The sequence below is a fragment of the Alternaria novae-zelandiae genome (assembly GCF_023758075.1).
Source record: "Alternaria novae-zelandiae strain BMP 2774 chromosome Unknown scaffold_8, whole genome shotgun sequence".
Taxonomy (NCBI): Eukaryota; Fungi; Ascomycota; class Dothideomycetes; order Pleosporales; family Pleosporaceae; genus Alternaria; species Alternaria novae-zelandiae.
Window position 1 is genome coordinate 1,331,865 of NW_026056968.1, and position 71,316 is coordinate 1,403,180.

At 43.5% G+C, this 71,316-nt stretch overlaps 12 protein-coding genes across 12 annotated transcripts; 5 read left to right on the forward strand and 7 right to left on the reverse strand.

Annotated features, from left to right (window-relative positions):
• Positions 1-6,261: 6,261 nt before the first annotated feature.
• J4E88_004879 (uncharacterized protein) lies at positions 6,262-7,248 on the forward strand (the record flags this gene model as incomplete). Its single annotated transcript, XM_049398522.1, has 1 exon — positions 6,262-7,248. One exon carries the CDS (start codon positions 6,262-6,264, stop codon positions 7,246-7,248), a length of 987 nt encoding a protein of 328 aa, XP_049256083.1.
• A 79-nt stretch (positions 7,249-7,327) lies between these two features.
• On the reverse strand, positions 7,328-9,498 carry J4E88_004880 (uncharacterized protein; the record flags this gene model as incomplete). Its single annotated transcript, XM_049398523.1, has 2 exons — positions 7,328-8,610; positions 9,027-9,498. The coding sequence occupies 2 exons, from the start codon at positions 9,496-9,498 to the stop codon at positions 7,328-7,330; spliced, it is 1,755 nt and encodes a 584-aa protein (XP_049256084.1).
• Positions 9,499-11,501: 2,003 nt separating this feature from the next.
• J4E88_004881 (uncharacterized protein) lies at positions 11,502-12,896 on the reverse strand (the record flags this gene model as incomplete). The annotated part of the gene is made up of 1 exon (XM_049398524.1): positions 11,502-12,896. The coding sequence occupies one exon, from the start codon at positions 12,894-12,896 to the stop codon at positions 11,502-11,504; it is 1,395 nt and encodes a 464-aa protein (XP_049256085.1).
• A 4,082-nt stretch (positions 12,897-16,978) lies between these two features.
• Positions 16,979-20,500, reverse strand: J4E88_004882 (uncharacterized protein; the record flags this gene model as incomplete). Its single annotated transcript, XM_049398525.1, has 1 exon — positions 16,979-20,500. One exon carries the CDS (start codon positions 20,498-20,500, stop codon positions 16,979-16,981), a length of 3,522 nt encoding a protein of 1,173 aa, XP_049256086.1.
• A 2,169-nt stretch (positions 20,501-22,669) lies between these two features.
• Positions 22,670-24,922, forward strand: J4E88_004883 (uncharacterized protein; the record flags this gene model as incomplete). Its single annotated transcript, XM_049398526.1, has 3 exons — positions 22,670-22,737; positions 22,785-22,836; positions 22,886-24,922. The coding sequence occupies 3 exons, from the start codon at positions 22,670-22,672 to the stop codon at positions 24,920-24,922; spliced, it is 2,157 nt and encodes a 718-aa protein (XP_049256087.1).
• A 2,440-nt stretch (positions 24,923-27,362) lies between these two features.
• On the reverse strand, positions 27,363-29,180 carry J4E88_004884 (uncharacterized protein; the record flags this gene model as incomplete). Its single annotated transcript, XM_049398527.1, has 1 exon — positions 27,363-29,180. The coding sequence occupies one exon, from the start codon at positions 29,178-29,180 to the stop codon at positions 27,363-27,365; it is 1,818 nt and encodes a 605-aa protein (XP_049256088.1).
• A 3,995-nt stretch (positions 29,181-33,175) lies between these two features.
• On the reverse strand, positions 33,176-34,846 carry J4E88_004885 (uncharacterized protein; the record flags this gene model as incomplete). Its single annotated transcript, XM_049398528.1, has 4 exons — positions 33,176-34,144; positions 34,253-34,258; positions 34,356-34,790; positions 34,838-34,846. The coding sequence occupies 4 exons, from the start codon at positions 34,844-34,846 to the stop codon at positions 33,176-33,178; spliced, it is 1,419 nt and encodes a 472-aa protein (XP_049256089.1).
• Positions 34,847-37,431: 2,585 nt separating this feature from the next.
• On the reverse strand, positions 37,432-38,549 carry J4E88_004886 (uncharacterized protein; the record flags this gene model as incomplete). The annotated part of the gene is made up of 3 exons (XM_049398529.1): positions 37,432-37,460; positions 37,686-38,476; positions 38,545-38,549. The coding sequence occupies 3 exons, from the start codon at positions 38,547-38,549 to the stop codon at positions 37,432-37,434; spliced, it is 825 nt and encodes a 274-aa protein (XP_049256090.1).
• A 2,754-nt stretch (positions 38,550-41,303) lies between these two features.
• J4E88_004887 (uncharacterized protein) lies at positions 41,304-43,364 on the forward strand (the record flags this gene model as incomplete). The annotated part of the gene is made up of 4 exons (XM_049398530.1): positions 41,304-42,126; positions 42,180-42,306; positions 42,364-42,775; positions 42,828-43,364. 4 exons carry the CDS (start codon positions 41,304-41,306, stop codon positions 43,362-43,364), a joined length of 1,899 nt encoding a protein of 632 aa, XP_049256091.1.
• A 1,305-nt stretch (positions 43,365-44,669) lies between these two features.
• On the forward strand, positions 44,670-46,210 carry J4E88_004888 (uncharacterized protein; the record flags this gene model as incomplete). Its single annotated transcript, XM_049398531.1, has 2 exons — positions 44,670-45,125; positions 45,179-46,210. The coding sequence occupies 2 exons, from the start codon at positions 44,670-44,672 to the stop codon at positions 46,208-46,210; spliced, it is 1,488 nt and encodes a 495-aa protein (XP_049256092.1).
• Positions 46,211-46,506: 296 nt separating this feature from the next.
• On the reverse strand, positions 46,507-48,777 carry J4E88_004889 (uncharacterized protein; the record flags this gene model as incomplete). The annotated part of the gene is made up of 1 exon (XM_049398532.1): positions 46,507-48,777. One exon carries the CDS (start codon positions 48,775-48,777, stop codon positions 46,507-46,509), a length of 2,271 nt encoding a protein of 756 aa, XP_049256093.1.
• A 1,033-nt stretch (positions 48,778-49,810) lies between these two features.
• Positions 49,811-51,943, forward strand: J4E88_004890 (uncharacterized protein; the record flags this gene model as incomplete). Its single annotated transcript, XM_049398533.1, has 1 exon — positions 49,811-51,943. One exon carries the CDS (start codon positions 49,811-49,813, stop codon positions 51,941-51,943), a length of 2,133 nt encoding a protein of 710 aa, XP_049256094.1.
• Positions 51,944-71,316: the final 19,373 nt, after the last annotated feature.

Below are 71,316 nucleotides of genomic sequence, written 5' to 3' on the forward strand. Positions count from 1 at the left end.
TATAGTAGAATCTTAGTAGAGTATAGTAAGAGTAAAGACTAGAAGAGAAGAGCATACTATACTTTTAAGCTAAAGAGATTTCTAGTAAGCTATAAAGTAATTATATTTACTTATAGAGTTATACGCTTTATAATCTTATTTCTATCTAGTATAAGCTATAAAGAAGTTAATCTGTATAAGGTTTATCTTAGAACTAGTAGCTTATTATAGCTTTATAGTCTTCTAACTTATAGTATAAGCTATAAGAAAGTAGAGCTATAGAATTTACCTTAGTTTAATCTACTTGCGTATATTCTACTAAGAGAAACTACTCTCTTTCTCTTAAAGTACTTCTACTCTAATAGTTATATAGGTTTATATAAGAGCTTAGAGTTACTAAAGTATTTATTAAGTACTATAGGCGAATTTATTTTACAAATACAAAGTATAATAGAGTATATACGCTAGAGTTAAGCTTTAAGCGCTATTATAATATAGATAGAAGGTATTATAGACGTAAGTGTAATAAGAATCTTAATAGCTATAAAGGCTACTATAATATAGATCTTTATATCTAGCTATAGCGCTGCCTCTTTAAAGATTTACTTATATGTCTTAGAAATAGTAGCTAGTAGTAGCTACTTATATTATCTTAGAGTTATTTAAATAGAGCTGCTACTCTATTTTATACTTATACTTACACTAATACTAACTATCTATATATTAAACTTAGAATTACTCTAAGCTCTTTTATTATATATATACTATCTAATATATACTTTTACTATACTCTTATATACTAGTAAAAGAAAGCGTTACGTAATACTATAATATAGATAGAAATAGTAGGTTATTAAAAGAGAAGAGAAGTATAGATATTTCTTAAGTAAGCTCTTATAAGAGAAAAAGAATATATAGTATTATTATATGCTTTAATATAAGTACGTATATTATACTTATTAGAGTAACTATAGTAGATATATAAAATAAAATAAGCTAAATAGTTTTAGTAAATATAATAAGTATCTTATAATATACTTTAGAGTCTTAGAAGTTTAGGCTACGCTACGCTAGATACTAATCTTATAGATCTAGGTATTTACTATAAGTATAGTAATTATAACTTATATATTATAAATAGAATCTACTAATAAGCTATATAAAGATAGTAAATTAGTAGAGAGAAAGGTCTAAAGCGCCTAAAGCCTGTGTTGTTATTAGATAGAATCTATCTAGTATCTTACTATACTACTCTCTTATTATAAGATCTTCTAATACCTACTACTCTAGTATAGTGTTACGAATCTTATCTATTCTAAACTAGTGCATTTTCTAGATCTTAATTGCTTTATCTAGTAATATATTAAGTTTTCTAATTAATATTAAATATTCTTAGTATATTATAATCTTTTTATTATATTACCTTAGTTCTATATAAGTATCTATAATAACTACTATACTTTCTCTTAGACTCTTTACTTTAGTATAGTAAGCTAATCTTAAGGCCTATTATAACTTAATATAGTCTTTAGAGGTAGTAAGAGTAGTGCTAGTACTTAATCTTACTACTTTAAGAAATCTAGTAGTAATACTAATATACTGCTTATTCTTCTATAAATTTACTAAAAGAGTACTAAGTGTCTTTAATATATATAGGTAGTAATATAGATTTATAAGCGCTATTAGGTAGAGAATCTTTATATATATATAGATAGTAAGTTAGTGCTTAGCCTCTACTATAGTAGAGATAGAACTATTAGCGCTAGATAGTAAGTTAATAATACTTTTATTAAGCGCAGCAATATTAATATAGCCTATTATCTAGCTATAGTATTCTACTTTTCTAATCTTCTAATTAGGTAGAACTTTATATAATCTCTAGAGCTATAATATCTATACTAACTAGATAAGGCTAGCGTATATAATAGCGAAGATTATAACTTTACTCTATATTCTAGGTAAAGAGAATAAGACTTTAGTAGGCTCTACTACTTATTAGTACTCTATCTAGGTATTATGCCTTGCGCTAACTAAGCGCTTTAATTAGAAACTCTACTATTAGTAGTATTAACTAGAAGTTCTTTACTAGTAGACTTAGATTTTATTATAGTTTATAAGTTCTATAGTAACTAAGACGCTTTGTTTACTCTACTAGCTTTTTATCTACTACTTATAACCTACGTTAGGCTTATAAGAGCTAGCGCTTCTTATAGAGGTTAAGTAGATAAGTTATAGCTAGGCGCTTATATAACTATATCTAACTAATATTATATCTTCTATAGTTTTAGAGTAGGTATTATTATATATAAAAGTTATATTATATCTATAGAAAAGAGAAGTAGCTTACTTAGAACTATACCTAGGTATAAAGATAAAGTAGATAATAAAGAAAATTTTATACTTAAACTTACCTTTTCTACCTCTAAAATACTTTTACTTCTTTACTTATCTTTACCTATCTATAACTACTTATTATATCTTATATATAATAGGCACTAAATATACTACGCTCTAGCTAGAAAGATACTACACTAGCTAGTTACGCTAAGTAACTTAAAGATATAGCTATAACTCTTAGAGATAAGAAGCTATTACTCTATCTATTCTATAAGATCTTATACAACCTTATATAAAAGTTTCTTAAAGATATAGATAAGTAAAATATTAGTAAAGATCTTAGTTTTAAAGATGTTAATAGTGTCTCTAACAACTCTTTAAAAGTTCTATAGAAGTAGATCTAGAGTTAGAAGTACGTATTTACTAAGTTTAATAAGGTCTCTAATACTAGAGTATAGGTAAATATATTATAGTTAGTGTATTTCTACTTTCTATTACCTGCGTCTAAGCTTTACTAATAGAAATAGATCTTTACTATTATTTTTAGTTTTATAATAGTTATAGATAACTAAACAAAGTAGCTATATTAGTAATATATACTTATCTATTTACCTACTTAATAAAGCTCTTAACTAGCTACTTTTAATTTGCCTAGTTCTATATTAAAACTATTTATTTATATCTCTATTAATACTAGTTATAGAATATATAAGCGTTATTAATCTTTCTTTATATATATATAAAGCTAAGATATTATTATAGCTTTTATAACTACGTATAGATAGCTATATAAAGTAATATATTACTATATTATTATCTTAGTTAGATTATAGTTTCTACTTTTATTAATATTTATCTTATAAGTAGTAGTTTAGTACTTTTATAGCTAACATTTAGACTTATATTATAGTAGTATTTACTAATAGCTCTATATCTATTACTTACTTCTATATTCTACTCTACTTACTAGATAATCTTCTTATAAGAACTTCTTTATATAATAATATACCTTTTTGTATAGCCTTTATCTTTATTACTTTTATTACTTTTACAATTATATTAGATATATTTACCTACTCTATACTATACGTTATTAACTATCTTAATAATATATCTAGTTTATAAATAGATACTATTATTTTACTTAAAAAGCTCTACTAGATAGACTTTTATACATTAGAGGTTAAATATTAGATTAGCTTAGCGTTTAATATTATAAGTATAGTGTATAGTTTCTAAGTTCTTTATATATGCTAATTACCTTATATAGACTACCTTTTGTATAATTATTAGAACTATATCTTTTTGTATTACTAATAGCTTTACTATTATACTTAATACTATTATAAATACTACTATAAAAGTCTATATAACCTCTGTTTATATTCTCTATATTATCTATAATATCTTTAGTATAGCTATTAGCTTTTGTTCTACTCTTTGTATCTAGTGCTAAGATTCTTAAGTTACTAATGCTATCTTTACTACGTTAGTTCTTATTATTATTATAATACTCTTACTTTAGATTTAGATATTATTCTATATAATTAGGTTTCTAATTACTATAAGTATATAGCTTATTATAATAGTTATACGTATAACTCTAAAGTAGATAGTTATCTTAGTAGGTACTATATATATTACTAGAATAGCACTTTACTACTCTTTACTTTAATTAGTAGCTCTAAGTTAGTAATAAGTTATACTTAGTTATAAAGTAGTAATAATAGAGTAATAATAGAGTAATAATAGAGTAATAATAGAGTAATACAAGATGCAAGATGTAAGATATAAGATGTAATACAAGTAGTTTGTATTAGAAAAACGCTTAGAGAATTAATTATTACTTTTAGTTAAGGTATAATGTAGCTAAGGCTGTATTTAATACGTAATTTAAATGCATTAAGTATGTGTTGTAAGTAACAGTATATATATATAGAGATAAGTATAAGGTGTAAGGCCTCTGCAGCCTGCTCGCGAATAGGTGCAGGTAGGTTAAATAATGTAGAGCTTAGCGCGCTAAGCCTCTAGCGCTGCATTTAACACGTAAAAACATTTACTTCGCATACTAATCTATGGGCATAATCCACTGCAATGGTAGTGTGTGAGAAGTCTGGCTTATATAATCAAGATGACAATCTGTGAGTGAGAGGATGATCCCGTGCAGCTCGGACCCGTTACGCCACAGTCCGCCACGGCTTTACCTGACATCCACACTCTCACAGCCATACATTCTCCCGTCTCCAGTTCGCCAATCACAAGTTGCTCTTCCCTCGCAAACAACAACATGGGCACCACATGCTAGTCACGAAATCCCGATAGTCTGGAGTGACAGGCTGTCGGAACACGTCTTCAGGATCGAGGCCCCCAGAGCCGGAACCGCTGTCTGAATATCGGTGAGGTACGCGCGAATGCTACGTCGCACAACAGCCAACCAGCCGACAGCCACACGCAGCAAAGCGCTCAACGCCGATAATTGCACATGCTGCAGGGCGCCGTCGATAACGTCGCCGATCTCCACTGCTTCAAGCTACGAAGGCGAGTATGCTGTTCCGAGCATTGGTTTCGCGCTCATCCTGATCGACGGAGAACTCGCTCTGGGGCCAGATTCGCGAGCTGCGGTGGCGTGGAGACATGACTCGAGTCGACACGTGCAACGTTGAGCCTCACTCTTTGGTGATCTGCGTTGTGCGCGTGGATGCTGGGATGTGTTGGTGTTGACACCTCGTGGTTTGCGCTGATCTTTTGGTGGTGGCGAGTCGAGAAACGCTTTTCTCAGCTTTCACCGGGTGTTCGCGATTCCAACGCAGCGCAACGCAATCGACGCAATCGCGTCGTCATAGACGGTAACGAGATTTTCTGCTGCAGGTATGGTGTCTACCGGGATATCTGCACGCGCTGACAGTACGCCTCTTGGACTGCTTTTTTTCTCTCCTGCATTCCACATACACTGGTCGAGCCGGAAGCGGTAATCCATACATGGACGCGGGGAAATTTCGCCGTCTCTTGTCATGTTCGAGTACGATGCTAAGGCGTACATACATGATCGTAGACTCCGTAGTGTGTCTCTATCTCGACTAATCGGTGTAGACTATGTTGAAGCGGGAGAGGTAAAGTAACACGGCGTTTGTGTGCTGATCTGGCCTGATGACTGCATAGTGTATGTGCAGATATCTAGCTAGTGTAGCCAAGACCTTTTCACGATTATGCATGTGCAGAATCTGGTACACGGGCGCGTATGTCGCTAGTATGCGTCAAATACCTCAGAATAGCATGGCCGGTAATAGCGTAGGCCCAAGGCTGCGTTGAATGGGTAGCTTCCTTCCACCCTAATCCGCAGCAACTAGAACCAAAACCAGGCACACCGCCTACAATGAAGTTGAAGTACTCTTTGTCGAAACTGTGAGGTATGCCTTGAACGACTGTGTTGAGCATCATGAATACACTTCGATGTTACAGCGGTCCTCAAGCGACGGGTAACTTGGTCCCCACTTCCCTGCGCTTCGAAGACTGTACGTAGAAACTGTGTCGCATTCCTAGGTAGAAAAGAAAGATAGAGCACCCTGATATTCCCGTGCTGTAAAGCAGTCACAGCACAGACGCGAAAAGTTTGTGGGCGCATGCCGCTCATCGAGACATAAAGGTGATGGATGGATTGCCGTTCACCCTGAACGTTTTGGCAAGGCTGAGCTGGTGCCTAATCGTCGCAAGAACGCGGAAAGGATCGGAGTAAGCACAACACCTGATGCTGTTGGTCGGCTGTCCGACAGTGCCGATGGGGCTTCTCCTCATCAAAGAGAGTGTTTATAAAACCATGTTCTATCGTGATAATGATGGTAGTTAGAGTGCGCACGTCCGATCCGATTTGCCCGTAAGATAGAATACCACGGCACACCTATTTGCCGAGTGTACATCACAGGATATCCCATCATATCATACACAGCTATGAGCATAGAAGAGCATGGAACTACCACTCACGGAGAAGATACCCGCAAATGTCGATACCCCTTAGGAAATGATACCTCAGGCACACTGACGCTTCCCGACGGGCGCAAGCTGGGTTACGCACAGTACGGGTCGCCTTCTGGCCATGCCATCTTTTATCACCACGGACTTCCAGGGTCTCGCATCGAAGCAGCTTCGTACCAGGATATCGCTCTGGAGCTAGGCTTACGGATAATCGCGGTCGATAGACCTGGAATCGGCTTGAGCACGCCGCATCCCCAACGAACATTGTTGGATTGCCCAAGAGACCTACAATGTCTCGTCGACCGTCTGCAACTCGAGAGCTACTCTGTTCTGGGTGCATCTGGAGGAGGCCCCTATACTCTTGCGTGCGCAGCAGCACTTCCAGCTCCGCAGCTCAAATGCGTATCCGTTGTATGTGGGGTCGGACCAATGGACATTGGCATGAAGGGAGCAGACCTCCAGCACCAATTTGGCTTCCCGTTCGGATGGAAGCACGCGCCCGTCTTTCTCATCAAATGGTTCTTCAGCCGCGATGCTTTTGGGCGTATGGATCTAAGCGACGAGGAGCGTTTACAGCGTGTGCTAGACCCCTCAAAGCTCGCCTCAATCAAGGATCCAAGGGATCGCGAGATCATGGCAGATGAGGACCTCATCCGCCTGATATTACGATCAACTCGTGAAGCGAGAGCGCAGGGTTTCGACGGTATAGCGTTGGATGGGCGAACGATATGTAGTGACTGGGGTTTCCGGGTCGAGGACATCAGGAAGGATCTGCCGGTGCAGTTGTGGTATGGCAAGGATGACTGTTTCGTACCTGCCCATCATGGAATGCAGATTGCGGCGAGGCTGGGCGGTGACAATGGAAATGTCGTTTTGAGGGTGGAGGATGATACGCATACGACCATCTCGCAGAGGTGGAAGAGGGCGCAGCTTGAAGCTATTGCTGCCGTGATGCAGGGGTGAGGCCCCGGTGGTGCCAAGCCCGTGCTGCCTCGGCAGACCCCACTCTAGCCTTGCACCTCGGATTATCATGAATCTACACTCAATCATCAACACCATGTTCTTCGTCCCGGACGTTCCAACCTGTCCTTCTCACCAAACTTGCTCGTCCGCCTTGCTTGCGGGTTCTCTTCTCTTTCATTTGTGTACCTTCAATTTTCTGTTTCTGCGCCGCATTCTTTTCCTTGGGCTTCATGAGCCCGTAGTACTCGAACCATGATCTTACATACTCCCAAAGATCGGTGGCCACTGCCCAGGGCCTTCTCCCGTACACCAATCCGAGTGCGACCACAACGCAAACGGGTATGCCGATAGCCCAGAGTTGCCAGAACTGTTTTCTACCAGGGCGAAAGTCGTCCCCCATGCTGAAGATGCCAGCAAGCAGGGTGAGCGGGAAGACGATGGATGCGAACAGGCTGAGACGAAGGCCGAACTCGCCGTCTGAGACGCCTCTGAACGCCGCCCGAAGATTCGCGAGATCGTTTGAGACAGAGTTCAAGGCTTCTGCGCGATCGCGCAAAGGCTGCATCCTTGTGTGTATTGTAAGGAAGTCCTTCTGCGCATGCTTGATCGCTAGAGACGCTTCTTTGGTGACAGTTTCATCACCTAGCTGAACACCAAGACGCTCTAGGTTGAGATACATAGCGCGCCAAAAGTGATTCAAGTGTCGGCGCATGTAATTGATGTCCTTCGCAATCTCATTGATCTCCAGTAGGTCAGACTTCCATTTCTTTTTGGTCAAATTGTCGTCGATTTTGGCTTGGTAGTCATCTGCGAACCATTCAGCCCTCGCAATGGTGGTATTCATGAGCTCAAGTTGATTAACCCAGTGTTGCGCAACATGTTTCAAGAGGTAATAAGCAGCATTGGATGACTTCAGGTTCGTCTGCTGGATCAAGTCTGGAGTGGCAAGCTTGGTCCAGTGGAATGCTATTTCTTCCATAGCACTGGTAAGATTTCGCTTTTGTTGGAACATTGGAAGATTCATCTCTTTTGTACCCAGACCAACTTCGGAGAACATGAGGGGAGCTAATGTAGAACATCCGTAGTGGTACGGCCAGCTCTGATGAGAGACCGCTTCGAGTTTGGGGGGTCGAGATGAATTGTGGTCTTGTGCTTTCCAGAGTTCCGACCGGTCGGGGAAGATTGTGGGATCTTGTAGGATCAAGCAATCATCTAGAGCTTTGCGTGCACTTGGATCCAGTTCAGCCTCGTGATTTTTTAAGCACTCGCTTGCAGCCACACCCGTCGCCCGTCCGCCGCTGGCCGACTCCGTCTTTGGCGGCTCGCATGCGGTAGCAAAGGCGGGATCTACTAGGATGACAGCTAAAGTGGGTGGCCGTCAGCAGTGATCTACCAGATAACATCGTCTCAGAAGCCTTACCATCCCAACCTTCATCGTTCGCCTCTCCATCTGAAGGAGAAGTCTGTGATGTCCAGAACGAAGCGCACCGTCTCACAAAAGCATGCCTTCGATCAGGGGTGCCTGATGATGGTACGTCAATATCCCGCCACCTCTCGTATCTCCGACGATTCACTGCGAACGACGTCTGCAGTTTCAGAACATTTACCGACTTGGCACAGAGCAAAGTCCGCAGTTCGTAGTAGCGCAGCGTGAATGACTGCCCGGGCACTGACATCGATGGCAATCCTCTATGTGGGATGGACCAGGAGTCCGTGAACTAAAGATGAGTGTACGAAGTCAGTGTCTGTCTCACATACAGTTCGTACATGGATATTACTAACGTTCCAGGTATTCATCTGCTCGCTGAAGACCAGAGGGTCGACGCCTAGATGATGGCCCAGTGCATCCACATAGTCCGGTTCCATATCTTCAAGAATGAAGAGCCGCTTGTGTCTCTCCTCACGGCTCTTATTGGCTGGCTTCTCCTTGAGGTACTCCCGGAGCACAGCAGCGCTCTTAAAGCCACCTTTTTCCACCTCCACAACGCTTTTGGCCTTGAACTCCAAGCAATAGCATCGACCCGGCGTACGTTGATGCTCTTTCTCGTAGTGTTGCCTGACAGCCTGACGGCCGGCTTCTCCCTCGTTTGCTAGCTTTTCCAAGAAGGACTTGAGCGCTGGGAATGCATCCTCGAGCGTGTCGAGACATTGCAGATAAGGCTTTCCTTCAAAGCGGGGAGGAGGACTGGTACGTTGTCCGTTTTGTGCCGATGTGTCAGTCATTATGATAGGATCTTTGGAGAAATCCATCTTGATAGCCGGATGATAATACAATGAGAGCTGACAAATACTTGTAGCGGGCCAAAAGAGCAGGCTGAGAAGGAGGACTTGCGCGATCAGCTCCTTTTCTTGACCGGATGCTGACAGGATATAAAGGCGCAGCTCAGCGCTGCGTTCGAACCCCCTCGCGCATGGTAGCTTGCATACCAGTTCCTCTGGATTGGAAACACGTTCTCAGTGATGCGATTACGTCGCTGTTCTCAGCAAGATTTCGGTGTTGCGGCTGAGCATGCTGCGCCCACCGTGGCTGCCTCAGCTGATAACCCCGCATAAACTCAGCCGCGCTTCCACATGGTACCGGAAGCAACGATACTCTTCATCGACCTTGACCTTTCCTTCGCAATCCTCGTGCTCGGGCCAGAGTCAAGTCTCAAGCGATTTACCATGGCGACTTCAACTTCATTTTCCCCGTCAAGTATCCTGGCGGATGACCCAGTCTCGCAGCTGCGGAGTATAGTACAGCCTTCTCCCACCGATTTCTTCGAACACGAATCACTCGATCATTCGCAGCCTTCCATAAGGCTGCTAAAGATATCACCAACGCTGTCAGCTGAAGGCCTCGTCCAATGTTCCATATCGCATACGACCATAGACTATGCGCCCTATCGTTGCTTATCGTACGCGTGGGGCGAACCTGAACCGAAACAACTTGTACTGATGAACGGAAAACATTTCTTCGTTCAACCGAATCTCTTCGAATACTTGAAGGTCACCAGAGCCGATCCTGAGCGTACAGCTCATACATATTGGATAGACGCTGTTTGTGTTGATCAAGAGAACACAGTCGAACGGAATCACCAAGTCATGCAGATGGGGAGGATATACTCCAGGGCCGAAACGGTCATTGCATGGCTGGGACTTGCGTCGAAAGAGACAGTTCTACATTATCATGGAGAACTACAGCTGAGGTACAGTCATCCTTCTACTTGGAAGGAAAGAACACCCGTGCGGGAGGCAAGAAGAGCAGTAAACAATGATCTACTCGGCAACGACTATTGGACCCGAGCATGGATCACACAAGAGCTCAAACTTGCGCGCCGCATCGCCGTTGCAATTGGGCCATTAACGATCACAATGCATAGGCTTCGGGTATTGCTCCGTGGCTTGCCTGGGAATACAGATGAAGCAATCGGTCGAGTTTTCGCGCTCATTAGCAGTCAAAAAATTGTCGGAAACCCTCTAGCAAGCCTTCTGTTAACATTTCGTGACAAGAAATGCAGCGTTGCCAGAGATAGGATCTTCTCACTACTTGCACTATGCTCCGAGACAAATGCTATCACAGTCGATTACGGTTGTTCGGGTCTTGAACTGGTGTACTCCATCATGAAGAGCAATGAGCATACCCTCTGCGCTTGTTCCACTCTCGTTTTTATGCAAAGCCTGGCGCCTGAAATTGACAACCTTCAGCCCAACAGCGATGGCCGAATCAGGAAGGGGTCGTATATTGAGATCGAGACAAACGGGACTGATTGGGTACATATAGGGGAGGGCAATGGATGCGTCGTTCTTAACTACATTTGTTCTCGGGCCTTTGCGACCAAAGACACGAGGTTACTACCTGACGCGAACTATTGTGGGCAGGAGCATATCAAGTCGCTTACAAAAACGCCCACGCCAACCAATGCGTACTCCGCGGGTTCAATAGAGCCAAGAGATACGCAACCTCTTGGTAGAAGCGTTGCTGCGATCGGCCCAGGGCGGGCAAGAATCAGGATATCTCTATGGTCCCTCTTTGATCTGTACGGTAAGGATAGCCTACAAAAGAGACGAGTCCAGCTTTGCCCAAGGTCATGGACCGGGACTAATGGATCCATGACTTCAATTCGTGTGGGTTATGGCAGTTGGGATATTAACGCTGCTGGGTCTGCACCAGAAGAGTCGGTGTTCTGAAGACGAACCCGCGAGCTAAATAATATACGCGTTCGTAGATACTAGACTACAGCATTAACGCATACACTATCGAACACATTTGCTCACTCCAAGCTCTTAAGAATAGCAGGCAAAACCTCCACCTCCGTGAAATCCCAAATCGTGCTCGAACTCCCCGAAGCCCAATTCGCTCCCGTCCAAAACGTATTCTTCATACCTTGCAGAGCCACAAAGCGCTTGTAGAAGCCGTTCTTGATCTCATCGACTGATACGCTCAAGGCGAAGGGCGAATGGTTATTGCTAGCCTTTATTATCGTAGATTGATTGGCAGGGGGTAGATCAAGCGCATCGCGTATTCTCCGGACCGTGGCGAGGACATCGGAGGTGAAGTAGTCGTCCGAGGCTTCCATGGGAGTGGAGTACTGCACTGAATAGAGGTTGTCGATTTCGGCGGTGAAATAGTATGCGCCTGGCAGCCCGGGGATACCGAAGGCGGCTTTTGCGTCGTAGTTGTACATAGAGACGCCCTGTGGGAAGCCAGTGTTGGCCACAACTGCGTTCCAATATCCGCTGCTGTTGAAGCGAGAGAAAAGGTCTGCTTCCTCCGTGTTCAAATCCAGGAACTGGTCGAGGAGGGCGACCTTAGGAGGAATGGTCATAAGAAGTTTCTTTGCGCGAATGGTCTGAGTGCCTGATGGGGTTTGAGCGACCAGGGTGACGCATGACGGGCTGCGTTTGATGGACTTGATGCTGGCGCATTTCACGACAGAGCTGTTGCCCATCCCTAGTTTCTGTTCTGCGGCATCCCAGAGCGCCTGCTGGTTGTGGTTTGCTTGCGAGACTTTGGTCTTGTCTTTGCGTGCTGAGACTTGCATGGGATTGAAGAGCTTCATCACGTAGAGGGTAGGCTGGGCTAGGATGTTGCCCATGCCTTGGAATTGCAAGAAGCCATCATATGCCAGCGCACCCAGGTCGTATTTCCGCAGGAAGTCACCCCAAGGCATCAACAGGTCCTCCGGAACGGGGTCAGGGAGGTGGTATCCACGGAAGAAATCGTCTGGGTACTGCGTGAGAAGAGCCTGGTACTTATCCAGAGCTACAGCAGAGGTATTCGCGTCGACGACGGGCCATGAGGGCCCGACGACCGAATTTCGGAAATCGACTGCCTTGGGCTGGCCACCAGGCTTGAAAGGAGCTAGGGGAATGTTGAGGGAGTCGAACAAGTGTCGAACGGTGGTGGTATTGACGAGGACTTGGGTGCCGTAATCGAAAGTCTCGCCAGTCGCCGTGTCCTTGTAGGTGTTGGTGTGTCCACCCAGCCGGCACTCTTTCTCAACGAGCGCAACCGATTTTCCAGACTGCTGCAGCTGGATGGCAGCGTGAGTGCCACTGGAGCCTCCACCGACCACGAGCACGTCGTAATCGTATTCATTGGCGGTAGCCAAGGAAAGGAGACCGGGCGCCACAGTCAATAAACCTAGCCGCTGTAATTGTACCATGGTGGCAGAGGGTCTTGGGGAAGAAAACGAGAGGGATGTGGTGCGGGAAAGAAAAACGATGTGACTTTGGTACAAGCGATCAGAGGTCTTAGATGAAGCGGACCGAAGACGGGACGACGGCGCTATTCATCTAGTGTCGGCGAATATGTTTGTCGCCTCTACGATGGCCTCGGGGTATACAACAAGAGAGCTAAATTCTAGGTTTGACTAATAGTCTTGTTACTACATCAGCGGCTGCCCTACTCACCGCTTCCTCATTTGTAGCCAACGCGTGCGCGAATGCGAATTCGCCTCGACCTACGGCAGATCCATCACTCTCAAGATGCAACACTCCAGAAGCGGAAACATTTATTTAATGGGCTGGATGCTGAGTTCCACACCCATAGAGCTAGCAAAGGACGACCGAGTTCTGAGGCGCGTTCGCGCGGGTAGCATGGGACTTGCTTACGCGTCATTAGCCGGTTTTGAGTACGGAATGAAGGAAGCTGCGTCAACATGGTTGTTGTGTCGAGATGAAGTCGCGAGATGTGGCTGCCACAAAAGAAGTTCGGAGGCTGGAGACTAGGCGACGTGACGCGCTGAGATGCGATGTTGGGAGTGGGTCGAGGATCGTTACTCGACTCGCCTTACCAGCCTCGTGGGACTAGCCTTAAGACCCACTTCCATCACCCTAGTCCGGTGCCTGCAGGAAGTCGCAATAGACGCCGCCGACGTCTTCTGGTGATCGCACTTGAACCCAAAAGTGACGTCCCTGGTAATGCTTCTTGACAATTCCTCACAAGCTCGATGCAGGAAACATCAATTATCGAATCTTCACGACCGCAGGGAAATGGATGACTCCATGGAAACAGCAAGATTGAGGTTATAACGACCATCACTGTAGTAACCAAAGCCTCAGGTTGCTTCCCACCATGGGGCTTGTTTTCGGTGTATTGAGTGTAGTAATACTGCTATGCCATATTCTTCTATACTCCCATATCAGGAACGAAGAGTGAGTCTATAAATGCAAAGACACTCGAAACCAAGGATAATGCCTATGATGATAAAGAAGGATAGGGGTATACCAAAAACGCCGATAAAGGAAAGCTCCTAATCCCAAGAGTCTGCGGTGCGCCAAGTGTATCTACCGGTGGGATATGCAACAGTCGATGTCATCGATATAACCACACAGCTACTCCTGCAACTGGTGCGTGGGGCAAGCACCCCGGCCTTTCTTATCCCACCACTCCTTGATACAAGTCTGAGACACATGTTAGCACCTTGGGCCCATCGTACTGGGAAAAGGAAAGACAAACCTCATGGAACTTGCACCAGCAAACCAACCTAGCCATCTTGTCCCCAGATTCAAAGTCTTCCAGACAAATCGTGCACTCGGCCTGTCTGCCCTCTTCATCAACACAGTCCTTCTCAGTCGCGACGTACGGAAACATTCCACGCGCAGCATGGCTCATTCGATTTGCGTTACTGGCGCCTTCACCATTACCTGCACTGCTCATACCGCGGGTGCGTTGAGTGGGTAGGCTGGCAGATGTTTGCGGCGTGAGTGCAGCTGTTGGGCCTGGAGAAGCGGAGTGTAGGGCGATACATTCTTCAATGTGCTGGGTGCGGTCCGAATCGTCGTTGTCAGGGCCTTGGGGAGGAAGCTCCTCGCCACAGATGGGACATTCGTCTTCCTCAGGGATTTGGCGGCGAGGCCGGGTTGGCTGGGCATTTTGAGGTTGAAGTGGAGGCGGTACAGGGGTTGACATGGCTTGGCTGAAAGGACTGGTCCCCGAGAAAGATCCGTACCCGAAGTTCACACGGTTTTGTGCGTTGCGGGCCCGGTTGTTAGCTACGGTTTGGGAAATGAGAGGTGCGCGGTGATGTGGGTGTTGCTGCTCGATAGCAGATGGCGGGAGAGGTGGCAGCCGCCGCTCTCCCATATGCGAGCCCGCATGATAGCTCACTCTCCTACTTTGATTGCTCTCGTTTGTGGGGTCGCGTGTGCCATATGCATGGCTCTGGTCTGCGCCGCGCGAAGCATCATGTACGCTGGACGACGATCTGTGTGCGCGAGGATGTGGGGGTGGTGGAGGTGGGACCTGTGAAGATCGGGGTGGGATGGGCCGAGAGCCATGACCGAGTGAATCGTATCGTGGAGGTGGGCTGAAGTTTGGATCAGGTACACAAGGATTGCAGACGCGGACTTCCTCGCCTCCGCCTAGCGCTGGGTTGCGGAACGGGCCGAAAGTTGACATGGCGCTCTCGTCTTCTCCTGTCAGATCGACGAAGTTTGCTATATTCTCGGACGGCGGATGCACGATGAACTGGCGTGGAATAGTAATACGATGTGGCGAGCATGAAGCGCACACGACCCTCCCGCATTTCCTGTTCTTGTTGTCAGTAAACAGTCCAGACGGGCGCAACTTGTAGGTTTCTAAGCAGACGAGGCACATGACCTCAAACGTCCGATGGCTGACACGACTGCGACGATAGGTCTGGCGGTACGTACCTGCAATGATGCCTCCTAAGTAAGAATGTAAAGGGCTTCTTGCACACCGGACACTGAGACACTTCGTTGTCCGGCTGCCATGGCGGCAGCACAATATCACTTTGTCTCCTCATGGTGCCTGTGTTCGCTTGTGATGTGACGGGCGGGGTGGGAGGTAATGCGCGGATGGAGGCAGGCGACGAGTCCAACATGATGGGATCCGCACTCGAGTCGCCCGCGCTTTCCGAGTGCATGCGTATGCTCGACGGCCGCCTCATGGGCGAGTCGGCGGTTGTGAGACGTCGCTTGCGGTCTGAGCTGCGGGAGGAGGACGAGTCGGTGCGTTGCGAGGGGCGGTTTGGGAGGGTGTATCGTGACGGGGAAGGGTTCGAGCGAGGTTCGGTGGCGGCAGCGGGGTTGCTATGTGCAGTCGGTGGTTGCTGGTTGGCAGTGGATTCGGTACCGTCTCTCAGGAAGTCCATCCATGTTTCGCGGTCCTGGGCCAGGAAGTGTGATGCAACAACGCCCTGTGAATGGTGTCGGGAGTTGCTGCCCATAACAGCCTCGCGTGGCCCGTCTATGTTGCTGCTTGCTCCGTCATATTGACCGCCGTATGCGTGGGAGTGGTGTGAATAGGGTCCACTCGGGCGTTGATTGGCGTTCGGAGGCATTTGGGAGAGCTTGTGACGGATCGACGCGACCGAAAGCGGAGGGAGCGAGCCAACAGAGGCCAACAGCGTCAAATTCACGCGCGAGTGAGCAACAGCTTATGTGATGGTGAACGGGAGGGGTGCTCTTCGTAGAGAAGGTCGGCCGGCTCACGGCGACATGCCGCCACTTGCTTGGGCGTCTGCGTCGCGTGTGGGCTTTGGCACTCGGAACGTGGATAGCGCTGCTCGTTTCAGTCAGCCTGGAGCCACAGGGCAGCTATCTTTCACCCGCCTGTAAGTCGCGCAGCGCTGGGTTGCGGTGTAGAGGCCGGAGGTGGGTGGGTCCTGCGCGTCGGCTCGGCGAGGGGAACTCCAACCACGCTGCTGTATGCGCCGCTCGTGAAGGTGCAAAGTCCAGAAGATAGATCAGAGAAGAGTCAGGCGACAAGTAGCGCACAACGCGACACGTACTGGTGAGCAGAGAGCCGTGGCTTCTAAGCGTGGCCGGCAAATGTTGGAATGCCTCAGGCGCCACTATGCCGTTATCTTAGCGGTTTCACGCGACCATCTGCGCCGCCACGCCTGCCTTAGCCTTGCGAGAGAACAACGGTGCGTCGCCGCGTCTTCGTCGGCCCTCTTCACGTGCCAAAACTTTGGAGTGTCCCTCTGCCATGAATAGTCGTGGATTGACTGGAATTACTATTGTACGTTACTACTCGTGCCTGTGCACTCCGTTCCGCTTATGTATATAGAAAGTATCAAGAAGTATGTAGTGGCCCCGTCTACGCCCAAAAGAGCCCATCGCTCGTGTATCCCAACCAACGCCATCAAAATCGCTTTTGCACAACTATACAGTAAGGAAACTCGTAAGCGCACGTTTTGCGCCAAGATCAAGATTAAAATGGGAATCTATCAATCCCAATATGGTATACGGGAAAACAGACATTAATGAAATGACTTTTTCATCTGTGGTAGCTGCGCCCACTGTGTTGTGTGCTGCCACTGCGACTGCGGTCCACAATCTCCGCTGAAGCCTCAAGATGACTTCCCGCGTCATACACGTCACGTTGGACGCTGTCTTTCGTCACATGGTGCTGGACAACACCAGTGCTGAGAGGACGCTCCGACGTTCCACCAATCGCTGGAGGCGCATTCAGTTCACTGACACCGTCATTACGGTATATGCTCGATGCTGCTGATGGCCCAGGCGAGCGCTCTGGTGAAGGTTCGGTCGATCCAAAGGGTAAGCGAATGGGAAGGCCTCCAGGTCCGCCCGGTTGCAGGTGCTGACTGCGTCTTTGACTGCTCGGACTCACTGACGTCGGCACGTCCATAACAGTCGACAGCCGTTCTGGGAGGAGAGCAGCTTCCGTCGACTTCGTACGACGTGAGTTCTTGCGCGGTATTGATGGCACGCGACTTGGAGGTCCTGGTGGTTGCGTAACGCGGGAAGCACGCGACCCAATTCTACTGGGCAGCTCGATTCCGCCAAAACTCTCAATGGGTCCCAGAGCCGGTGCAATAGGCGAAATCCGATTGCCTGGATCGTAATCTCGTTCCTCGTCACTCGTGTCTGAGTCGCTATCGGAAGAGTCTCGTCTCCCTCCAGCCAAGGCAGCCGCTGTCGCTACGCCTGACCCTCCTGATGCGTTCCGAGCTCGCGGAGGTGACTCAGGACTGTCCCGATATGGCTCCTGCACGACTGCTGGCGACTCAGCGTCTTCTTCCACGGCCATCATCTGCGGTGGTATTCGTGTACTTCTGACCACTTCAAATCCCTTGCTCTTTTCCTTCTTCCGCCCACCCAATAGGTTCAAGCTCTTGAACCAACCTGTAGCCGACGAGACAGGACTCATTGGATCCGCAGGCCCTGTCTTCAGCTTTCGCGTAGGTTGAGAAGACAAAGCAGGGCCACGAAGTCCATAGTAAAAGTCTGACTCGCGCACGGAATAGTCGGTATTGTTGTTGTTCCTTCTATCAAGATTTGGGTCCGAGTCGTCTCGATTCAACCGCAGATAGGCTGGAGCAGGTGTGCCGGAAGTACGCGACGGGCCTTCACCGGCTTTGATAGCTTCAGTGTCCAGATTGTCCGAGTAGGGGGCGTCCACAATGTCTGCACTCCCCAGAGGCGCCTTGCCTGGTGCAGCTGCGGTTAGAGAATCCATCGTATGCTTGCGAGGGCGTGGAGGTCGATAGTATGGATCCGCGGCCTCCATGGTGCCCATCGTTGGTCGGCGAGAGCTCTGGCCAGAAGACCCACCACCTAAGAAAGTGAAGGGCACCGGACCCGATCCTGGAGTTGGACTGACATTTCCGTAGTCGCCCTGACTGAAGCCGTCAAATCCAACACTTGCCCGTTGGCTGTCTCGGTCATAAGGCCCATTCAACAGCACGGCTGAACTGGCAGACATACTTCGAGATCGACTGTTCATGAGCTGTATGTTCTTGTTCTCATCGTGTGACAACATGGCAGCGTTCGAGTTCAGACTACCACGAGTGTTTCGATGAACGTTACGTTTCGACAGTTGTCGCTTTCCAAAGACCGCGGTAAGACCACCTCGCTGGTCCGCACCTACGCCACCAAGTCGGGCAGAAACTTCGATGATTGTCTGAAGAGCGTTCAGGAAGAAGCCGAAGACCAACACGATAGCGTGTAGTAACAGGATGATGTATCCGATCCAGCCTTTGGGTGCTTCATCCACGTCGAGGGAAGGTACGAAAGCTACCGAAAGAAGGACGCAGATGAGTCTGATTGTGGCGAAGAAGGTATGGTACGCATTCATCGAAGTATTCGACTGGAACGGCCGGAAGGCATGTAGAGTAAGGATCAGAATAACTTCGCATATAGCAAGTATGATGATTTGCGCGATGCCAGACGGTTGAATAGCGCCGATAGCGATGCCACGGATGATAGTGAGCAGGACAGGGATGAAAGAGAATGGAGCGGCATCATCCGAGTAGGTATTGTAGAGTGGTCCATAGGTCAAGACAGTAGGGAGGTCGTCAAACAAATGAGCACGAGGGCGTGTGGTGAAGATAAACCAGAATATCCAGGTAACTGATCCGGCGACGATGATCAGCATGATGACGGCTGAGGAGACGACGGAAGCCGGCGAGCGTGGACCGACTACGAGTTGGAACAGGGACAGCGCTATAATCGGAAGCATGAAGTAGTTGTACACGACACGGATGATGTTGCCGGCGGTGAAAGACCAGTTCTTCCCAGTCAGATCACCATCTTGCGTGTTGGTAATCCAGCGGAAGAGCCAGCGTATAAAGAAGCCGAGCTGGGTAAGCACAATCACACAGGCTATCAGAACGAGTAGGAAGATGGCCATGCACGCCCATATATCACGCTCTCTACTCATCCCAACGTACTGACCCAGGCGGTTCAGGCCGTAGGTTCCGTTAGCAAAGTAGATGCCGTCAACAAGACTCTGGGAGCCGTTGCCTTGACTGACGAAACTCTGATTAAACAGGAGTAACGACCAACTGGCCTGGCTGACGACGGGCTGGAAGTAACCAGGGTAGTTCAGGCTGAGACTTCCTGCCAAGACGATGAACTGGATGTACTGCAAACAATCTCCAAATCCTGGCGTGACCAGCCGCAGCAGGTCCTCATCTCGACCATAGTTACTGGTCCAGCGGAAGATGTTTGACGTTCCCCATGGGCTGCAGGTCGCCGCGAACACGGTTGCAATAGCCACGAGGGCGAGCACGGCAGCCGGAAGGTAGCATATCGCGTCGGATAATTTTTTGCCGAGGTCTGGTGTGATGTTTGCAGAAATGCAGCCGAGAGCCTGTGCATTGTCGTCACCAGAAACGATGCGCAGTGTCGAGGCCCAAGTCGAGAATGCGTACGAGCTACCGAAGTTGTGTGCGACACTGACAGCTGGTAAGGTCCAGAATTCGCTCAAGTTCCCACCGAAGGATGGAGCCACCGGGCAGCTTGTGTTCAGTACGGACTGACAAAACTGGGCGGCGGGCGCGTTGTATGCGTTGTAGGTCAGGACCTTGTTGTTCCAGAACAGAGTAGTGTAGTGCTTGTGGTTCGGAGCGAGGTTCACAATCTTGCCAAACGTCATATTCGGGTCCTTCCAATTGTCGTCGTTCAATGGTGGGTAGTCACCAAGCTGGGCCTGACCCGAGACATTGCCGTATACGGTGACATTAAGAGTGTGATCCGGACTGAAGTCGGCCCAGACGTATTCGGGGGTGAAGCGGAGGTAGGGCGTTTGCTTGCCGTCGGCCAGGTAGACCCGTGTCAGGCAATCTTCAAAGTTTACGAATACGGCGCTTGCGATTGGCAGGAAGGAGGCTATGGCGAGGAAGACGAGAAGGGGGAAGAATGCGCGCAGGGCCGGCAACGTAGATGCTTTCCGTCTCGATCGTGGGGGCGTCTGTGTGGGTCGTATCGAGGGTATCGTGAGCTGTTCGGACTCAGGCAGCCGCAGCGCGTCATCGCGCGAGGTGGTAACGGCCATCATGACGTCCCCCTCTTCATGTTCACCCTCCAGCCTGCGTCTCAACGCGATCGTCTTAAGATGGTGTCGCAAAGATGGGCCGGTGGCGGTCTCCAATGGAATGTGTGGGCGTGGCAGTAGTTTCGTGGGCGGCGTCGGGGGTGCGGTGGGTGAGCGTAGGTCGGAGCAGTCTGTTGTGGAATGCGTTGGGGCACAGCTGAAGAGTGTACTACGGCGAGCGAGGGTAAGCCTGCTGGGAGTGAAACAGGCGTCAGAGGAAGCTGCGCCGATGAGCTGGCAGGGGCGACGGAACCCGGGCGATCAGCAGCGGCAGTGCATGGACGAGAAGACGATAACAAAGCGTCGTATAGCGAGTGTACGAATCGAAGGCGGGTGAGGTTGGAGAGCTGGAGCCGGAAACCCAAAGCGTTGGTAGTGAAACTCCTGAGGCGAATGTTTACGGTGGGGTGCAGCGGATCAGGAAAGCCAGGCCATGGAAGCGCGACCAACAAGGCGCTAGCTTCGTATACGGTGCACACACGCTCCTTCCGTTTCGACTCGAGGTTGGCCGCAAAGAAGGTGCGGGAATGACTGTTTTCCCAGCGCCGCCACGGCTATGATGCTGGCCTTAGCTGGCTGCACTGGCGAACAGGGCGGCATCCATCGCGTTAACAGCCCGTACTATGGCCAGGCATGGGCGCAACGTCATCGTCATGCCACTAGGGGAGCTCTGTGTAAAGGAGAATTAGGGCCTGTTGTGCTCAATCGCGATCCGGACGGAGAAGACGCGCATGTCACGGCATGTGATTGGCCCGCAGACACACTTTTAACAACTTCAGAATGCGGAAGTGCCACATCCCTAGCGCTATTGGCAGGACTGAGCAATATCAAAAGTCGACATTGCATCACAAGTCCAGCATCAAGGCGTGTTTCCCAGTATTACTACACATCAACGTCTTCAGGCCAGCTGCCGCCAGTCTTTTGTTGAGGCCACCTGCTGATTAACGCGTTGTTCTTGCCTTAGAGCAGTGGCGCAGCCAGCAGACTAAATTTAGCGTCCTGCCCAGCCGTGTCGATCCAGGTTTCATCCCGCATTCGCAGACCACAATGCGAGTCTTCTGCATTAACATGCCTAATTTTTGAACGCGTAGCTCGGTGCGCTCACGGCTGCTTCTACACGGTGTTTCTTGATTCAGTCAGACTTAAGCCGGCCTCAGCCGGGGTCCGTGGTAAGCATCTGTCTCAAGACGTATTTGACGTGTCTGTATGCTCGTTCACATGTAGTATGTTTGACTATCGTTATCATCATGTATCGAAAGGACCATCTGCGTCAAGAAGTGGACGTCGACCGGCCTCTTTCGCAGCCATCGACTCTTTCCAGAGATTGGAGAGGCTATGGTTTTCATTCACGTGTATGATGATCAATCTTAAAGGCTCATTTGGTTGTTCCTCGAAACCAACGGTCCACACGCAATTCGGTGCAGTTGACTTACCACTATTCGCACCATCAAGGTCAAGCTAGTGACATTGCATCAGATTCCCGACTACGAAGACACAGGTTCACGACAAAGATCCGCAGACCATCTCAGATATGTTGATGCAATGGACGTAGAAATGAGGCGTTTGGTCGTCCAGCTGGGACGCATTGGCTTGGCGCCAAGCACCGTGAACCATCTCGTCATCTTGCAGTTCATCGCGGTTCTCAAACAGTCGTCGTGAGTTCGTGTCCGGCAACACAGAACCACTGTGACGGCTGCTCGGGACACGTCTGAACAGATCCGTACTACCCTACACCTTGGCAATCCCTCGCGTTCCTGTCACCCGGATTTCTTTCAGGCCGCACACCGTCTCAAGCTTCATCTGGCAGGTCCTGCAAACACAACATGCGCGTTCCATGGAACCCCGCTCCTATCAGCGATATCATCGTCCAAAAAGCACAAGTCCAACGTCTGCCCAGATGCCGGCTCAATAAAAGTCGGTTAAGCCGTGGAAAGCTTCCTTGGCACATGGCTAATGAGGCAGGTGCGTATCTTCAACGTCTTGGCAGTGATTGTGATGCTCCGCTCCGCATAGTGACGCCGCGCCCGATAACCCGGACTACAAATTATGTCCCAGTAGTCCGGCTTGATCTCACAGAGGTCTCTCCTGCACTTCCGACTTCTTGAATCCGTCTCAAGCTGTGCAGAAAAGATGGCCATCAAGAAGGTGCTCGTGGCCGCTGGCCTCTTGCTGGGGTCTGCTAAAGCCATAACAGTCGAGTAAGTCCAGCCTAATGCTTGCGCACCTTCATTCTGACGATACTTAGGGGCATGCTTGCTGCACCTCGCAGAAGCACTGGTAACTTGAGCCCCAAGGGAGTGAGTCGACCAGCTTGTCTCTTATGGTGGCTGGATGCTGACTTTGTAGGACCGTGCTTTGTTCTCCGAGACGAAATTCAACTGGACGTCTGAAAAGTCCAGCACTTCTTGGTACTTCATTGACACCGAGTCTGGAAACATCACCAAAGCGCCCTTCGGAAGCGATGCCTCGGAGGTTGTGTGGGTCGGTGACACTGCGGACAGCATTCTCTACCTCAACGCAACCAACGAGGAAATTCCCGGAGGTGTCACTCTGTACACTGCTGATCTCAGTGGCGACTCTTTCGAGCCAACCTTGGTAGCATCTCTACATGCTCCTCTTTCTGGATTGAAGGCTGTCAAAACCGAGTCAGGCATCAACTTTGTTGGCAATTGCCTCTCATACGAAAGCAATGGAACCGCATACAACCCCGAACTTGTCACAGCCCCGAAGAGTCTCGGACAGTTATACGACAGTAACTTTGTAAGGCATTGGGATTACTACATCACTGCCGAGCGTGTTGCTGTCTTCAGCGGAGTTCTGAACGGCGGCAACGGAAGCTACAACTATGGTGGAGAGCTCAAGAACCTGTTGTACGGCATGAACTACACTGTGACGCGCCCAGAGAGCCCTGTCCAGGGTTCCTCAAGCGACCCGGGTGACTATGATCTGTCTCCCGATGGTAGCATGGTTGCTTTCCGTACCAAATCCCCAGATCTCCCCAAGGCAAACTACACAGCTAGCTACATCTACGTTGCTCCATTTGACGGATCCGCGGTCGCTGTACCAATTAACGGACCTGGCACTACTGCCCCTGAGACAGCTCAGGGTGCATCTGGTGCTCCTGTTTGGTCGCATGACGGCAGCAAGCTGGCATACACACAGCAAGATGGCATCGATTACGAATCAGACAAATACAAGCTGTACGTTGCGGAGATTGATGGTATGAACAGCAAAGTCCGCTCCGTCGCTGAAGACTGGGATTCCAGCCCGACCGGTCTCCAATGGAGTCCTAATGATGTCGATCTTTGGGTCACTTCCGAGTTGCACGCTTCTGTTCGCTTATGGCTTGTTCCCGAAGACGCGCCAGCCGACTTCACACCCGTCAACTTTACCGGTCCTGATACAGTGCTTTCCGACTTCGGTGTTCTACCCGACGGCAGTGCTTTCGTCTCAGCAGCGGCTTCCTGGACCAGCCGGATGTTCTACAAACAATACCCTGGCCAGGACAAGCATGTCCTCTTCACTGCCAACGAAGTTGATCCAGAGCTGGAGGGTCTCAAGCCAGACTCTGTATCGAATTTCTGGGTCACCAACGATGACGGCGACGATATCCAGACCTTTGTCTTCTACCCCACTGGCTTTGACCCAAGCAAGAAGTACCCTCTGGCGTTCGTTATCCACGGTGGACCACAATCTACTCAGGGAGACAACTGGAGCGTACGATGGAACTTGAGAACTTGGGCAGATCAGGGCTTCGTTGTTACTGCAACGCAATTCACCGGATCGCCATCTTACAGCCAAGCCTTCACGGATAAGATTCAAGCTAACTGGGGCGGAACTCCTTACACTGATCTCGTCAAGGTCTTTGAGCACCTCCGCGACAACGTCGACTATATCGATACCGACCGTGCCATTGCCGCCGGCGCATCATTCGGTTGCTACATGACAAACTGGGTACAAGGCCACGACCTAGGCCGCGAGTTCAAAGCCCTCGTCTGCCACGACGGAAAAATCAACCAAGTCGGTTCCTACGCCACCGAGGAGCTATGGTTCATCCAACGCGACAACAACGGCACGGTCTGGAACGACCGCGCCAACTACGAACTTTGGGACCCTCTTGCCCATTTCGCCAATGCCAGCACACCCGAGTTCATCATCCACAACGATCTCGATTACCGTGTTGTGCAGGCCGAGGGACTGCAGACGTTCAACATTCTGCAAAGCTTGGGTGTGCCGTCGCGCTTCCTGCACTTCCCCGATGAGGGCCACTGGGTGACTAGCAGGCAGAACAGTCTTCTCTGGCACAAGTCCATCTTCAACTGGATCAGGTACTACGTCGGATTAGACGAGGAGCTGTCGATGGATGGCGTTATCACGCAGTAGTTAGCTATCGAGTTTGAACAGCCCGTAGTCATACGAAGCAAGTGCAATAGAAACATTTTTATCATTGTGCCCAACGTGCCTTCTTGTTTGCGCATCACCGTGGCTAAATCCTGGAGAATTAGCTACTTCAGGCAGGCGCTTTGCTCGGCTTGGTGGCCCTTGCACCTAGTTCTTCCCTCACAACCCCTCGAAGCGAAAACCAAACATCTACCTCTTGGAAGTCTACATTACCCTAGGGACTGTGTTAAATTCGGCTTACACACTAATGTTCGTTTACTTTCTTGTTCAACGTGCTTAGGCGCATGCAGGTGCACAGCCACGATTGTAGTGGCTGGCACCCCACCTGCAGCTCCGCCCCAGGCATCAACACCACATGCTTGGATATCATCACCTTGGTCTACCACTTTGCTTGAAACACTCGTTAATTAGCGCACCGCTTTGTATACGCTCTACCCTCAGCACCCGCTGCTTCATCTTCGCGCACGTCACGCAACTCGTAGCCCAATGACGGCTTCTCCTGAGACAGAGCACCGTCTTCTTTTCCGGCATGCGCCTCTGGATCATACACAACCGTCCATCCGGCTTATTAAGATCACGCCTGGTCTTTCCGCGGATGGGCTGATCAGCTGTGGAATATCGCATGTGACTATCGAGTCGGAATATGTATGCCTATCCTATCGCTGGGGTGACGAAGATCCAAAAACATCGAAGGACATATTCTTGGACGGAAAGTTGTTCACCATACGCCAAAACCTGTATGACTTTCTTCATCTGGCAAGCACCGAGCCTGAGTGGTCACATGTCATGCAAAAGAAGTACTGGATCGATGCTTTGTGCATAAACCAATCAGACGGTACCGAGAGAAATCATCAGGTTGCTCAGATGGGCAAGATATTTGCTAGCGCGCGACTCGTCCATGTCTGGCTTGGGAAAACGTCCAACGTTGATCGCATGTCCACGCTACTCTCCAGGAGTTCTTCGTATGGCAGCAAACATATCGGACCTTTCGAGTTACAAACGAACTTGAACTTGATTGGAAGATACATTTTGCACAATGAGTACTGGAACAGAGCCTGGGTTGTCCAGGAAATTGCTCTCGCAAGGGACGTTGTGGTTTCACTCAATGCAACAACGCTGTCGCTACTTGACTTCTGCAAAAGAATCGATTGCCTCCGTCTTGACCTTACGCAAACGCCTTTCCAACAGTTTCAGGTCTCTCATACTCCAGACTCATTGCAGCCACTGCGGGACATGAACCTACTGTCTTTGCTAGGTCGATTTCGCGACAAACACTGCGCTGTGCCAAGAGATCGCGTTTTCTCTCTACTCGCAATGTGTCATCCAGAGGAACAGATACAAGTCGATTACGGGAGCCCATGGACGGATATATTCGCGCAAATACTCGCGAAAACCAGACACATCCCGTGCATCTGTTCGGCTGCGCTTTTGGCGAGGAGTCTTACGCCGCCTAGTCGTGCAAAATCTGATGATGCAATCCCTTCCGCCGAACCAATGCTCACGTTCGAAATCGAAGACGTGTTTCTACACGATACCAGTCTTTTGTGGCAGAGATACCTTGAACCTAGTGGTACGGTTCCTTTTAATGATGAGCGTGTAGAAGCGGAACTGAAACACCACAAACTAGGTCACAGGGCTTGTCTGTGGCATCTGTTGGAGATTCTGCGCTTTGCCAATCGCGACCCAGCCAATCCATTGTTTCTTTCTACCCAAAGTTCATCGCACGCGCCTCTCGAATACCAAATTCCTTTGCAGGACTTGTTACGCGACTTGCCTGAGTATACATCAAATTTGTCGGACGTTGAAAAGCCGCTGGGTTTTGTCGAGTTATTCCGCGTCTTCCTGAGATCAAGATCTAAAAGAGATCACTATCATCGATTCCGACGAATGGGTACTACGTTGCGTTTGTTCAACGTTTCACCTGGATGGTATCTGAGCGAACCGGACGACATGATTGAGACTGTGACGGTGCATGTCTCGTTAAGTGCCTTGGGTAAAGCATCAGAAGGTATAGCGCTGTGCGGATGGCAGGGTGAGAAGGAATCCCTGACAAGAGACGATAGGTTGTTCAGACAATTCAGTTTATACTATCCATCAGAAGATCGAGAAGGGGAACATACCTGATATAGGCTATAAAACATCACGTTCGCTAAAGATTTTGCTCTAGTGCAGACGGTTGGTTTCAGGAGGGTATGTATATCTGGGCTGGTTGGTAGCTGTGTTTTGAGGCAGCTAGTATGTATCCGCAGCGTTTCTGTTTATTAACTTGTAGACCTCGCATTTCCCTAGAATTGTAGCGCACGGAAAACAGTTCGTAAGTTATGACGGCGTGGTTGTTTCATGCAGCGTAATGGTGGATAGTACACCTAGAAGAATCCCAAACTTTCCCAACATGGAAAACACTTAGCTAATGTTCCCCACTTCAGAGCCTCGCCTTCTCAGCTCTCGAAGCTGGATGCCTCTCGTCAATTCTCGGCAGCTTATCACTCCACGTCCTCCCATTCCGCATAAACACCCTCCTCCAATCCGTCGGATTCAGTGGCGCCTGATCCCACCTCCTGCCCCTCTTTGCGCTGACCTTCGCTCGCTTCTCTTCCGCAATACCACTAGCAGCAGCGACCTTCTTGCCCCTCTCCGCACCAAAGTTGCTGGGAATTGCTTGACTGAACTCCTTCGCACTGACTTCCAGCAGCGCCTCGGTATCAGCTTTGATCCGGTCTGCAAGAAGACGGATAGATGACTCAGCGCAGTGAGCGGCGGCGCGGCGTTGCCAGTATTCTAGGAAACGATATCCATGGCCGATCATACCGCACATTGCGCCTGCTGAATGGAGGAAATGGCCGTTGCCGAAGGAATCACCTACCACGACTCCGTTTGTCGCAACGCGCGCGTCGGTACCGATGCGCTCAACGAGGCTGAAGGGTTTGGGGCCGTACACCATGGCGACTCGGCGGAGCTCGTCTGGCGAGATTTCCAGGACGAGAGAGGCTTGCGAGATGTAGTAGTCGTAAAGGAGGAGTTGATACGCTGCGAAGTATTCGGCGGAGTCTTTGCTGGTCTCGGCACCGACAAGTCCGCGTTCGACTGGGCATAGCGAGACAAACTCAGGTACCTCGACGATGAGCCAGGAGACCCTTGGGTCACCTTCGTGGCCTACAGCGATCTGCCGTACCCATGATTCATTGCCATGCTTATCAAATTCGGAAGCGATACGACGACGCAACCGTCCATCAACGAGAATATTGAATTGGCCAGCGACGAAATCTGCTTGCGCTACTTTGGCACCTTGACCATCGCCATGGTCAACCTGTACGTCGTGCTGCTGGAAGCCTAGTTGCTCTGCTTCACGGCAGTTGATGCCTGTGGCGACGCTGAACAGCTCTGGGACTCCAAGATCGATGAAGTCACTTCCTGGCGTACGGATTCGTTGAAGATCGTTATGATATTGAACTTCGGTAACTTCCTCGATCCGAATTTGGACGCGACCACACGGAAGATGAACTAGACCACTTCCGTCCTGTACCACGCGGTGTTTGGTGAAGAGGCGGCATCTGGGCGTCTTGCTAGCGTTGAGATCAATTTTCTCGAGCGCCTCGAGATAGCGGCGGAGAAGAAGCTGGATGGAAAATGCCGCAGCTTGCCATGTCGACGGTCCGTCGAGCACTTCTCGCATATCAGTACGAATTTTGGTCGGGCACGGGTGCTCCGGAATGGTCGGCGGAGGCACAGTGGTGACAGTGCGATGCGGCTTGCCGTTCTTCCAGCGGTCGTCGATGTACTCAATATTGTGGATTTCGCCGACCATATGGAGTTCCTTCTCATATCCCTCGATGATAGCTCCGGGTATGATGTCCCTGGATTTGGTCATGGGATGGTAGAACAAATCTGCCAGACTAAGCAGTGTTCCATCCAATCTTTTCGGGAGATTATCCAGTCCGTAACGATCCAACATCATCTTGTCGATAAGGCCCAGCTGATGGTACATGTCTTCACGAATGTTCCAGTGCACTCCTAGAAACGGGTCGCCGCGAAGTTCAACACCGACTGCACGGCGGCCCATAGCTATAGCCCACAGCATCGCCAGCATGTTTGCGCCTCCAAGGCCGATGGCAACAAAATCGGCATCTTTGACTCCGGATAGCGTGGTTGAGCGACTGCCGCCCGGAACTTTGGTGTTCTGGGTCCGTTCTTGGGCCAGATACTTGGTCGTTGAGTAAAGATTGCTGTTACTGGAAGCCATTGGGGCTAGAATGAAGTTCAAGTTGAATTGACGAGTGAGAACAAGACGGGTACAGCGCTTCTTCAAGGGACCTGAAAACCAGTATCCCCGCTGAACCATTCCATGCGGGACGAGGCGTCTGGCGTTTACGTTGCAGAGGTGACTTACCGTTCTGGTACATCTGCCCCGTCAAGGCCCTGGATGCCTACCATGCTGAGTCTAGGTTCCCCACAGTTGCTAACTCAAGAGGAACTAATACAGTTCGCATCTTACCCGTGAGATAGGCGGCGTGGGGCGGCACGCTGCCACGTATCGTTTATTGGCGCGACGAAATATGTGCCCCTACAAGCGTGAATCCTGTCATGCGTGTCCTGCACGTTGTGTGGTAGTTTCGGTGCGACGGGCCTTTCATAGAGTAACCCATGAAGACTGTTGTGGCATTCCCGTCGGAGCTGTTATGGAAGCAACTACATTTGGCATGTAGTATCGATAGTAAGAATCCAATCGCCTCTGGCTGAAAACATGTGCGGATCCTACAAGTGACAACCAGGTTCTGCACGACTGTGACGGTGGTTTTTGAACTCCTCCACGAGCGCACGACGATAGGGTAGCGTGATCTAGAAGCGGGATATCATGAGCTTTGTGCTAACGATGCATGAAGCACAGCCGGAGTAAAACCTTCTTTCCCCCTCACAAAGCGGGCTGAGCAAGGCGATACATTTGTGACAGGCGCCGCGATCAGGTGGGTATGTTGCTCAAGGCCTGCCACGCCATCTAGAGTGGAGCCTTACTTCCATGGATGCAGTAAGCGACGCATGCAGCAATCAATGCACCGTGAAGGCGGGGAGTTTGCCGAGGCCAGGAACGATCGAGGGTGCCATCGCGGAAGGAATTTCGTCGATTCGGAAACGGATGTGACAACGAGCTGTACACAGTATACGGTCGCAACTTGTTCCGGCAGCTGGTCGCGAGGGGACGAAGGATTGAGGGTGACCGGGAGCGACAGAACGGAGATGTGCCACGCTTGGCGCTAAAACACGCGTCCGAAGCGCGGAACGCGCTCATAGCTCGATGGACCCGGCATCGACTGCGACCCCACAATCGAGGTTTAGCTCTCACAATCGCGCGCCTCGTGTACAATTAATCGCAACATTGCGTCGCAATGCTTGAAAGCGGATTTGACATGTGCACTCCTCATCTCCCACGTGGGACACGCCACGCGAAATCGCCACTACTACGCATCCCTTCTACCGTCGAACGTGTTCAGTCTCTCAGCAACCGCTTAGCATATCATGTGCTCCAACATGCGACCTGACAACGCCTGGCTAAGCACGAGAATCAGAGGCTATTGCCATAAATCTGTTGCAACAGATCAGCATCGCGCCCCTCGACCGACGCGTATAATCCCGACTATCGTACACGACACACCAAGGTTACCACGCGCCCGACCCTCCATCACTTCGCCGTCATGCCCTCCAGACTACGAGTACAGTCTTGCAGCACGCTGCTGTTTCGCCGATCACATGTGCCGCATGGGTAATGCCACGCCCTTCCTCTTGCGCGATGCGGATATACGTGGACCTAGCAGCTGGGAAGCTATGGAAACATGGGACACACAATCATCATACATCTCGACGTTGACGTCGGAACAAGGCCTCTGTCGGACTATATACCCAAACAACGAAGAGAGAGCGCACCACCTCCACGCGCAGGTGCAGGAATACGTTTAAGACTATGCACGGCTCAGAGTGTACAAGCGTCCCTGGAGAGAGAACTTGTCTCGATCTATGAGCGCATGTGTACACGGCATCCATCTCCCGAAGCAACTACCAACGTCAAGGTCTGCTTTTCCCGGCCAGTAGGGACAACAGGGTCATCCTTCGGAACAGTCATGGAATGGAAAATTTGTACCAACCTCGCTACGGTATATCCCGCCTCCAGCAGAGCAAACTCTTGACCCAGGCAAGCTCGTGGCCCGCCATTGAAGGGAAGATACCCGTACCCTGCATCTCGCAACAGTGATCCATCCTCCCACCTCTCAGGGCGGAACTCGAGTGCATCTTCGCCGTAGATGTCTGTACGTCGATGCATAGCGTATACGCAGTAACCGACAGCCTCGCCTTTCCTGACTAATATCGGCGACTTTCCATCTGGGCCTCCTCCAACAGGAAGTGTCGTCGTCTTCAATGCTGCACGAGAGTTGACCGGCACGGATGGGTAGAGGCGAAGTACCTCCTTCAAAATGAGATCAAGATACCTCATCTTCTTCAAATCCACTCGACCTGGTCGAGGCGCATGCTGTCCGAGGCCTACTACTGCCTCTATTTCCGAACGTAACCTTTCCAAAACTTTAGGGTGGCGGACCAGCAAGCGCAAGGTCCAGGTGAGGCAGCATGCTGTTGTGTCTCTGCCCGCCAGTAAAACGTTGAGACACTGGTCGCGAAGTTCCTTCTTGTTCCGAGTCTCTTGGATGAGCGCGTCGATAAACACATAATGCTTCTTGTCCTCGGCTTCTACTTTATCGGGTTCCGTACTCTCCGCATTGTCCAGTGCTCTCTGAATCGCGTCGTCAACGAAGCGGTGAGAAGTCTTGCAAGCTTGCCAGAACTCGGGAGTACTCGCAAGCCAGTACAAGTCTCCCAGCCTGCCACGATGCGACAAGTAATCCTGGCCCAAATTGAAGGCTGCTGCAAACTCAGACTCTTGTCCAGCAATGTCGCTGCTTTGCAAAGAGCTCAATGTTTTGCCAAAAAGCAGGAATGTCGTCGTGTCGAAGGTCAAGCGAAAGAATAACGGTTGGAGATCAACAATGCTGTCTGGACGAATTTGATCGATGAGGCTTTCGACCGACTTTTTCATCTCCTCGAAGTTCTGGTAGCGATTGGAAGTGAATTGGGGACGGAGTAGCGCCCGCGAGTGTCTCCATGCTGCACCGTCTTGGGTAAAAATCCCGCTTCCCATCAATGGAGCAAAATGCTTGGGTCGGAGCCCAAGACTGAAGTCTACGATAACGTCAACGCCTGTGCGTGTCCTAACTATGCGGTTTTGGCGAACCTTCAAACTGGGTAGAGAGGATTTCTTCGATGTTGCGTGGTTCAACCGTATTGATACCGCGAGCTCCGACTATGTAGTGTCAACTCCGCAGTGTTGTTGTGCCTTCAAGGACTCACGCAACTGCTGCTCATGCGTCGGACCGCTAGAGTTCACTATGTCCACGAAGAACTGCAGGATGGTCTGCGCTCTTGCATGTTGCCTCGCTTTGAGGAGCAGATCCAAGCCCTGTGGCCACTTTGCTGCCCACTTGGGCGGTGCTTTGCACCCCATCTGCGCGGCATATCGGTCTTCTTCCTGGTGATCATCAGCAGCATCATCTTTCATTCTATCAACCACGCCTACCTCGCGCTGCATTTGGCGCTTCCAGACCTTATAAACTAGCAGGCTGCAGACGACTAGGCACAATAACATGCTTATAGTCGCCATGTTACTCAGCTCGATGAAGGTGATCAAAAATGATTGACTATGAGCGTTGTAACTACGGAGCCGATACGACGCTTTTGCGACAATAATCTTGCCCGCAGGTTGAACCCGGGAAGTCTCAAACACCGAGTATCTAGGCAAACGCTTCAGGTTTGTTTTTGTCGGCTGACTATATATATTTGGGTCAGTGCACGGTACTTGCAACAGCGGTAGGGTGTTGGCCATTAGGCGCTTTGTCCTGTGGCCTCGCCAGTAAGAAGACGGTGATGAAGCCAACACTAGTGTGTTGGTCAAGCTTGGCTCGTGCCGCGATCCTTACCGCAGTGTCTGTACTGTTGCAGACGTCTACAACTGGTCATTTATGCTGCTAAAAAAGGTGAAGCAGCACAATACCAGCAGGAAAAGGAGGGAAAAGAATAAGAAGACATCGGACAGAACGCACCCATCCCCGATTACCTAACCCATGTATTAGGCAATCGCTACAAGCTCTATATTGTCTACGTCAGTGCGGTGCGCACCAACGCGCTTACATCGCCATCTTATTCCGCAGGCGCATGAGTCTTCCTCCTCTTGCTCAAAGGCTCCACAAACATATTCCCTAGCTTATACTCCAATTCTTCTTTCCTAAGGACTCGGAGGTGGCCGGCAATATCACTACCCATCTTATCACCCGAGAAGACGGAACCTAATCGCCTCTGCGATCTCTCGAACTCCGCTTTCGCTTTCTTTCTCAGCATTCCGTAACCTGGTCGCTTTTCTGGATTGACCTGGAGACAGTCAATTACTAGCTGGTGCAAGACATTGGAATACATCGCATCGTAACCTGGAATGTCTGTCGATGTGAACGTATTGCCTTCTGCAAATTGGAAAGAAGCTTTTATGCTGTCCTCGCATATCTGGTCCGACGTCTCTCTTCCAAGCGTAGTATGCATCAGCTTCCAGATGACCATTCCAAGCGACCAAATATCTGCTTTGGCATTAACAGGATGATGGTGTGCTGCCTCTAGGATGATTTCCGGGGCTTGGAATCCTTTCGTTCCCCAATCTTTCCTCCCCTCTGAAGCATCTGTTGCTGGTGAGATCCTCTTGACGACATCGTAGTCAGCAAGAAGAGTTTTTGGGTACGCTAGGTAGGGTTCCTTAGCGGTACTGATAAAGATGTTCGCTGGCTTGACATCTAAGTGCACCATGCTGTCTTTGAACTTCTCCCTGGGCTTGTTTCCACCTCTTTTTCTTTTCTTTGCCATTTGTCCCTCCTTTCCGACTTCTGGGCCATTCTCTGGTCCTTCCGCCGTCTTGACTTCGTCGAGCGTCTCTCCGCACACCCCCGTGTTTAGGGTACATATGGCATCGGCCAGTGCATGAAAGACCATCCAGATAAACTGCTCTGGTATTTGTTTGTCCAAATTCTCTTCCTGGTAATAAACTTTGAGAAGTTCGCTGAGATCTCCGTGCTCGGCGTAATCAGAATACAAGCGATACATTAGCGTACCCTCTTGAGAGGCAGCCTGGATGTGATGGCAATGATCACAAAGCTCCAGTTGTCGACTGATATTGTATTCATCTTCGACAAAATTCACCATATTCTGCGAACCACAACGTATCTTCTTACATACCTTCCGCTAGCTGATGTTAGTACTATTTAGCGACGTAGGAGTTGATGAAGATACTAACTTTCAATATCCTACCCGTGTCGTCGCATAGCACGTACAGGCATACCACTGTGCGCATCTTTCTGGATCCACTGAATCTAGTACGAGAGTCCATCAGCGTCTTGCACCATCGCCATGCTTGCGTTGCGTCGTCATGTGGTTCGTCGAGGCCCCTCTTCCTCGTTTGGGGAGGTGCTGCTCTACCAGTATCTGCTTCGGTAAGACCGACCCTTGCTATTGCGATCTCGCCATCACTAGGCTCGTAATGAGACGTTTCTGTCTCATTCGATGCTTCCGGGTTTTCGGCCTCAGCGGGTGTCGCTACGCCATGCAACGGGTCTTGTATGTCGCGAACATTATCTTCTCGGGCTCCCGATTCTGCCTGCTTACGGCCTCCATTAATCACTTCTTGGGGAGTGTCCCTAGAAGACTCTTCTTCGCTCTCAATCTCACGATCTGGCGCATGGCTGACCGCCCCAGATGCGGCACGGTTGATGTATTCCTGTTGCGCCGTGGATGTCGTCTTATTCCATACCCGTGAAAGCACACCAGCCCCATCAATCCCGCCCTTGTACTCCGTTAAGAATAGCAAATATCCACGCCGCGCATCGTTGTTGGGTAGTGCACTGAAAAGCTCATTGTATCTCTGCGTCGAGCCGTCAGGTAAAGCCAGCGGATCTGCCATGTATGTGGTCCAAAGTTATTTTGCGCAGTACCGAAGGTAGCTCTTGTTTTGATCACAAGAACGCAAAAAAGCCCCAGGTATTCTTTGATTATATGCTCCTTGTCTTAGGTCGATAATGTATCGAACAAAGGCTCTATACTTCATTGTTCGTGGTGTGTTTGCGGCCACACCCACATCCTGATCTTCGAGTAGCTAGCCCTGAAGACACATCTTACAGACCTGAATCATTCTAGACCATGTATATAGAACGCACCGATGAGATTCGGTGTATTAGATGATGACTTTCATAAAATCACGGCCAAAGATGTTTGGTATCGGCCGTTCATAATCAGGTCAAAATGTCCAGCAGGTGAATACCTTGTACACCTGGTTCCTGTCGTATGAGGGACACACGAATACATTATAGTTAAGGTTTGTATTTTGAGTGAGCATCAAACTATTATTTGCATCCAAATTCGTCTTGGTTTGGCTCGTGCGGGAGTGATGACTGCCTAGGTGCTGCATCGGTCTCCTCGCATACCGATTGACCCTGGACCTTCACTTGATTACCTAGGTAAGAGGGCGTTGCACTTAAAATCTTCTGGAACAGCAGATCAAAAGCTAGCTGGAAACGATTTTCAGATTACCTTTGGTGACGTAACACTCATATTAACATGGAAGGCACCTTCCTTAAGGTTGAGCTTTGCTCCCCAACACGGCAAGCGCCCCTCACCTCCAATTTTCCTACGCTAATCGCTCTCTGTCTTCTGGCTACACTTCTGGATATTATGAAGTAAGACACGAAAGTTCATCTATCAATCAGTGCGAGCGCAACGTTGCCGCGCGGTATTGTCAACGTCGCGCTTTCCATTCGACAAAGATCTCGGTCGAGACCCATCACTCCTACCCTCCACACCCAGTTATGGCGCAAGAGCAGATGAAGAACACGCGACAGCGACCTCTATCAGGTCCATTAATGCCTTCGCAACACCGACCATTCGTCGGACCTACCCCAAACATGTTGCCGTCCAAATTTCCAGCCAGGTCCGAACGAAATGCAACGGGCGGCCAGGCCTTCCTGCCTCCCATGGCACCACCTCACTGGCCTTCTTTTCCGCATCTCAACTATCCATTCGAAAATTCATATCCTGATCTCACAGCCAGACGCCGAGAACACCCACTTCCGTTCAGCATGTCGCGCAACGAGCACAATGTCGACCCTAACACTGGCGCAAGAAACATCGATCTAAAACAGCCGGCGTCACCGACGCAAGGCAGTGGTCATACAAATTCCGCTGACCAGCGACATGACTCTCTGACTAAGGGAGACACTATTCACGTCTCGCCTGCACCGCTTCCGACGGGCTGGAACGGTAGTCGTGTTCCATCAAACAACATTCCGAGGAAGGCGCCGCTGGCAGCTCGCTCTCCAGATGACATCTCACCATTCATAGCGAGAAAGATACCGCCAACGAAGCAACAGAGATCCGCGAGTCAACCAAAGGCAGCTCCCGGCCCCTCACAAGGCAGCCGAGTACGCCAACAGAAGTCGTTCAATACGCCGCCGTTGGGTACCCCTAAGAGAGGACGACCGCGACTAGACGATGGGGCTCAAGATAATAACGCAGCTGGCGGGCTGAGCAGCCAGGGAAATGATCACATCGGTCAAAAAATCAGCGCGCAGCCTCCCATCGGCATGTTTGCGCCTCCACAGGTATCGTCCGCGACACCACCAAAACCCAGCAGACCAAAGCCAAGGCATAGCTACGTCGTTCCTCTGGAGTTGATAGGCACAAAAAAAGCCCTTGGTAATTGGTTATTGCTCAAAACTATCGGGAACACTCGCTGATAACATTGCTTCTAGGCCCAGACAGCTGGAACGAATACGTATACCTCATGGAGCAGCTCTGGACCGAAGAAATCACCTTTGACGAGTTTGGCGCCCGCACGCAACGGATATTCCAAGTGATCGATGAGGGCATTCGGAGGAGGTTGAACAATACTGTGGCGATGAAGATGATAGTGCCGCGGCTAGAGGAAGAGCGGAAGAGAGGTCAGTCGACTAAGGGCACGGAAGACGTCTAGGTTAAGCTCTACAAGGGCCATCGGGCCCGCGCATCATGGTGAGGTCGTGGACATCGGACTATGGGAGTCATGCATGCAAGATGCTAGAAAAGTTCAAGGCTATTCTAGAAGTACTCGGTGATGCCCGCATAGACGATCAATTCCAAGTACCCGCGGCATGGCCTTCAAAGAGATGACGACCTTCGCCTTAGCTTATTTCCATCCTCGTGTGCTTGCTTCTTCCTCAGTTTTTCCAACCATAAATCGTCCTCACAACGCTTGCCGCCTATCAACTGCTCATAGGTTCCGTTGTCCTTCCAAAGACGGTCCAAGCCCATGTATATGCAAAGCAAGGCACCGTTTGGTACCGTGTAGTTGATCTCGTCGCGAAACTGCTGCGTCGCTACTTCAAGTTTCAGAAGTGACTCTCGGATCGCCGTGGCACTGATTGTGGGACAAGCCGTAAGAGAAAGAGGATTGGCGTTCCGATTGCTAGGGATGAAGATGATGTAGCCACGTTTGCGGGTCAAGCGTGTCCACTGAAGTGTGTTCTTGGTGAAGTGACAATGGGCTAAGATAGTCGCGAGCGGGTGCTTTGAAGCCCTTATGTCTGGTTGTACATACGTTAGCAACAAGGTACGACCGAGCAACACCGGAAAGGAGACTTACCGAACGAGAACGACCCATTTTTCAGGACACCCTCAGGGAAGACCTTGCGCATCTTGGCGCAAGGCCAGCACGGCCAGCACGGCCAGCAATCTGGAGTTGCATTATCCTTGCCTGTCCATTCTTGGCCTTCGTTCTTCATCTCTTTCCACTTCTCACATTCTTCCAACTGTAGCAGGCCACTGCCGTCTTCAGGCACAAAGTCCATGGGTCGTGTGACATCGCTGCTAACGCACGTCCTGCCATCCCAACCCCACAGTCCGTTGGCCATACTCTTCTGGGTGATGTGGTCGCCTCCGTACAGCGTTGGAAAGGAGACTTTGAAGCCACCCAACTTCGCTAATCGCTTGACTGTTGCCATAAACATGTCCAACCTGTCGTCATCGTCCTCTGGGAATACCCACGCGAATCTCCCTAGCACCTGGTCTTTCCAGAGTTCGCGGCGCTGGTAGTGCGAGAGTATGAACGCTTTACCCTTGTTGTCAGTAACATGATCTTTGGAATCTAGACAGTCGTCACTGAGAGCAAAGATCATGACTGCGATGGTATTCGCATCCGTGTTTAGATAGGTGTGCCAGAGAAGCGCGGCGTGACCTGCATGTGGTGGATTGAAACATCCGGGGTAGATTACAATACGGTTCTCCCGGCCGCGTTGGAGCTCAGGTCCTGGAGATCTGGTGAAGATGCGCGGCGAGGGGTCGGAGAATCCTTGCATGTCTTCGTATGCGCGGTGAATGTGGTCTTCTAGAAAAGTCGCCTGTGACCCATTCAATCTTGTAGTACCTGCAGATGAGCTATATTGGATGTTTGCGGATCTGGATATGTCTGCGCCCACAGCCGAGGAGATCTGATTTAGCTCGACAGCATTATCGCCGTCTCGATCGCTAATTTGCTGCGCTACTTGAAGTTTCATATCATCTCCAGAATCTATGAGATTATTCTTGTCGAATTGAGCGTTCTCCATGCTCGGCTTACCATACAGAATGCGCGACTACTTTCGGAATAGAAAACCCAAATGCAAAGTGCGCGCAGTGAGAGTTCTTCAAGGTCCGTGCATTGTCGCTCGTAGTGCTGTAAATATTCACTGGCAATGTCATATTGACAGCCGAGGTGAAGCAGGCTCTAGTACTATCCCAAGTCGCGATAGACAATATCTTGTATACTCCGTAAGGGACAGCATGGCGATGTTGTATCATGAGAACGATTTGCAAGGTCACGAGTATGGCGTTGACGGAAATCTTCAAGCTTGGAAATGATACCCTGTGTGAGTGTTCGAGAGTAGCGCACTCCAATGGACATAAAAGCTTCGTTGGCAGCGCCAAATGAGCGCAAGGAGATATGGTGTAGACCATGGACATTGTTTACCGAGCTCGATCCTTGGGTTATGACTAATAGAAGTACTGTTGTTCACAGCTTGCCCCAGTGCCTTCATTTCAAAAAAACTCATCGCTCGGTCGTCCCTGCAATGCATTTAGTCGTATACTACAGCTGAGAATTGCTGCCTGCTCAAATAGTAGCCGTCAGACCAACCAACCAACACGCATTCGGTACGCCTTCAATTTGCGTGTGTGCCCACATCAGCTGTTCTCCACAACCAGTTAGAAGCACCGGACTGGAACCACCGTTATCGACTTACCAGCCCACCAATGTACACACCCATAGTCCCTCGAACGCGAACCCCGAAAGCAGCGGACGGGCTTGGGTGTAGTACCAGTTTCTGCATTACTTTTTGGAAGGTTCTTTCTCGATTTCACACCGCCTGGCCGAGGTCTGGAGCATGCAGATAGAGCTGTGAGAAGGCGATAGCTTCAGTGACTGCATTTAGAGTATTGTCGGTCATGTCCGAAATCGATAACGCAGCGTTGCGGCTAGCGGGAACTAGTAGGGCGTCGGAGTAACTTTCGATGAGGCTCGAGTGTGATTAGTGAAAAATCGCTGGTTAGTCGTCCAAAGTGGGCAATCCGGAGGTTGTGGAGAATGACGGCTCCATGGTGTGGGGTATCGGACGATGTCTAGCGTTGCAATCGACCGAGGCCCACTTCAACGAGAGCCTCATGGGTTCGAGACACGAAGTGCATATCGCGCCTATATAGTGCGAGGATGGTTAACAGACGCTGGAAAGACTAGTGATCTGTGAATATGTGTGATTCTATGCGCTAAGGAAAGACCGGGAAAATGAGTTTACCGTTTGCGACCCTGTGCCACAGCCGGTAGCCGCGGGTTGCTTCTGCTCGCAAGACGGTACCTGGTCCCTCTGTTTGCGGCAAAAGCACCGGCATGCTCGTCGGCCGCGCATCCCATCTTCTTTGTCTTGCGCGGTCGAGGTTGCAACACAGGCACGTGAGCAGTGTTTCCGTGGTCTGTGTGTTGACCCGCTGAATCCTGGAGAGACCTGGAGAAAATTTTGGAGTAGTCTCCACAAGAAGGCATCGCTACGAATGAGACGTAAGCCCACAATTCTGACAGTTGGGCCGGGCTCGATGTCGTCCCAAGCTTTGGCGAGGGCTTGGATTGTTGGGACAAGGAGACTCAAGGTGCCCAAGACATCGCCGCGCGTACGCTATCGAGTTCGCTGGTCTCGTCGAGGCTTGCCACCGACGTCGTCCATTGGTTGAGGCGACAATGCGATGGACTTCCTACATTTTCTGGACTTGTCGAACACCTCTCCAGATAGATTGCAGTCGTGATCCTGGCGGAGATTGGGATGGGCTGACATTTATGAGAAGGAAACAACGGGAAGGACCTTTGGCGGCAGTACAATGGCGCCTTGCTCCCTGCCTCGGTGGTCGCGCCAACATGTGCCGGTATGCAGGCGGCTGACGGGAAGGGCAACATGGGCGCCGATCGGAGCTGGGCAGCGTCAGCTTAACAAGCCGCACACCTCGATCGCACCAAGCACATGCAACGTGAAGCCTTGCACTGATCACGGGGACACCACGAGTACGGGATACCTGCCGCGCTACTGTGACGGCGATTGCGCCTCGTGCGCCGTGCGACGCAAGATACACCGGTAAACATGTAAGGGTGAGCTGACAGCGCCCTTCACCAACCTCCAGAATAAGAGCGGGCTGGCGTGACGGTTGCTCGGAAGACAGCCGAGCAATGTAACGCGGTGGCTTGAGCTAGCGGTATCACATGGGGTCGAGAATGCGGAGGGTGAGGTCATAGACGTCGGCCTGCGCGAAGCTTTGGGGTGAGGGCCAAGCCCCAGGCCTTAAGCGTGGCTAAGATAGCCGCAGCACGCTTGGGGAGGCTTACTCCATGGGGAGAGATGGAGTGGGGATCCTCATGAACGATAGCGCTAGCGCGTGAAACCCCCTCCTCCAAGGCTGTTTCTCAATGGCTGACGCGAGCCAGGATCCCGGGGTGCTCGACCGTCGCGACGGTGGTGCCAGTGAAAGAGAATCTGGAAAAACCCAGGTGCCTGTCGGAAACCTCTTACAGCTGGCGTGCGCCGTTGAGGCTCCACTTTTAGGCCTCCCTCTCACTCCGAACTCCCCCAGGTATAAGATCGACTGCTCATCTCCCCCGCCATTTCTCTCTACCTCCACTCCACTGCTCTCCGCAACTCCTTGCAATTTGTCTTACTAACGTCGGAGCCTGCGAGACATCCACTCCACCATGGACGCAAAGGACACTGGCGTCAGCCACATTCCTGACAAGGAAGTAGCCTACTCTGCTGAGAAGGAAGCTGCCTACGACCCGGCCAACGAGAAGGAGCCTCACTACACGCCCACCGCAGAGCACATCGCTGATACAGGCGCCCGCCGCGAATCTGTCGCCCACAACATCATCGAGAACCCTCTAACCCGCCAGTCAAAGGCCGAGTGTGTCAGCGCTGCTGAGCGATGGGCTGCCACCCATGGCTTGGATGAGCACGCCGCCCTCTTCGGGAAGGCCGCCCTTATCGCGCGCGATCCTGAGCGCTTCGAAATGCTCACCGACCTTACCCAGGAAGAGCGCGATGCTCTCATCTACGAGCGCGACCACAAGTGGTTCGGTCCCACCATGATGTGGTACTCGATTGGTCTGTGTGCCATTGGAGCCGCCACTCAGGGCTGGGACCAGACTGGATCCAACGGAGCCAACTTGTCCTTCCCTGAAGAATTTGGTCTTCTCGGATCGGACAGGGGCGAATGGATCATCGGACTTATCAACTCCATCATCTTCTTGACTGCTGGTCTCATCGGCGCTTTCATCGTCGACCCTCTCAACAAGTACCTCGGTCGTCGTGGAGAAATCTTCGTCACCGCTATCTGCCTGACTGCCACCCCCATTGGTTCCGCTTGTGCGCAATCATGGCAAGGGCTCTTTGCTGCGCGCTTCATCATGGGAATTGGAATCGGTGCAAAGAACGCCACTGTCCCGATTTACTCTGCTGAGATTGCACCTCACCGAATTCGCGGTGCCCTGGTCATGTTCTGGCAGTTGTGGGTTGTCATTGGTAAGTTGTACCATCCGCGTTGTCGACGATATGTTATTAACCCCTATCCACAGGTATCTTCCTCGGTTTCTGCGCCAATGTCATCGTCAAGGACACTGGAGCTATCTCATGGCGTCTACAACTCGGTTCTGCTTTCATCCCATCCTTTATCCTCATGATTGGCATCTTCTTTTGCCCAGAGTAAGTGAAATTCATCACGCTCAATCATATCAAGCATATACTGACAAACACTTTTAGGTCTCCTCGTTGGTTGATGAAGCATGGCCACATTGCCAAAGGCTACCGATCAATGGCCAGACTGCGCGCACACCCCATCATTGCTGCTCGCGACTACTACTACTCATACGTCATCTATGAGACCGAGCTAGCCGTTGCACGTGGAGCTGGCTACTTCGACCGCATGTGGGACTGCTTCCGCGTGCCTCGAATTAGGCGTGCCAATTACGGTGCTTCGACTGTCATGATTGCCCAGCAGATGTGTGGTATCAACATCATCTCATTCTACAGCTCGACCATTTTTACCCAGGTCGGCTTTACCGATGACCAGGCTTTGTACGCCTCTCTGGGCTACGGAGCTCTTCAGGTCGTCTCCACGATTCCTACTCTGTTCCTCATCGACACCAAGGGACGAAGGACCCTTTGCATGTGGGCAAGTACTTCCCAACCTTTGCGCGACTAATCTTGTGCTGACTGTGTGCTAGACCTTCCCCTTCATGTGCATCTTCCTACTGGCTGGCGGTTTATCCCTCCTTAACCACAGTGGTAGTCAAGCCGCTCAACTCGGACCGATCGTCTTATTCATCTACCTCTTCACAATCATGTACTCGCTCGGAGAAGGGCCAGTCGCATTCCAGTATTCTGCTGAGGTTTTCCCTACCATTCAGCGTGAGCAGGGAATGGCCTGGGCAGTGTGCATCAACAACACCTTCGCTGGAGTCTTGTCGCTCACCTTCCCTCGTATGGTGTCAGTCATGACGCAGACCGGCGCCTTCGGATTCTACGCTGGTCTCAACTTGATCGCCTGGTTTATGATCTTCTGTTTCGTCCGAGAGACCAAGCAGCTCACGCTTGAAGAACTGGACCAGGTCTTCAGTGTGCCCACCAAGCAGTACCTCCACTACGAGATCACCCAGTCGGTGCCTTACTTCATCAACAAGACGGTTCTCCGCCGAAATGTGCCCAAGCCCCCTCCGATTATCGAGAAAGGCTACGCTACTGGCGCTGTCCCGACTGCGTAAATCCGGATCCAAACTAGTCAGATCATTTGAAGGTCCAGTTCTACTTAGCATAGGACTATGTAATGCGTTCGTTAGTGTAAATAGCACACGAAGCTCTCTGAGCGAGGAATGAATACCCCAGCGTGAGATGCTCACACGCTTAAACTGATTCATGTGTAATGCTGTCATGTGATTGCTCTCCTCTGCGCTTAACAAAGATACATTTTGGGGTATGAACTAATTGTCCGGTGGAATGCGGAGAACTCCCTACACAACGGTACGCTACGTAGTCTGCCTGTCACACCCAAACAACGCCATCCGCAAGAGATCGCTCCTCCCGTACGCGTCTACTGAAAGTGGGGCCTCACATGGGAAGCTTCAGCATTGACCACCCATGCCGACCTTCGCCAATGCGGAGTCGGATCTCACGTCTCATCACCTTTGCAACTCCTCGTATGCCACACATGCTCCATTCGCGACTTAGAAGCTGAGCACTTTGCTGTCATAATACCTCTCGCTACAGTACGAGCTCACGCGGCATCGCAGACCAAGCGGGTGTTGGGTGGAAGAAAGGCCATGACGTTCGATTGACACCTTGGAATGGAAGGACCAGTCGGTGATTGATCGTTCACAAACACACCACCAGACGTGTCGTCTTGCTTCAAAACTGAAAAAGGTTATGCGAAATAGCGGACATACACCTTCTCGTCAGCCATCATCTGCATCAACTCAAGCTACAATAGTTGGTCCAAGCTCAGATCTCAGCAACAACAAGAATGATGAACAAAGTCTTTTTCTCTGCGACAGGTAACAAAGGAACAAACACCCACGAGCGATACCGGAGGCTCGATGTTATACAGTCCCCCACGGCATGGTCGCGGTCACAACGAGGGGCCTATATGCCGAGAGAAACGGAAACCCTGGAGCCAGTGTGACACTTCACACCCGACAAGGTGTTACGAGAAGTACTTTTATGACGGTACCCGAGCGATAGAGTCACGAGGCACGGCTTCCCGCTGTGCACGATCACATGGCACCACGTAAGAAGAGCAGTTGGTGGACATGGCACATCAACGTGGGTTTGACTCCTCAAGAGTCGAACGCGGGCTGACTGGTGGCTATATGCGTCGACTGTGAGTCTTCGGGGGTGACTGGGAGGAACTGTGAGTCAATAAGGAGTATATAAGTTGGGGAAATATCTACTGAAGTTCGCACTTCGACACCGAGCAGCGACAGCACAACGAAGAGTTTGACAACTTTACGGAATCTTGAAATCATTAAAAGCCATCACACCCATATCGATCCACGATAGTCTACAACTCAATTATGACTTGGACGCCGACGTGGACATCTGGAGAGGAGAATGAGCTCAAAGAATTGTTCCAGCGCAGCGAAGGACGCGAAGCGAAATTGAAGGAGTTGGTCACGCCGGATTCTCGCAAATGGAATTGGCCAGAAGAGGCCTTGAATATCGTGAAGGAAGCACGGAAAGACAGCACTGATCATTACAAGCTGGTCACAAAAGACCTGGTGAAGTTGTATACCTGGCCGAGCGAAGAAATGACACGACCCGATATCTTTATCGATGGCGAAGACAACTTTAAGATGTTCGACCGCAAGGAGACGTGGGTCGAGGACCAGGGCTTTTTCCTGTTCAAAACCGACTATACATTCTCTGACCGCTGGGACAAGGAGAGCATGGAGGTAACGATACTCGTTCCACAAGAGATGAAGCAGGGACACGAAGCCCCTGTGATGTGGCTATTCCATGGCGGCGGCTATGTGAGTAGCTTTACGGGCATGACACGCTTCACAAGATGCTGATAAACCACTAGTGCACAGGAGCTGCCGACTTTCACCCCTGGTATTCCAAGACCGCCATTGCTAAAGCCAAAGATCTAGGCGCCATCATCATTGCGCCAAACTACCCACTTGCACCCGAAGCAAATTACGAGGACATCGTGAAAAGCATCAGCGACTTCCTCAACTGGTACAAAGAAGACGGCTGCTTCGAGCCCAATTACAAGGAGTGGACAAAGTGGCTAATCGATCAAAACCCGCGGAAAACTTTTACCATCGACAAAGATCGCGTATATGTGGAAGGTGAGAGCGCTGGTGGTCAGGCTGCGGTCACTGCGATGTGGCTCAACGCGACGAAGGGTGGACCTAACCTGCCCATCAAGGTAGCGCTTCTCCGTTACCCTATGATTGCGCATTACAAGCGGGATTGGGAAAAGACTGCCGATAAGGAGGAGAACAAGGGGAAGAATCAATACATGGGACAATGGTTCACTGAAATTGAAGTCAAGGAACGCGCAAAAGACGTTGGCGCTGTAATCAGAGAACTCGAGAAGAGAGGCGTCGTGCCAACTTGCTCCGAGCGCTGGCCTTCAGAGGGCATGGCCTTCGCGTTTTTACTATCCATGGCCCAGACTTGGACAGACCTTCTTCGACGCAAGCATGGCGACTGTTCTTTGGCCGACCCAACAAATACCGATTATATGGATGGCCTAGAGCGCGCAAAGCATACCTCCAAAGATGTTGAGCCTGACTTCCTTCCCCCAATTCACATCTTCCACGGATGGGACGATCCAAATTGCGACGTCAAAGATACTATAGAGTTCCGCGATACGCTGAGAGATGCGAAGCTCTACGGCGATCGTTTCAAGGAAAACAGGATGCTCTACATGAATATCGTGCAGTCTTTGCAGACGAGGCCGACATGGAACTCCGAAACGAAAGAGGTAGAACGCGGTGTCAGTGAGAAAGTGGGTCATGGATTCGACTATTGGCTTGATGAAAATGAAGAGCCGTTTTTGAAGCATGCCTATGAGTGGGTTTGCAAACGTTGGGATGCTAAGCCGTGAGATGATGGCGGAGCAAGTTGTTGTTGAGCAGATACATACTAGGTCTTGATACTCCAACACTCATCAGTACAGTCATGAAGTCGGCATTGATCATATCCTCCATTTTGTGATTTGGTAGCATGTTCTACGTATTATTCACCCCCTAGATCTTGATCAAGAGGGTGCTCGCTATAGCTCCTGTAGACACCGAACATGTTCGAATAGGCCGATCTCTTACTTGCTTGGTGTCTAGATCCACCGATAACCCATGAATGAATGAAAGCCAGTCCAATCACCAATGCCCTCATCCTTTCGCACTAACCATACAAAGTGCCCTTGGTACGCTCACTAAACTGCGTCTCGTTATGAAGATGCTGGGTAACATCCATGGTAGTAGTGATATGCTCCCGACTAAGCTTCTCCTCCTTGCGACTAGCCAACAACCTAGCAATCTTGAGGATATTCTTGATCTGCCGTCCATTCAGATCCATACGCGCCAGCTCTGCAAGCTCAGCCTTGGAAATAGTGTGTTCCTGCGACGACGAATCAAGGAAGTTCTTCCAGACCGTCTTGCGCGAGTCGATGGTGAGACCGGGGTAGTCGAGCGAGATGTGGATGCGCGATTGGAAAGCTGGGTCGAAGGTCTGGACGCGGTTGGTCGTGAGGAACATGGTGCCTTCGTAGTACTCCAGGACGCGGAGGAAGATGGAGACGAGTTTGTTGCGCTCGAGCTCGTGGAGAGAGCGCTGCTCTAAGAAGACGTCGGCTTCGTCGAGGAGGAGGACCGCGTTCCAACGGCTGCACATTTCGAGAATGTCTTGCAGCTTCGTCTCTACTTTTCTAGGATCGAAGCCAAGATCGCCAGCGCTCATCATGTAGAGAGGCACCTTCATTTCTTCGGCGACTGACTCACTGGTGAGAGTCTTACCCACTCCGGGTGGGCCGCAGAGTAGGATAATCATGCCTTTGCCTTTACCTTCGATCACGTCGTCAAACGTATCGCGGAACTTCCGTTGAGACTCCGTGAAGCCTAAGATAAGCTCTTTCTGGTTCTTTGGGAGCACCAACCTATCGAAAGCGTCGTCTTGCCACTCAATGTCTTTAACGCAGTTTACGAAGAAGTTCAGCCAAAGCTTGTTCTTCAGGCTGTAACCACGAAGTAGAGGTGTGCAGATGAGCTTCTGTTCAGTTGTCAAGGGCACGTGTTTGGCTGCATCATCCTCGTCGGCAAATGCGCCATCTAATGGCATGCCACTGTCGTCTTCGTCTTCGAACTCATCCTGGCACTCGTCAATCTCTTCCTCGTCGTACTGCCCCGGGATAGGTGGGATTGGTGGCGGGCTGGGATCTTTCTGGTTCAGTGGCGTTACAAAGACGGAATGAGTGGGGTCGAAACGGTTCCAGCCGTAGGTATCGATGATTATCCGACCCTTCACGTTGTACTTGTCTTTGTTCCCGAACCCACCCTGCCTCCATGCAACACCTTGGTATGCTCTATAGTTCGGACCAGCGAGAGTTTCTGCTTTGGCACCCCGCTCAATGAGGCGAGTGCGGATAGCTTCGCCCTCGGGATGGAACTCGATGGGGTAGACACGCAGATTGGTGATAGCGCGTGTACCGGTATAGGCGGCGATGGAGAGGTTGATCTTGTTGGAACCGAATTTGGCGCCATCCCAATCGACGTACTTGCAAGTCAGCCAAAAGCAGGGTGCACCCTTGCAATCCTGTCCATAACGCGTCTCGACCAGGATCATGGCCGTCTCTTGACCATCCTGTCGAGCGAAAACAGTCGCCCCAGGTTGATACAGCGTCCAAAGGTGTTCGTATGTCATAACCTTCTTGTTCTTCATGTCCTGGGAGGTATCAATCATGCTCTTGAATTCCTTGGTGAGAATGTCTTGGAGCAACTCAGCGTGGGCTTTGGTCGTGCGCTTATCCTCTGTCTCGTCGCCAAGCTTGGCAATAGCGTCCTGCAACTCAGTCCATCGATGAATCAGTGGCTCAAACTTGCCCTGGAACTCGAGACGGTTGAGGCCGACGGTGACACCCGGGTAGTTCTTCAGTACACCAGCGAGCAGCTTCTTCAGCAGCGGGCTCTGAACGACAATCGAGTGAATAGACAATACTCGTCGGGGATCGTTGTAAACCTTGACGTTCCGCACGAGCAACGCCCACTTCGCGGTCTCGTCGTTCTCGACGGCTTCTCCAAGGTCTTCGGGGATCTCCTCTTGCCACTGAAAGCGGCCTTTCTTGTCTTCCTTTCCGGAGTACAAGTGCTTTAGACCGTTCTTCATTCCTGGTTTGTAAAGCTCCTCGTCCTCGGGCTTGTCTTCCGGAATGTCATTATCGGCGGCGCCATTCTCAGCCTGCTTTCGACCTTTACCGTTGACAAGAACGTGCTTGACACCATTGGTCTTGGCCTTTGACTTGGTCTTTGAGGTTGGCTTATCTTCTTCGGATGATGAAGAGGAGACCGATGGAGAGCGAGCCTCGCGCCTAGCTCTGTTGCGTTGCTCCAGAGCCATGAGCTGGCGCAAGTAGGCCAACTGCTCAGCGCGCGCGTCTTCTTCAGTGGGCGAGTCGCACATGACGAGTGCTGTTGGGACGGACTGAACTGAGGCGACGGATGTCCTTCGAGATCGGCTTGCTTGAAGTACTGTAATGGTATGCTGAGTGGGTGGGGAAGTAAAGGCTTTGAGTGGGTTGAAGAAGAAGTGAGAGCGTAGTGCAGTAAGAGAGGCTGGGAGCCGTGCTAGTCGAGCGGAGCTGAGGATTCGTTTCACCGTATTATCGAAGCAGTTGAGCGATAAAGGGAGTCCCGATTCACTCCGATTATTCAAGTAAGAAATAGCCGTAAAGGAAGAAGAGAGGTGGACTGAGATTCAAGCAAAAAGTACTTCACAAGGCTATATGTAGGCAGCCAAGAGAACCGGTCAGCCTTGCCTGTTGCCTGGTCGTGCGGCGATATCGTGGAACGTCTGCCTGCTGCAGGTCTGGTAGCGAAAGCCCTTGCAGAAGGGCTGCGAAGTTGTCGATTTCGACTACTGTGAGCGGCTTTCACACAGATCTTTACTTACCTGAGTGCTGAAAGGGCTATGCGTTGGCAATGCCGTCGGGTCACACAAGGCGTCAGCGGTGGCGTCACTGCAGCTCTTAGATGCCACCAAAGCGAGGAGACGTGTTGCACAGCCTCACCCAAGTCCCTTTCTGCCTTCACCAAATTCGAGCCACGCTTGCGATGCATCATGTCCACTACTGCTGATAGCGAACGCGATGACGCGACTCCGCCTATGGATCATGGCGTCTGGACGTCGGCTCGATTGTGTGAGACCGCGGCTTGGACCGACAAACTGATGCATGCGATCGCACTGTCGTGACAGAAATGGGGAGCCGAATGCAGAGATGAGATGAGATGGAATGGAGTACTTGGTTGTCTGCGCGTAGCTGGACGCGTCGTGAGGCTGGCAGGAGATGAAGTGTGGCGGTGCGCTACCCCGCGACCGGCGTCGGCGTTTGAGCCCCACGCGATCTTTTTCATCCCTCCCATGCGCTGCTCCAATATTTTTTGCGCGACGACATAACAAGACATCACGTCAAGCCCCAGGCGCTCTGTAGTTCAATATGACTACTCACATCAAGATCCCCTGCTCGTCTGCCAACATCGGCCCCGGCTTTGACGTCATTGGCCTTGCGCTCAACCTCTATCTCGAACTCGAGGTCGCAGTCACCAAGAAGGAGAAATCAGAGCACTCACTCAACTGCAAAATAACTTATGAAGGCGTAGGCGCCGAAGATGTTCCGCTCGCCGCGCAAGACAACCTCATCACGCGAACCGCCGTATACGTGCTCCGCTGCCATGGCGTTCGCGACTTCCCTTCGGAAACACACGTCCACGTCAAGAACCCGATACCACTGGGACGCGGACTGGGCTCTTCGGCTGCGGCCATAGTAGGAGGTGTATATCTGGCGAATGAGGTCGGAAACCTTGGGCTATCGAGAGCGCGCATGCTCGACTACTGCCTGATGGAAGAGCGTCACCCAGACAACGTCGCAGCAGCGCTATACGGAGGCTTTGTCGGCACATACCTCAACGAACTGTCGCCCGAAGACACCGAGCGCCTCGAGATTCCCCTCAGCGAAGTCCTCCCACAGCCTGCAGGTGGTGTAGACACGGGTCTGCGGCCACCCGAGCCTCCCCTCAACATCGGACACTACACCAAGTTTGCTTGGTCGCCCGCTATCAAGTGCATATGCGTCATCCCACAATTCGAGGTCTCGACGGCCAAGGCGCGTGCGGTACTGCCTGAGTCGTATTCGCGCAAAGATGCCATCTTCAACATGCAGCGACTGGCTGTCCTGACCACCGCACTCGGTCAAGCCACACCAGACCCCGACATGATCTACACAGCTATGCAAGACAAGCTCCACCAACCCTACCGTCGCGGCCTCATCCCCGGTCTTACCGAAATCCTCCAATCCGTTACCCCACAATCACATCCCGGTCTGCTGGGCATCTGTCTCTCAGGCGCCGGCCCGACCATCCTCGCACTCGCGACCGAGAACTTCGACAAGATCGCAGAACATCTGCTACAGGAGTTCAAGAAGGAAGGCATAACATGCGACTGGAAGCTCCTTGAGCCGGCCGAGGAGGGCACCACTGTGACACGCCCTTCAAGCACCTCACAGCCAGCTGGCGAGGCGCTGACATACGCATCATCGGGTGTAAGCATCGACGCGGGCAACCAGCTCGTTAAGCAGATCAAGGCGTTGACTGCTAGCACAAAACGCCCTGGAGCCGATGGCAAGATCGGTGGATTTGGTGGGCTGCTCGACCTGCAAGCAGCTGGCTACACCGAGGCACCCATACTGGTAGGCGCTATCGACGGTATCGGCACAAAGGTCAAGATTGCCTTCGAGATGGGCAAGCACGACACCGTCGGTATCGATCTCGTCGCCATGAACGTCAACGATCTTGTCGTACAAGGTGCTGAGCCTCTTATGTTCCTTGACTACTACGCTTGCAGCAAGCTTGATGTAGAAGGCGCTGCTAAGTTTGTCGAGGGCGTCGCGAACGGCTGCCGGCAGTCTGCATGTGCCCTTGTTGGTGGAGAGACGGCAGAGATGCCCGGCATCTACCAGGCAGGCGAATACGACGCCGGAGGTGCTGCGATCGGTGCGATCAAGCAGGGCGCAACGATCTTACCAGACACAGCGTCCATGGCCGAGGGTGACGTACTTATCGGTCTGGCCTCAAGTGGAGTCCACTCCAACGGTTTCTCTCTCGTCCGAAGAATCGTCGAGACACAAGGCATCTCTTACTCAGACGCATGCCCGTGGAGTTCAGGCGAGAACCTCGGAACGGCACTCCTGACGCCAACTAAGATCTACGTCAAACCACTACTAGCTGCGACCCGGCGGGGCCTGATCAAGGGTATGGCCCACATAACGGGCGGCGGCCTGCTAGAGAACATTCCTCGCATGTTGCCAAAGACCCTGACCGCGGAGCTCGATGCAAAGAGCTGGCCGCTTCTGGACGTGTTCAAATGGCTCAAGAAGGCAGGTCGCCTGGATAACACGGAACTAGCGAGGACATTCAACACGGGTCTCGGCATGGTGCTCGTTGTTAGCCAAGAGAACGTGAGGACTACCATGGACCGATTGCAAGAGTATGGCGAGAAGGTCTATGTTGTTGGTAGTTTGAAGAAGAGGACAGACGAGGAGTGCATTGTGAACAACATGGACGTTTGGGGTTAGTTAGTCTTATTCTGGTAGTTCATGCACACATGTAGTGGAGAGGGTTACGACATGTAGGCAGCATGTATAGAGGACAGTTAGTCTGGGCCATCGGGAGCCTCCGCGGTTGCAGCGGCATATCAAACAATATATACCCACCTTTTATCGAGCTTCTAGAGCATGTCCAATCCACCTGAGATGCTACTACCATGGTTCTTCCGACAGACACGCGTCTGCTGCCTCAGAGTCGCTTTGTCGAGACTAAGATATCGTGTGACGAAACGCTGGTCAACCACGGTTCCAGAGAGAAACTTGACGGTCGCGTCATGCATTCGGTTGACGGGTGTCAACAAGTCGACAGGCGACAAGGCGCTAGGCATTGCCCTATTGGGGTCTTTTAGTGAGTATGCATGCATGCCGCGGGTTAATGTGGAGACAAAGGGCTTGCTCGCTGCGAGGACGCGTAAAGTACTTGCTTGCCTTGGATGGTCTGCGCCGTCGCAGGCGCTTGATAAGTCTAGCATGTTCTCTGTATGTGTTTCGTTGGCTACTGCTCAGGCAGCTGCGGAACGCGATACACAACTCTCTCCACCGTCTGCACTAATCTTGGGTGAAGATTGTGTGGTGGTATACCAGCGTGGTACAACAAGCTCAGGATCCCGCTCGACCTTCTAGAACGTCTCACCGCTGCGACAACGCCTTAGTTGCCTTTCGGTTACCACATCCGTGGGGTACTGCACATAAGACCAAAGTAGTGGGTACAAAGTAAGTGTATTTATTAAAGTAAGTATTAGATAATAGAGTAGAGATGCCTAATTTATAATACTATAAGTCTTATAAAAAGTTTAGTTATATTTTAATAAACGCGTGCCTATTTATAAGAGCTTAATAAACTTCTTAAAGAGAAACTTAGTAGTTTATTAGTATTCTATAGTAGTTTAGATTATAACTATAGGCTTATAGATAGATAAAGTTATCTAGGTCTAAAACCTAATCTAAAAGTTACTAAACTTTACTTTAGAAATCTAGTTTAGGCTTAAAGAGTAGTAGCTCTTTAGTAGAGATAGAATAGTTTATAAAGATAAGATAAGTATTAAGAAGCTCTATAAGTAATAGTACTTAGCCTTTAAACTATTTATCTTTATTTTTTCTTTTATTTAACTTATATAAGGCGCGCTGCTTATTTATAAAGCTAAGATTATTAGATAAAATAATAAGAATAAAACTATAAGTCTTACTACTTTCTACTCTAAAAAAGTTAAAAAGTAATAAATAATTATAAAAGCTTATATTAAGTTATTAGAATTTAGTTACTATAAGTAAAGAACTATATAAAGTTTTCTTCTAGTTCTTAGTATATATAATAATAGAAATATCTAGAGTACTTTAAGGTAACTATATTATAGTATAAGAGATAACTTACTTTATAAGATAAGCTTATTACTACTTAGAAGTCTATCTAAAATAATAGTAGAGAAAGTCTACTAGTAGATTAGAGCGTAAGAGAATAATAATAAGTTCTAATTAATATACTACGCACTAGGCTATAATAGTATAAAAGAGTTTTCTATAAAAGCTTTTAATATAGTTAATTAGTAACTAATAGTTCTATAACAAAGCTTATATTAGAAGATTAGGTAGGTTCTAGACTAGTTAATAAAAAATTCTACTAGATCTATGTACTTATAGAGTCTCTTGTATAATATTATAGACTTACTAAATCTAGTTATTAGTAGAATCTATATAAAGCTAGTATAGCTAGAACTTAGCTCTATTAAAGTCTACTTTCTTTACCTTAGTTATATAAAACTTATTAGAAATCTTATACTTTAGAAAAAAGAAAAAGTACGTCTATAAGCTATATTAGTTTTAGTAGTTAAACTAGTAAAAGAAATAGTTAAAACTAGTTACTTTAGATAATAGTTAAATAGAGTATATAGAGATATACTATTTATATTCTATAAAGTAGTATTAAAAACTACTCTTACTATTACTACGCGCGATAGCTACTTTAGTTAATAAAGTTCTTAGCGATCTATATATAGCGTTAATCTTATACTATATAAAAACTTAGTAGTAAGATAGTAACTTAAGTATATCTACTAGAGTATTTATTATGTAAGTAGCTACTTACAAATCTAGTACTAGAAACTTAAAGTCTATAAGTTAAGATTATAAACTAATAAGCTTAAAAGTTATATTAAGGTTTACTATATAGATAGCTCTCTAAATCTTTATAATACCTTTAAATAAAGAGTAATACTATAATTCTTCTACTAGCACTAGGTATTTATTATTATACTTAATATATAGCTTCTATCTAGAGAAGTAAGTACTAGTTTATAGATTAATAAAATTACCTAGACTCTAGGCGTAGTGTTATATTCTTATAAGCGCCTTTAGAAGAAGAGTAATTAGTATTTAATAGAGACTATTATATAGACTAAGAGATCTATAAGCTAATAGTTAAAGAAAGAATTATTAAAAGAGGTTAATAGAAATTTTATACCTATTATTTTTAATATAGCTAATAATATTAAACTAGTTTAGAAAAACCTTTATATAACTAGAATCTACAGCGTATATAGTAATATAGAACTCTACTTTAGCTTTCTATTTTATAGTAGTAATATATAATTAATCTTCTATATAGTTTAAGATACTACTCTTTATATTAAAGAGAACTAATATATAACGCTAATACTAAGTTAAGTTATAAAATATCTAAACTTACTTATAGATTTACTACAAGCGCTCTATATAGTTACTAGATAGAGAGTTATTATTAATAGTAACGTAAAGTGCGCTATTAGCTAGAGTAAACTTAAATAAGCGTAGTATAAATAAATAAACTAGAAGAAATATAAATATATTAGCTTTAAAGTACGTACTATAGTTACGTTTAATAAAGAAGTTAATATTAGCTAAAAGGCTATTATAGTTACTATTAAGAGATATAGTATAGTAGTTAGAAGAGAAATAGAGTAAGAAAAGAAGAGTATTAGAGGTATGTAGTAAAGATCTACTCTACTAGGTAAATATTACGCTACGTTTACGTTATATAACCTAAGAATTTACTAAAAGAATAATTAGATTATATAACTATTTATAATTAAATTATATCTATATAGTTAAATATAACGTAAAGCTACGCTATTATATAAAAATACTATAGAAACTACTAATAGCGCGTATAACTTTAGTAATCTATTCTTTACTACTAATAAGTTTCTAGTATAATAAAATAGGTAGACGTATATTCTATATATCTTAATAGTAGTGCTTATAAGTAGAGGCACTTTAAGTAATACTATAACTACTCTACTACTTTCTTATTATATAGCCTAGCTATATTATAGTTATAGAACTTAGCTACTAAATAGAGTTAGTATATATAGTAAAATAATTCTTATAAGCGTATTAATTATAGTATATTATAGATATAATAATTTTAAAGCTAAGCTTATTCTCTTTACTAATTTAAAGTTATATAGATAATATAACCTAAACTAGTATATTATAGCTCTAGACGTATAAGTCTCTATATATATAAGAGAAAATGTATATATCTTCTAAATAGGTATTTTATAGATAGAGTTAGCGTTTTTAGAAATTAAAGAATAAAAGAAAGTAGTAAAGCGTAACCTAGCTAGATTTTAGAAGCTAGTAGTTGTTTAAGCGTAACAAGCTAAATAATAAGTACTAGTAACTAAGTAGCGTAGTAAATAATAATAAGATAATTTAGTAGTAAATAATAGTAGAGCTAAATATAGAGATATAGCTTTTAGATATAATATAGTATATATTTAACTATAATAGTATAGTTAAATATAAAATCTAATTTAAAGAAAGTAATTCTATAAAAGCCTACGTTAACTAATATCTAGTTAATATTAAAAGTAGTAACAGATACACTAGAGGTAGAACTATTAAAATTAGTAGCCTTTTAATAAATAGTATAAGTATAACTATCTTATAGTGTAGTAAGATATAAATATTAGTTTCTACGTACGTAGTTAAGGTAGTTAGTAAGCTAGGTCTATTATATGCACTATAAGACCTATCTTAATATTTATAGTACTATTAGTTCTTTACTAGATAGTGCTACTTATAAGTCTTAATTAATATAGCTTCTAAGTTAAGACTATATAGATAAAGAATTATATTCTAGCGCTAATCTCTACTCTAGAGAGAAAGAATGCAAAAGAAAGTTCTATAGTATATTATATATTATACTTAAAGAATTCTAGAATAAATAGTAACTTTTAGTAATATAATTATATAGGTTCTTAAAGCTAATATAGAAGAACTATATAAATTAAGAATTTACTTTATATTCTTTCTATACGCCTTAAACCTAGTCTAATCTTTACTTTAGATTTAGGCTCTTTTATAAATATTTTAGCTAACTAATAATATCTATAAGATTACTAACGTAGCTAAAGTAGAGTAGGTTTAATTATAGTAGAATATAGAAAGTATATAGTATAGAGAAGAGTAGGTAGTAAGTATCTAATGCAACTTATATAGAGTATAAAAATATAAACTCTAGAGAAAAGTTAAGTTAAAAATTAGTAGTTATATAATATATTTAATAAGAGCTTTTAAAGTAGTTAGTCTATTCTTACTAGCTCTATATATAGCGTATAAAAACTATAGATAGTATAACTAATCTATAAAGAAGTAAGTAAGATACTTATTATATCTAAGAATAAAAATACTAAAGATCTTCTAGTCTAGAACTATAGCTTTTAGACTTAAAGGTCTAGCAACTCTAGCTATAATAGCTTAGTAAGAATATAAAGAATTCTTACCTCTATAACACTATAAGTTTATTTAAAGCTAGAATATCTATCTTATTAGATAGTAGAAGGTAGTTATTTATTCTATTATAAGTTTTGTTATGTGCCTTTAGCGTAACGTAAGTACTAAAAGAATAAGTTAAGAAGTAATAATTAGATATAGAAATATTATAAAGTTATAGCTATACTTTTAGCTTTAGAGCTAATCTATCTTATTTAGAGATTTTAGTATTACTAGTAGTTAGAGTTAAGTTTTCTATATTAAGTCTATATAGTAGGTAAAGTATAGTAATATAGCTCTATATTACGCGTAGTGTAATAAAGTATAGCTATAGAGATATATAGTAAATTATATTAGGCGCTAGTTTAGTAGAGGCCTTACGCGCTTACGCGCTAGAACACTTAGATACTTAGACCTCTAGGTCTACTTTAGCTTATCTCTAGAGCTACTAGTTTTTTTCTATACTTACTAAGAGCTTATAATAGTTTAACTTAAAAAATAGCTTAGATATAAAGTGCTTTAAGTAATATAGTAGCTTTATATAATTTTAATAATAGCGCACTTATATAGCTATATTAGAAGTTATATAACACTAGATATAAAGATTATAGCGCTAAGTTCTAAGTATTCTATAAGAGAGTATAGAACTACCTAAATTACTAATCTCTACTATTAGAAGCTATACTAAATAACTTTATATTCTAGCTATATAATAATAAAAATATACTACTAGCCTAGCTAGTTATTCTAGAGCTTTACCTAGCTACTATTATCTTCTCTAATACTTTAAAGCGTAATATTCTTAATAGAATATATATTTAAATACTCTTCTTTAATTTCTTCTAGTAAATAGAACTAATATATAATATAGAAGTACAGCGCTTATATAAAAAGAAAAAGAAGATTATATAGAATATAAACTAGTATTAAGTATATCTTCTACTTTATAGATGCGCTAACCTTAGTAATATATAAAAAGAGAAACTTTCTTAATAGCTTATAATAAGCCTAAAGAAGTAATAATAGCTAATTAAGATCTAGAATAGTTATTAAAGTCTTTTCTATAAATAGCTTTAAGCTAAAATATTAAAACTTTATAGTACGTCTAAATAAGGTAAAAAGCTAGTATTTGTATCTACTACTAGTTTATAGACGTAGTAACGCTTTCTTAATACTATATATAATCTCTAATATTCTAATACTACTATATAAGACTAGAAAGTAGATTTATATCTATACTAAGTAGTAAAAGATTAATAACTATATATAATATCTTTATCTAATAACTTTATTTAATAATATCTTTACTAAAGAGTACTTTATTCTCTAATAAGAGTTAGACAGTATAACCTTTATATAGTAATAGTTTTAATAAAAAGTAAGTGCTTTAAATACTACTAGTCTTAATAGCTACCTAGCCTATCTACATTATTACTATTTACTATTTACTACCTAATTCTATAAGATCTATAGTATAGACTCTTAGACCTAATAACACTGCTAGCTAGATCTTATAAATAGTTCTTTTCTCTCTTACTAACTATTACCTATAGAGCCTATCTATAACTACTATATAACTATTAGTTATAGCTTTAAATATCTTCTATACTATATATAAAGTATTATTATACCTATAAATAAGCTACTAAATAGAATAGAGAGCTTTAGCTCTATAGATAGTATATTATATATAGTATAGCTTTATATAGAATAGAAGAGCTGCGCTATTAGCTTAGTATAGAGTATATCTATACTAGATAGCGTGCTTAATAAAGAGTCTTATAATAACTTATAAGCTAGACTTAGAGTAAAAGTAATAAAAATTAAGTTAGTAGTAGTAAGTATAAAAGCTATAAGAAGAGCTCTAGAGAATACACTTTATAGCTAGTTAAAGTTATTAAATAATTATAAAGATAGATTTAGATAGTTATAGTAGTTAGAAAAAGTAAGAGAAGCTAAACTTATATATTCTAATAACTATATAATTATAGTCTATATAATATACTAGCTCTCTAGCTTACTAATACTATATAGCTATATATAAGATACTTCTAAATTCTAAGAGAATAGTAGATAAGTAAGCTACTAATAGTATAGACGTAGGCTTAAAGAAAGAATACTATACTAAGTACTTAACTAGAATTAACTCTTAGTTAATGCCTAGTATTCTTATAAGCGTTCTAAAAAGGCTATATAAGAAGTTTACGTACTTATATAGCTAGCGTACTAGCTTCTATATTATTAATATAGCTCTAAAGGCTAAGTCTAGTAAGTTATTTAATAGTACTTTTAAAGTAAGCTTCTAAGGTAGTAAATTTTTCTTTAAGACTATTATTATAAGCTAGTACTAGTATAAAGAGATATATAAGAGGTAACTTATAAACTTCTAGATAGCTATTTATATAGAACTAAGATAACTCTAAAGCTATAAAGCTTATAAAGCTTATTAATCTTTAACTTCTATATACTCTATTTCTCTACGTTTACTATAATAATATCTTTCTTTAATTCTAACTTTCTAAAGTTTAATAGAGCTAGAAAATTCTAGAGCTCTTTTAGTATTAATTTACTAATACGCTCTATTTCTTAAGGTTATTATAGTAAAGTGTTAATATAGAGTAGAGTAATAAAACGTAGTTAGTAACTCTATATAGTAATTTTAATATAGATATATTTTCTAAATACCTTATACTTACTATATATAGCTATAATAATTAATAAAACTCTCTCTATAACGTTTACTATAAATATAGTACTTAAATAATAGTAATAACATACTTATAGAGAGGTAATAGTAATATAAGCTTATCTAGTAAACTTAGAAGTAGACTTAGAAGTAGTAATAGATAAGCTATAGAGCTATTAGAGGCTGTATAGCTATAGAAATGTTAAAATATTTTTAATTCTAGAAATTAACATAGAAATAAGCTTTCTAAGGTAGATACTAATAGTAATAATAAAAAGGTCTTAGTAAGAAGTATAGAAGATAGAGCGTAGTATAATATTAAATAGAAGCCTTTCTATTAGCTATAAAAGTAGATAGAAAACTATAGTAAAAGTAGTGTTAAACTATAGTGCTACGTAAGTAAACTATAGTTAGTAATAAAGTTAAATTATAGTATAGAGAATAGTAGCCTAGAGAGAGTTATATAAACTTTATATATAGAGAATACTTCTCTTCTTCTTTTTTTTTTATCTAATAACTTTCTATCTTAAAGAACTTCTTATATCTCTAAGGTATCTAAATACTTAGGCTAAATACTTAGCTAAATACCTAGATATAACTTCTAAGCTTAATACTAATACTAATATTATCTTAAAAATATTAAACTCTACTTTTCTCTCTATATCTACTACCTAGATAGATACTTCTAACTCTTTAGTGCCTAGCCTAAGTAATAGTTACCTAGTGCTACTAATAGGCTTAGTCTCTTATAAAGTTAGCATTACTAATACTAATATAACTTTTAATATCTTATAGCTTAGAGTGTAGATATATAATAGTAACTTAGGTAATATAGTAGTAACCTTTTATAATGTTATTATTCTAGTAGAGTTTAATCTAGAGAATCTAGTACTATATAATTATCTTTATATAAACGTACTCTTTATTATTAAGCTATTCTAGATAAATACGCTATTTATATACTATACTATAAAGAAAAAGAAAGATAAAGTCTTTATTTAGAAGAAATTTAAGCGTTAAAGAATAGTAGATAGTATATATACTTATACTATAATAGTACTAGTGTTTATAGTAGTGTAAAGGTATATATAATATAAAGAACTCTATTTCTAGAGTTTACTCTAAAAGTTAGAGACGCTTAGAATTATCTAGAGAAAGAAAGATAAGCTACTAGTATAAGTATAGTAGTAAATAGACTAGTAAGCTAAAAAATAGTAGTTATAGACACTTTAAAGTAACTTAAGTATTATTATAAAGTATAGAAGGCTATAGTAAGAGCTAGAGACTTATTAGTATAGATAGAGAATAGGTAGGTAGATAGATAAGTAAGAGTAAATATAGATAGTAAGTAGTAGTTACGTAATATAGCTACTAATATAGCTAGGCTTATAGATAATTACGTATAGAATATAAGTTACTAGTTTAGAGGCTTTATACTAGTAGTAGGCTTACTAGGTATTCTTTTAGTGTTACGTAATTATATAAAGCTAGTACTAGTACTAGTTAATAGTCTAGATAGCTATTAGTAATATATAATAAATATAAAGTAGTTAGCCTATTATAATTACGCGTATAGTAACTATTATATTAGTAGTAGAGGTAGAGATAGTATAGGTGTAAGTGTTATAAGGCGCAAATCTAGGCTTACGTTAGAGATTTTTAAGTTTACTATTAGATCTAATATAGTAACGTGTTATTGCGTAATTACGTAATTATATAATTGCTTAATTCTAAAAAAGTACGCTATAGACTCTATCTCTTAGATCTAGAGAGAATTTCTTAAGGTTATAGAATTTATATTATATTAAACTAGAAGAAATTATTAAAAAGCTATAGTATCTATACTTACTTATTATACTACTTAACTTACTAGGTCTATAAATAGCGCGCTATAAACGTATTATCTAGATTATCTATAGAGTTAAATTTACTATACTTACTAATAAAGCTTAAGGTTTATAAGAACTTTTTAGTATTCTAAGAATTAGAATGTTTTTATATAAAGGTACTAGTGTATTTAGTAAGAATTAGTAGTTATTATATATTAGTAATTTACTTCTATAGATCTACTAAGCTACTAAGAATAACTACTTTCTTTCTAGAATTAGTCTTACGTTTCTTTTATAGAAGTCTTAGCTTATCTTCTTAAATATTATCTTTAGCGCTATTTTTATTATTATTAGCGTAGTTTATATAATAGCTATAAAGTTATTTTACTATTACTATCTACTTATAATTAAGTATATTATAGAGATCTAGTAAGTTCTAGTAAAAATAGTAATTAGCAAAATATAGTATAGCGTAAAAGATTAATATAAAAAGGTAAAACCTATATACCTTAGTATAGCTTATTAACGCTTAAGCTTTATCTACTAATACTTTAAATCTTTTTATAATCTACACTTCTATTATCTTTTCTATAGATATTTTTCTAGTATTATTACTTTTACTACTTACTATAAGAAGCGCGCTATTATAGTATTATATTTCTATCTTAACTAATAACGCGCGTACGTCTATCTATTATAGTAGTTCTATCTTAGATAATATATATTATCTCTAGTATATATTAGCGTAGTCTTCTAACTAATAGTGCTAATATCTACTCTACTATATATTAAGTAATTCTATCTACCTACGCTATTATACTACTCTCTACCTAGTACTTTACTTACTAGTATCTTCTACTCTATCTACGCACTTATAAATATTATAATACTATCTTACTAATAGTCTAACTTAATATATATAGCGTAGAAGCTATACGTGCGTAGCTTTCTATAGTAGACTAGAATAGGTCTAAAGGTATCTTAGCTTAAGCTACTACTCTAGAGGTTATACTAACTATATAGAAAAGAAGCTCTAGCTTATTATTAAAGGTCTAGTAGCTATAGTAGTTTACTTTCTACTTTTATTTACTCTAAACTATATACTAGTTAGCCTAAATACTATATAACTAAAGCGTCTTAAAAAAGTAATATAATAAAGATATATAGTGTTTTATAGCTTTTAGCTAATACTTTTTTTTATTTAGTTTTAAGTTTGTATATAGTAGTAAGTAGTCTTTATATTTAAACACTACTAGATAACTAATAGCTTTTTCTAGGTTTATAGTAGAGCTTATCTTAGTAGATCTATCTACTATAGCCTACTATACCTTAATCTTTAAGGTTATCTATTAAGGTCTCTATAACGCTAATTATAATTATAAAAATATACTATTTAGTTCTACTATTATAAAACTAAAGCCTAGTATTATACTATATAGAATATTTATAAAAAAGAACTAGATTCTAAAGTGTACTTAGCTTTAAGTAGACTATGTTAGAAGCTACGTAGCCTTAAACTTTTATTATATATACTAGTATATTTTCTATTATAAAGCGCTCTAAGAATATAAATACGTAACGCTTTATTATTTATTATTAGATAGACGTAACTAGCTGTCTATAATTACTAAATAGCTAAGTCTAGATCTAATTACTATTTTTAGTAATAGCTTTTATAAAGATAGTTAAGATTAGCTTAATAATTTCTCTAGTATAGAGTATAACTAGAATAACGTAGTCTTATATAAGAGTATAGAAATTTATATTACCTCTAGTATAGATTAGAACTAGCTTTAAAAAGAATAATATTTAGAAGTAGAAGTACTTTTATAAACTACTAAAGTATAGAAAGTAGCTATTTAGAAGTAATTAAGGCGCGCTACTACTACTAGTTAAAAAAAAGTAAAAGAAGACTACCTAATATTTTTCTTCTATTTTAGTTAATATTTTATATTATTAGTTAGAATAATATAGCTAGACTATCTACGCGCTATTATATATTATAAGTTTAACACTACTAATTATTATTAACTTAAAGCTTAGCCTTAGCTATATTTAGAAGATAAAGCACCTACACTATAGTATATACTTAACTACTACTACTTTTATAGTATAATAGTAAGTAACTTTAATATCTTTTATATATTTAAGCCTATTAGTTAAGAGATAAAATTTGCCTAAGATTGCGTTATGTACGTAGAGGCTAATAGTTTTAGTAGAAGTAGTAAATTATATACTATAGAGAACTTACTTCTTAAGGTTAGTACTAACCTATTCTCTAGAAGTAGTGTTAATATAGATATTACCTTTAAAGCTTTCTAATTATTAGATATAGATATTAACTTTTTTAAGTTTCTCTATAATAAGAATACGCCTAGCGTAGATAAGATAGAGAATAAATTTCTTAGAAAGCTTAATTCTATTATTTTTCTATCGCGACTTTATTATAAAGTAATAACCTTAGAAGCTTTCTAATTATTACTAGAGAAGACCTATAAGTTTTATAAAAGTAGCTCTACTAATAATAATATAATATTATCTTATACCTATCTTATTATTCTTATATACACTAAAAGGTAGGCTATAATAAGAATAAATATATTATTACTCTATCTATTTAATATAGTAGAGAATAAGTATAATAATACTATAACTAATATTAAAAGAGATAAGAAGAAGAGACTTTAGTAAACTACTATAATTAATAGTAGTTATATAAATATCTATATAGCACTTAAAGCTATATTATTAAAAAAGCTTTTTATTATCTAAAATACTACTATAAGTAGTATATTCTACTATTTTATTTTTCTTAGCTTATATTTACGTAGGTTAGCTTACTTTTAAAGAATCTTCTAGTTTAAAATTATAGTAATCTTATAATAATCTATTATCTAAGCGTTTACTCTCTCTAGAGCGCTATTTATTAAACTATATAAGATATATCTTACTACTATCTATAAAAGAAAAGTAGAGAAAACGTAGAAGTACTATTAGAGAATAATAGACTAGTAGTTATAGACGCTATAAAGAGTATAAAAGCTTACTAAGTATCTTAAGTAGAACTTATCTATATAATAGATCTACTATATAGTAGATATAGCTCTTTCTTAGATACTCTATAAAAGGTATTTTAGCGTTTACTATAAGTTCTTATCTATACGCTGTTTCTCTTATACTATATAATATAGTTTACTATCTACTTATATATATATAATTAACGTATATATATAGCCTAGACTAGATAAAGTTAAGATATTATCTAATTACTAGATTCTCTATAAGAGGTAATTTATTGCCTATTACACTAGAAGATCTTAGTAGTTATAGAAGTTAGAGATTAGTATTTCTATAGTAAGTAGAAGCTTTTTTATATAATTTTAATATACTTTAGTTCTTCTTAAGATGCCTTATAGATATTATATACTTCTACTTATATATAAGGCTTTTCTACTAACTCTTCTCTATATTACTATCTAATTTCTTCTTACTTATATTATTCTTTCTAGTCTTTTTAGTTATAGTCTCTTTAACTATATTAGCTAGCTACTCTCTAGCGCTATTTTTATTACTATACTTCTTAAGAAATAGATAGATAAGAAATACTCTTATTACTTCTCTAAAACTATAAGCTCTAGTATTTTATAATATATCTTTAAGTAAAAGTATATTATTTAGATAGTTTATAGTAGCTTTATAGTAGTTACTAGATTATAATACTTTTATAAGAAAGTTAGCTAAAAGATATTTATAAAGTACTAGAATATACTCTAGACTAAAACGTAAGATAAAAATATTAATCTTAGCGCTATAATTATACTAGTTATAGACGTTTTTAGTAGCTCTCTTTATAGTAACTATAGAATTATTTGCTATAAGTAGCTGTATAAAGAATTATACCTAGAAAAGTATAGTAATTTCTATATCTTCTATTCTAGAGCTAAGAAGCTAATAGAGATTATAGTACTATAATATATAGAATAGCTAGATAATTCTATTAGCCTCTATATTTACTCTTAGTGCTATTATACTATAGTAGTAAAAGCTAAATACCTTTTTACGCCTCTTATAGAGAAGATTACTAATAGCTAACTATAATTCTTACTAGATAAGAAAAAAGGCTATATTATTACTATAAACTTTTATATACTTAATAATAAAGGCTAGAATCTTAAGCTATTTTAGGCGTATAAAATAGCTCTAAGAATTTATTTTTTTACTAATAGTAGTATACGCTATTAAATTATCTACTATATAGCGTCTCTTCTAATTATATATATAATCTAGTATAGATATAGTCTTAATTTTAGTAGTAGTATTAATAGTAGTATTCTCTAGTCTATAATTCTTAGTAGTGTTATGTATAATAAGCTGCTTATAAAGAATTCTAATAGATATTCTATAGGCATCTATTATAAGTTTAGTAAAAGTAGATTCTAAAAGTATAGCTAAGATAGCTTATAGGTTATCTAAAAGCTTTAGAAGCTTTATATATTTAGTAGAGTTATTTATTAGAGCTTAGTAAGATAGTAAAGACGTAATTAATAACTATAATAAAGTAGAAGAGAGAAAATAAAGAGAAGAGAAGTTCTTTATAGTAATAAGTATAACTTATTATAAGTAATACTTTATACGCTCTATTTAAGGTCTTTCTAAACCTTTTACTAAGTATTTAGAACTTCTATAATACGTTAGAAAGTATCTAATAATCTTTTATAGAAGTAGATATAAGAACTAATATTATCTATTATAATTATAATAATAAACTTAAGAAGTAGTAATAAATAATTAATTATCTTTAAATATATACTAAGCTACTATAGTAAATAAGCTAGTATCTAAAAGTATATTCTATAAAGAGTTATATAATACTAAACTACTATAAACTTCTATACCTTTTACTATACCTTTTACTATACCTTTTACTATACCTTTTACTATACCTTTTATATAAAGAAATATATATATTATATATTCTAACTTTGTCTATTAGAGGTAGCCTAATTCTAAGCGTCTATAGACTAGCTATAACTACTATATATAATATATTATTTCTCTACTAAGGTATACTTCTTTATACTCTATTATCTAGAGACTTAAAAGTTATTATAATCTACTCTTAAGCTCTTTCTACGCTAGTTTATACTATATATAGCATTATTTATTACTATAATATTAGTACTAGTAGTAGTGTACTCTCTATACATATTAATGCTATAACTCTACTAATAGTAGATATAATAAATACTATAGGTAGTATATCTAGAGGTATATAAGTTAATATAGTTATAGTATTTAGTTATAAGAATATCTAAAGTAATTTATCTAAGAGTTAGCTTATATATTAGGTAAATAAGCTATATAATCTAGTTAGACCTCTATATATCTAATAGAGTTATTATAGAGATAAATAGCTTCTAGTAGATAATATATAGATAAGAGGCCTTCTACTATTAGAGCTTGCACTAAACCTAGAAGAGAACTAGAAATAAGTTATAATATAGTATTACTACTTAATCTTTTAAATAGGTATCTAGTTTAATACTCTAAACTCTATATAGAGGTTTAATATAGCTAAGCTAAGTTTATATAAAGTAGCTATGCGTTATATAAATCTAGCTTATAACCTAGCTAGAATTCTATTAGAAAATTATAATATACTTATTAGCTATCTAAGAGTATATATAAGTAATTTAAAGAGAATAATATTCTTAGAGAAAAGGCTAGTAGAGAAAGAAAATAGAATGTTTAGGCTATTAATTTCTAATCTCTCTATACTAGATAGAGATAGCTAGTAGAATATATTTAGTTAGTAGTGTAGAAATACTAGAGTATAAATAGAGATAGTATTACTAGTATAGAAAGCTTATAAAAGAGTATATAATTTAAGACTATATAAAAGAGTATAAAGCTTAAAGAGTATATAATAACTTATAATAAAAACGTTTATTAGTTATATATAAGTTACTTAAAATATAGAATAAAGAAATATTACCTTCTAGATAGAACTTTTTAGTTACTATTAAAACGCTAAATAGAGTACCTATTATATATTACTTATTACTAAAAATATACTTAACTTTATAAAAAGACTTTAACACTAAGAATAACTACTAAATAGTAAATTAGTCTATTCTTAAAGTTAATCTTATACTTATTATTAGTAATTATTCTAAGAGCTAGCGTAGGTAGCTTATAATATAGGTTATAATATACTAGATTAATATTATAATATACTAGATAACGTTAAAGATAAAGTATATAGTAAAGAAGTATTTAAGAGAGAGAATAAAGTATCTAAGTAAAGATAAGGCTATAAAAGTATATATAATAAGAGTAGTATAGCTAGAGATTATATAATAGAAGGTAATAGTAGTTTCTATAGCGTATAGTATAGTAGAGAAGAGAGTATTAATAATACTTTAGACTAGAGTAATAGTAGAGCCTTAAAGCTATCTAATAGCTATAGTATTAAGTGTTTTCTATAATAAGTTAGAATAACTATATAGTAATATATTTAGTTATACTTACCTAGAATAAGCTAAGTGTAAGAAGATAGTTTCTATATATAATACGCGCTAGCTAGATATAGTAATAGAAAAATATTATAGTATACACTAGAATTATAGCTAAGTAGTAAACTAACTTATTACTAAACTTATTAATAAAGGTAATTATAGAGATAAGTTATAGGCTTACTTAGTAGCTAGTAGTAATAGAAAGTAGTAAGGTAGCCTCTTTATAATAGAGTAAATAAATAATTACTTATAAGATAAGTAGCACTAGTCTAGATATAGCTACGCTAAAGTTTAGAATATAATTTAATATTTTAAATATACTTTAAGCTTACTTTAGTTATAGTAATAATAAGATAGATGTAAGAGCTAGAGTAGAGTAGAATAAAGATAGAGAATATATTTAAGAAAAGAATAGAAAATAAAAGTATCTATTATAAGTCTACTAAGTGTATTAATATTAGATAGCGTTTAAAAGATATATATAGCTTAGTGTAGTAGAGCTAATATATAGAGGCTGCTTTTATCTTATAGTATTCTATATAGTAACGCTTCTACTAGCTTTATATAGTTTAGTAGCTATTCTTATCTTTACTTTTATTATAGTCTATACTAAACTTATTTAAGTATTTCTTAGCTACTCTCTTCTACTCTTAGATAAATACCTTATATAATATATAAAGGTTAGTAATATAAGCTCTAGCTACTTAGATAAATCTTATTATATAGTCTATAAAAGTTCTAGATATACTAATTATATTCTTAAACTATACTAGCTCTATAGGTAACTACTAGACTAATAAGAGCTAGTTCTAGCTATTATAAGTTATAGGCGTTAGCGTAAAAGGCCTAGGTATATTAAATCTTAATATCTTAAATAGTAAATAAAATAAATAGAGTACGCCTTTAACTTAGACTATAATATAGTTCTAGTTAATAAATAAGTAGTAGTTAGAGTATAGATAGTAAGTAGTGTATATATAGATAATTATAAATAAAGATAGTCTTCTTAAAGATTAACTAGTTAATAGTAGAAAGTATAAAATACTACTTAGGTATTAGAATTATAGTAATATTAGACTTAGTAGATAGATTTATTCTCTAGAACAAAGTTAAAGCGCTACTAATAGAGTATCTTCTCTAGAATTTATTAGAGGCTCTAAATATATTAACGTTTTTACGTAACTATCTAGAGTCTACCTTTAATACTAGTACCTAATAGTAAAATCTTCTAGTAGAGCTATTAGAAGATAAACTTACTAATTAATAACTAACGCTATAATATTCTATTACCTACACTACCTTAATTACTATATATATAGTTAAAATATATCTAAATTAATAACTATCTATTATAAGTCTAGCTAACACTATAGATATATCTATGCGTAGACTAGTAGTATAGCTACCTATTTTAATTACTCTAAGTTCTATAACGCCTTCTAGACTAGATTAATACTAGTTTATTAGCCTAACGTCTATTTCTATACTAGCTATATATAATAAAGAGATAGTGTCTATCTCTACGTATTCTATACCTATTACCTCTCTTTTTTAGTTTTAGAAAGCGCGTATTATAGCTATTAGTATAGCTATTACTTTTATTTAGTAGTTCTAGTTAAGTATAAGTTAGCTTAGTTATACTATAAATTACGCTAATATTAACACCTCTATAGAGAACCTATAGAGTATATTATCTACTCTTAATACGTATTACTCTATTATACTAGAGTATATTATAGATATAAATACTTTACTTAGCTAGTTAGTTATACTATTAGACTAAGATATCTATAATACTATAAACGTAGCTATATATAGGCTAGAATAAGTTATATAATTAATTTTAGCTAAAAATATAAATACTTAATATAGCTTTATATACTTATAAACTAGTTAGCTTATAGCTAGAGTTTATAACGTAGCTATATAGTTTCTGTATATTACTTTCTAATATAATAAGATCTTAATATATATAGAAAATACTAGAGATAAATTATATAAAGTAGTTAGTATTATTATAAATAAGTAGAATATACTATATTTAAGCTAGAAGAAGAAGTATTATAGCGCTTTTAAGCACGCTAAGAAGATTATAGAAATTATTACGTCTAGAAGTATAGAAATAAATAGAAGATAAATTATTATATTATAAGCTTACTTAGAAAGCTCTCTTAAGTAGTAAAGCTTCTAAGAGCTTATCTTAATCTATACTAGTATAATTACGTACTATACTCTTAAGAAGTATCTAGAAGTGCGTTCTATAATATACTCTTTAAGTAGCCTACAAGAGTAGGCTACGTAGTTATAATAAGCTCTCTTATTATAGCTAAGAACGCTAATTATATACTTATTAGAGCGTATATAGCGCTAAGAGCTTACTTAGCGTATATATACTAATTATAATATTACTAAAAATTATTTAATTAGCTAAACACTCTCTACCTCTTACCTAAAACAAGAGTAAGTATTTCTAATTTTTATTAGTATGCTTACTAACTCTAGTAGTATACTCTATTATACTAATTAAACTAAGTATACTTCTCTATATTTATCTCTAAGCTCTATAGTATTATATTAAATAAGAATAAGTATAAGTATAAGAATAGCTACTTTTCTAAAAATAAGTAGTCTAGTTCTAGCTTTATAAGCGCCTTTAAGGTAACTTCTTTAAGTTCTAGTTATATAAGTGCGTTAAAGGCTAAGCTATTAAGCTCTAACACCTCTAACTTCTCTAAGTACCTAGCTACTCTCTCTAAGGTAGATAATTATAAGCGCTTAAATAAGCTCTATAGTATTTCTAGAGGCTCTTCTAAGCGTAGTTCTTCTAGTAAGAAGTAGAGCTCTAGTTCTATAAGTGCTTTTACTTCTATCTATAACTTATTTACTACTCTAACTTATACTTCTAAGAAGTCTAATCTATTTACTAAGTATAGTAATATAGTTACTTAAGAGTAGGCTAATAATATTTTATATTATAATAAGCGCGCTGCTTAGAAGTACGCTAATAAGTAGTATACTTATAACCTTAAAGCTAAGAATAAGGTAAAGTAAGAGCATTATAATAAAATTACTTATAAGTATTATACTACTAGTTAAGCTATAGAAAATAAGCAGCGTCTACGTTATAAGCGTAATAAGTAGATTAAGCATAACTTAGAGCATAGTAATAAGAATTCTAAAGCTAAGGTAATTACTAAAACTAAGTATATTAAGTTTAAGAATAAGCGCTTTATTAATAAGTAGTATACTAAGTAAGAACGCTTTAAAATTCTACTTCTAAAGACTATTAAGCTCTATTAAGAGATAGTTCTAAAGAAAGTAATCTACTAAGCGTAGTAGTCTACTAATTCTATTAGTGTAATAGAAAAGTATAATAATAAGTAAACTAGTAAGACTACCTAGAAAGAGTATACTAACTATAATTCTAACGTTACTATACTCTTTTAGAAGCTTTCTAGTAATTCTTATAAGTAGCTTACTAAGGTTACTATTATAGTCTCTAGTTCTTTAGCTACTAGTAATACTTATTCTAATATTCTATTTCTAGATTCTTTTAGT